The sequence below is a fragment of the Aedes albopictus genome, chromosome 2, assembly GCF_035046485.1.
Source record: "Aedes albopictus strain Foshan chromosome 2, AalbF5, whole genome shotgun sequence".
Taxonomy (NCBI): domain Eukaryota; kingdom Metazoa; phylum Arthropoda; class Insecta; order Diptera; family Culicidae; genus Aedes; species Aedes albopictus.
The window spans coordinates 431,781,618-431,853,706 of NC_085137.1; the positions used below are offsets into that span (position 1 = coordinate 431,781,618).

The following is a 72,089-nucleotide window of genomic DNA, read 5'->3' on the forward strand; positions in this document are numbered from 1 at the left end:
ATGTTCTCCACCCGACAGGTGTTGCAGAAATGCCGCGAATACAACGTGCCCACACATCACTTGTTCATCGATTTCAAATCGGCGTATGATACAATCGATCGAGAACAGCTATGACAGATTATGCACGAATACGGATTCCCGGATAAACTGATACGATTGATCAAGGCGAGTGATCGAGTGATGTGCGTAGTTTGAGCATCAGGAACACTCAGAGCGTTACGGAAAGGTGATGGTCTTTCATGCCTACTGTTTTACATCTTCTATAAAAGTGTAATAAGGAGAGTGGGGATAAAAACAAGTGGAAAGATTTTCACGAAGTCCGTTCAGTTGCTTGGTTTCGCTGATGATATTGATATTGTAGTTCGCAAATTTGAGATGATGGCGGAAACGTACATGCGACTAAAGAATGAAACATGGTGAATCGGATTAATCATTAATGTGTCGAAGACAAAGTACATGTTGGCAAAAGGCTCCAAGGAAGAACCTCCGCGCCCGCCACTTCGAATTTCTATCGACGATGATGATTGTGTTTGTCTAATTTTGTACCAACAACAACTCGAAAAGACAGTTACAATTAGTCGAAACATAAGACCAAAAACGAAAAATAATTACCCCTGAAGATGACACAAAACCCCAGTGTCGAAACGTCGGGCAAATAGTAAACTTCGTAGCCGTTTAAATCGTAGATTAAAATCCTCCAGAAGATTGTCCTAAAGTTCTAGACTTAGCGAACATCTTTGTAATAAAATAATAAATATCTAGACTACCACCAAAATTCAAATACAATGTCTTCTTTGGATTCTGAAAATTCGTCCGGCTATTCTTTCGTCCAAGCTTTTAGTTTCCGATAAAACTTCAAATCGGTGCTATCATTCCATAAAGCTTCGTACGTTTCTTTTACTGTTTTTTTTTTCAGTTCGTCGGGATGAACCAGTCGCAGTGCAAAGAAATACATTATTTGATCTACCACCGTAGTAGCAACACTGCAGCAAAAGGAACACAAATCCAGGCCATCATATTGTTGGTGAATGCTTACTGCCAGTTCCCAGCGAGTGACGAGGGAGGATGACATACTGACGAAGAGGCGGTGGTAACAATACTGTAAGTGAACCAAAATGAATGATTATTTTTAATTTGGCTAATGTAGTTGCTTCGTAACAACAGAGGCTCATGTTAACGGAGCCGGATTCCCCCGGTTTGCATTGTAGTTTCGGCCTATTTTCAGCAGAATGAAATGGCGAATCCACCCAGAAGCAGTGGAAGCGTAGTAGGAGGTCTTTGATCCATTAGAATTTTCTTTGATGGACTTTGAGCTGATACTCACTGTGAAATCGGCACGATTTACGTTTGTTTCTTGTTTCACTGTCAGTTTTATAAAGCTGGTAAACGCAGATGACGTACATGTCACTTAAAAACTTTTAGCATGTAACATTGATGGAATCTGGAAATTCTAATCATATGTCCATGATTTAAATCCAATATGATTTTTCATTATTAAGTGCAAATAGCCATCCAAGAACTTCGAAAGTTGACTGTTGAATCGTCGGATCTTACTGACACGTTTGTACCCATCCCTTGTGCAAATTAATTGTTCCAAACACCACAAAGCCAAGCAGCACCGACGCAAATTGCATCAAAGGAAGAAACGGATACCAACTTTCCAAATCGAAATGCTTTGCACGCTTCGTCCTTTCTTCGTCTGCCACAAAAACCACATCCTTTTCCGGGGATGTACTGCTGAATTTTTATGCTGTCTGCTGTGTTTCCTACACCGACCGCGTGTATCATCGAAACTCTTTGTTGTGTATGTACTAACAACGACGAGGAAGGGGAGTAGTATGGCGGCAGTCTCACCATAAGAGCTGAGTTGTATATTTGAAAAATGTTTACTTTTAATCAATTCGAAGCTTTTCAATCGACAGGTGCGCTCATGACTGCTGACTGTCCTACTACCGCACTCGGTCGATGCATCCACCTTTGGCCGTTCCTGTCGCCGACAAACACCTCCACAAAAGCGTATGTGTACCTACCCATCATCGGGATTTGATCAAAATACCTGGGATAACCGGATTGGCATTCGGACAAAAGCTGTTGGGCGTATTCCGAATTTTGGCCTAATTCTGTTTGGCCTAAGAAAAGGGTTGTTTTCTGGTTAAGGGTCAATCTAGGGCATTTTCGTAATAAACATCCTGTTCTAGCTTGACACCCCAAATAGGACAGCTATACACACACTGAGAACTTTTGTCAATTTACCATTTTTGCATATGTATATCGTGTTCTACCCGAGCAGGAGCGAATAACTGCCACATAACTGCAGCATACCAAAGTCAGGTATTATACCAAGACAAGGTATTACCAAGGTCGTGACAATAACTTATTTTGGTATTTTGTAAGTGTTGATGAAATATTTACCTCGACGAGTTATTGGTTTGGTGTTAAGGACTGCTTGAGGCATTATTCAGTTATGGAAAAATCGCTATATGTATGGAAAAACGTTAGTTCTTATTTAGGTATTGCCATACCTGAAGCCATTATTCACGTGTTAAGTATGCCCAGAATATACGCCAGTTATTATTTTAGGTAATTTACCTCTTATGCTGGGCTTCCTAATACCTCATCCAGGTTTTAGGTATTCGGTTTTCCATACCTGAATTTGGTATTCTTCAGCTGTTTTTTCCTGCTTGGATACCCACGATGTTATTCTATGCCCTCGATCGTCTGATTATTTTTGTAAAAACGAAATACACTACTATTGATTTATAACAAATTCAACGATTAGGTCAAATGACTACTATGCCATCCTACCATAATCCCAAAACTACTTTTTTGTCAAATGACCATTAGCCTGAGGGGTGGACGTTGCAGCTGCACTACGGTATCAGAGCCCACCGGAAGGTTCGAGTTGGGGAATCAACATGAAACGAATATTTGTTTGAGAAATTTATTGGATGAAAACAAAATACATCAGTAACAAGCAATGTACACACAACAACCTGCACGTGTACACAAATCAAGAGAGATGTTGCAGCTGCAAAAAGTACCGCGGTGGTATTGACTGACTATGACTACCTCGTGGAAATTCGAAACCATAGGTGCGACCTGACAACGAACACCATCGAGAACGACAATGGCCCACGTAACCTCAAATCAAACAGACAAATATTGAACTTTGCACCACGTGGATTGAGACGTGGCGGTTTGGATGGAATGGATAGAGGTACCGTGCACATTCGATGTTTGGCAGAGCCATCAGAGCTGGGTATTTTAATTAAGCGGGGTGCGAAAAATTTCCGTGATGATTGGTTACATCGTTCAGTAATTTAAGATAACAATTTCAGGTACTCCAGATCCGTGATCCAGACCGGTGCGGTTAATGTGGCGGAGTTAGTACAGCATTTTTATGTGGGAGGCTTAGGTGTCACATGGACATAACGGAGCCAAAATCATTTGTACATTTTATACCGTAAATCAGGGGGTCAAGCGTATGTCGGTAAAAAATTATGTCACTTTAAATTTCTCTTACTTTCTTTATAAACAAAAAAAAAGAGTTTTCAATTCTTCTAATAAATATAAATTGTCCTCATGAAGGCTACGGGCTTTATTTTGTTTGTCTATTATGGTGCTTTTTGAATATTTCCTTAGGTGATTTCTTGAAGTTGTTTGAAATAATTGAGAATTCCTCTACATTATTCACAACATATCTTTCTATCTCAGAAAGAACTCCATAGAGTCTGGGTTCTATAGCAAATAATGTAACCTTTGTTATATTTGGAATACGTATCCTGAAATTTTGTGAAGAATTTCGAAACCTCAAATTTAATAGGCATTCTTTGTTGGAGTTAGTTGATATTTCCGATGAGTCTAATGTACACGGTGGTGGGACAAAATGTGTTGGCATTTTTAATAATTCGGGTTCTCCATATTCTAGGAATCGTAGAAACGTATCCACGACCTTGAGACTATAGATTTCCTACTGGTGTTCATCATTGTTTAAAGTCTCTTTCAGAAGACACGGAGAAATAAAGCAATTCTTTGTGGAATCATCTGTCCTCTCTGGAGCCACCATGTAAATGTGCGGGCTTCTACGAAATATGGTGGGACGAAATGTGTTGGCATTTTTAATATTTCGGGTTTTTCATATTCTAGGAATCGTAGAAACGTGCCCACAACCTTGAGGCTATAGCTTTCCTACTGGTTTTCATCATTGTTTCAAGTCTCTTTCAGAAGACACGGAGAAATAAAGCAATTCTTTGTGAAATCATCTGTCCTCTCTGGAGCCACCATGAAAATGTGCGGGCTTCTACGATCGACAATTCTACGAATTGTAGCGGATTGGTGAGGGTCTATGTAGCTGTGGAGTTACTCAATAGCAGCTCAAAGCTGAAATGTATTTAGATTTTAGTATCGAATGCTATAAGAAAAAAAAAACAAATTCAATTTTCTTACATGGTCTTCTACCGTCCATACAAACTTCTCATTTGCCTTCAATGGTGAGCCCCAATTAAGCCCCGACCGCTATAATTATAGGTATTAATCGTAGTAATCTAATTATCATTGATAGTTCTTCTAATTCAATCGTGATTTACCTTCAGAAGAATCGGACAACGGTTATCCGTTCGACCGGGTTCTGGGCAGCAAATATTGGAAATACCCTAACCTTTTATAGCCCTAGTGTCTATCGGTAATTTCACGCACTCGACACTCGAACTATCATAAACGAACTATTAATCAAATATTATATCACTATAAATTCATCATCCGGTAGTGGACGAAATAATTTTCCATGTGACATCGAGCACGTTGATAATTTGTTTCACCGTCGATCTGTCTCGATGACAATTCTGTCACAGACGATTGACATTTCTTCACTCACGCCGATTCTCATCCATGATTTGAGCTCCATGGTCAGTGCTGCCATAACAAGTATCGTAACTTCATTAGTTAGTTACAGCTATTGTATCGCATGAATCGTCTCTCCTCAATCAAACCAGTGATCGGATAAAATGTTGATGTTAAAGTGGAGCCGATATACACTATCCGTCATCAGTACGGACTCGCTTGAAAAAGTATTGCCACACTCAGTTGAATATTGCATCACCTTGAAAAGTTTAGCATCACCTCAAAACAACTACATAATATGTAGCACATATTATGTGCTGCTATATCACGAATTTTTGTAAATATACAAAGGTAAAGTCGTCAGCAAAGTTGTTCGAAAGGTCATTCACATCACATTGGCAAACAGTTTGATTCGTAATTCTGCCGCTAGGTGACGCTAGTGAGCATAGGAAAATAAGCATTTTTAACTAGTTCTATCTCGTGATTCTGATGAGATAGAAAGTTCAAGTCTTCGGCAAAGTTGTTCGGAAGGTCATAGACATCATAATGACAAACTGTTCATCTTCTTCATATTCAATAAGTTTAGGTCTGCTTCACTTAATGTTCATGTGATTCAGGTGTTTGTCATTTTAATCCGAGTGATTCGGGTCTGATTCACTAGATATTCAAGAGGTTCAAGTCTGATTCATTTCATGTTCAATGATTCAGGTTTGATTCGCTTCATGTTCAGGTGATTCAGGGCCCATTCACTTTATAATCAATTGATTTAGGTATGAGTCATTTAAATTCAAGTGGTTCAGGTCTAATTCATTTCATATTCAAGTAATTCAGGTCTGATTCACTTTATATTCAAGCGATTCAAATCTGATTCACTTGATTTTCATGATATTCAAGTGATTCAGGTGTGACTCGCTTCATAATCAAGTGATTCAGGTCTGATTCACTTCATGTTCAAGTGATTCAAGGCTCATTCAGTTCATATTCAAGTAATTCAGGTCTGAGTCATTTCAATCCAAGTTATTCAGAATTGATTCATTTCATATTCAAGTGATTTAGTTCTGATTTATTTCATATTCAAGTGAGTCAGGTCTGATTCACTTTATATTCAAGCGATTCAAATCTGATTCACTTGATTTTCATGATATTCAAGTGATTCAGGTCTAATTCACTTAATATTCAAGTGATTCAGGTATAATTTGCTTTGTATCCAAACGATTCAAATCTGATTCACTTGATATTCATGATATTCAAGTGATTCAGGTCTGACTCACTTCATAATCAAAAAAATTAGGTCTGATTCACTTTATGTTCAAGTGATTCAAGGCTCATTCATTTTATATTCAAGTGATTCAGGTCTGAGTCATTTTAATCCAAGTGATTCAGGTCTGAGTCTTTTTAATCCAAGTGATGTAGGTCTGATTTATTTAATATTCAAGTGATTCAGGTTATATTCAAGAGATTTAAATCTGATTGACTTGATATGATTGATTTACTATTCAGGTCCGATTCACTTCATATTTAAGTGATTCAGGTCTGACTCACTTCATAATCAAGTGATTTTGGTCTGATTTACTTCATGTTCAAGTGATTCTATGCTCATTTACTTCATATTCAAGTGATTCAGGTCTGAGTCATTTTAATCCAAGTGATTCAGGTCTAATTCACTTCATATACAAGTGATTCAAGTCTGATTCATTTCATGTTTAAGTGATTCAGGTCTGATTCAGGTCGGATTCACTTCATATTCAAGTGATTCAGTTCTGATTCACTTCATATTCAAGAGGTTCAGGTCTGATTTACTTCATGTTCAAGTGATTGAGATCTGAGACATTTTAATCCAAAAGATTGAGGCCTGATTCACTTGATGTGCAAGTGATTCGGATCTGATTCGCTTCATATTCAATAGGTTTAGATTTGATTCACTTCATGTTCATGTTGATAATGATCATTTTTCCATGCTCACTAGCGTCACATAGCGGCAGAATTGTGAACCAAACTGCTTGTCATTATGATGTTCATGACCTTCCGAACAACTTTTTCGAAGACTTGAACTTTCTATCTCATCAGGACCACGAGAACTAGTTGAAAATGCTCATTTTTTCTTCATGCTCACCAGTGTCACCTAGCGGCAGAATTGCGAACCAAACTGCTTGTCATTGTGATGCCAACGGTCTTCCAAACAACTTGATTGATGACTGTACCTTTGCATTATGAGGATTTCGAGATATAGCAGCATAAATTTAGTTGTTTTCAGGTGATGCTAAACTTTTTGGAGGGTGATGCAATATTCAACTGAGTGTTGCAATACTTTTTCAAGTGAGTCCGTATTTATGACGGGTAGTGTATATAGGGGAGACTGGGGAGACTTGATCCCTTTTTCTTAAATTACCTGAAACTTTAAGGAAAACCACAAAACTAGATCCGATTTCCGCACAAAATGGCAGGTAAACATCTATTGCAAGTTAATACACAACAGAAGGCCTTTAAATTATTGTTAAAGTTTTCAAAACTGTGTTTTTATGGAGGCATGTCTTGTGATGTATTTTTCAAAAATGGGTGACACTTGATCCCCCTTTGATCACATGGTTTATTTAAAGGGAAAATAATTCCAGAATCTTCCAATTCATTTTCTTATCGAGTTTTCTTGTATTTTCGATGAATATGGAGTGTTTGAAATTGTAAGATTTCCTTAAATTTTTAAGGATATGCCATATTTTCAAAATGGGGAGACTTGATCCCCCTTTTCTTGGTTTGTACTAAAGTTATAATTATCTGACACATTTTATCGTTGAATAGACTAGAATTTCAAGTAAATAGAGGCTTCCGAATAGAATTTTATTTTTTACATGTATAATGTGTGTGTAATCCTCGAGGGATCAAGTCTCCCCATGTCACTGTTGTGTATACTAAGCTGAATTAATTAAAATATGTTAACAACAACCTCATTTGGATAAATAAGTTTGAAAGTACTTTATTTAAACTATGTGCTGTGAAATTTTGACACGATTTGGTTCAATTTTCACAAAGTTATTAAGATTTTTCGAAATCGCCTAAAAGATTTCTGGAGGACTGAAAACAAACCATCAGCCGTTAAAAAATAATGCAATGTACAATCGAAATCACTTGTAGCCAAAACATGGTCGTTTGTCCAGGAGTAGTTTTTGAAAAATTATGCTAGAAGAAATTTGTTTTTGATTCCGAGCAAATATGGGGGGAACAAGTCTCCCCAGGGATCAAGTCTCCTCAGTCTCCCCTATATATACATTTTACATGCGCTTAAATGGAGGCATGCACGCATATTGCCTCCACTTTATAATCTTATGCCACATCTTATAAAATTATTGGTTGTCTGGGTCAGACTATTTAGGTTAGCAAACCCAGAGAACTTTGCTGCTGTTACTGTTTGAGAACACGAAGCTAATTGTCGCGTTATAGTCTAGTTCTAGTTCTAGTCAATGTTGATGATACTTACCAATAATATATTGTACGATAAATATGAGTTTGAGATTCTAAAAAAGTATCAATCCACCTAAAAGTGTGATGTTTCACCGAGCTCTAAAAGTGGCATTTTAAAAGGTCTTATTTCCAAGTTTTTTCGATGATCTATCAAAAATTAAATGATTGCTCTAGAAACCTAGTTTTTGACAGAAATGACGAGTATGGCACCATAAAATGTTTGATTCGACATTTGCAATATTTGATGAGATATTGTTTTGACCCAATCTCGCCCCTCTGACCCATTGTCACCCCCCATCGACGGTAGTTTTTTTTTCTGTGTTTCTGTTTGTGTGTTAAGTGTTTACTGATAATGAAACAAAATTGTGCCGCCCATAGTGTCTATTGACTGTGGGTCTGGATCAACTTCAACCTGCTGATTATTGCAGTTCTTTTCCTCATGTTGACGGTTGTTACAGCAGTATTGGGCAATGTGGCCCTGCTGCTTGCAATTGTTTAATTACATTCGAAACATACAGCCTCACAGGTGGCCGATGTTTTCCAATCACCAGCACGTCTGGTAATGCTCATCCGGAGAAAGTGACACAAAACTGATGAGATGGTGCATAAACCTTCTTCTCACCCTCCTGGCAGACCGAATGCAGTTGCCAGTAGTCTTGTGGCTTGGAAGATAAACATGATACCCAAGTAACCAAAAGTTCAGATAAAAGGGTACTTTATAAGCTAAGCAGCTTATTCGAGGTTGCTCATTAGCCTTCTAAGCAGATTTATTGTTAAGTAATTCTGGAACTTGAAAGTTCACATAAGCACGCTTGATAGCCTTCTAAGCAGCTTCTGACAGAACTTTGACAAAATTCTTGCAGAAACAAAAATGTGTTTTTCAGAATCACAACCCTGTTGGTGGGTTGTGATTCATGTCTGGAAATTGCTTCTGATTATTATATTTTCACACATGTCGCTGCTATGTAGATTTGAACTGGGTCCTCCTACGTGATAGCCTGCCGACTTACCGCTGCATTGCTGAAGACACTTGACAAAGTCAAGCTAATTTCACTACCGTCGATGGGGGTGACAATGGGTCTGGGGGTGAGATTGGGTAAAAACGGAGAAACATAAAATTGGAAATAGCTCATCAACTATCGCTAATTTATATTGATAACTTTATATTATTTCAAAGAGAAGATGTTTTTACACGTCATGATGCAGAATAAGATGTTAAGCAATAATTGTTTTTTTTTGTTGAATTTGTGGCTAAACTTATGTGACGAAACTACTAGTAAATCACTCTGAAAAAATTTCTCCTTCGTAATGTTTCACACAAGTACCCAACCATAAATTTTCTTAATAGTGGTTAGCTGTAGGCATAACCCGGTTGATGCAACGAAAAAAAACGGGCTGTCAATGCACTTTTTATTCAAAAATTCAATATGTTCGACCCTATGTCTAAATATTAAGAATGGGGGTGAGATTGGGTCAAGCAAGTTATCGAGTGCACATAACCTTAACTAAAAATTCAACTTGCTATCCAGTCCCCATTTGACGTTAGAGTGGTGCCATGTTTACCGTATCTTCATAAAAGCAAGATTTTTTCGAAAATATGTCGAGGAAGTGTCAAGCGAGTGTGTTCATACGTTTAATGCCTAAAATCATTGATAACAATAAACCCATGCGTTTGGAGAGCTCCTCTGATCATCAGCTAATCTTTAGTGTACTGCAATATCGTAAGCTCACAAAATAGACTTGATAGCGTTTTTCTTCTCCACTCATTTTTTAAATTTTAAGGAAATATCGTGAAACTACCAGACGGTAGTGGTCTCCAGGAAATACCGGGGCCATAAAAACGGTAACATGACAAAATTTCGGAAGACGAACGAACATCATGTTTTCTTTTCAATAAACCTTTCAATGCGCCTCTCCCTCATTGTAATCCCCCTCCTCTCATGGAGGTTGAAACATTAAGTGAGGATCATTATGGTGACTAAAATGGCGATACAACATACAAACTTTATTTTATCAAATTTCAACCATTTTTTTCGTTTGTATTAGCCCTTTTAAGTGGATTGAGCATCTTTAAAAATTACCTAAGTTTCTATTCGTCATGGTTGCATTGTATTTTAAGTAGGTTTACTAGATATGATCAATAAAATTAACTTGTATTCTTAGATAGGCGACTTCGAATACTTTGACCCATTCTCACCCCCTCTAAGGGGTGAGATTGGGTCAATTTTCAATCATTTGTAGTTTAGTAGACAATTCATATAATGTGATACTTTCTTGCTAAACTATCATTACCATATAGAAGAGTATACATACCAAATAAAAAGTTATTCCGACTTCAACTGCATTTGTTATTTAACAAACAATCTTTGAGTATCCTTTTTTTGACCCATTCTCACCCCCAACGATGGTACTGTACAAATGTGCAAAACTAGCGGCCGACAGAAAATCGATTCAAGTCAGACTATACCTACTGTTCACTCAATCGCAGCTGTAGTACTGTGGTAGAGCATAGGGGTCTCACGCAGCGACTACCGGTTCGAATCCGATGGACGGCAACTTTTATTTTTGCTCAAGCCTAGTATTCATTGATTTGATAAATTCATATTTGTCTTCTATTCGTGTATGCTTAAACAGTTATTTTCTGTAAAAGAAATGAATTTAATCTTCATTGAAACACAATGCTACTGACCTGAACTTCTATGAACTTGAAAGTTCCGATAAAGTTCCGCGTAGCATCTTAAGTAGATTTAAAGTTCCGCGAAGTTCAGATAAAGTTCCGAATGGAGCTTTCTGGCTGCTTAAGAGGCTAACAATGAGTCTTGCCGTAACTTGTGACCGAAGTTCCAGCAAGGCTCATCTTTAGCCTTTTAAGCAGCCAGAAAGTTCCATTTGGAACTTTATCTGAACTTCACGGAACTTGAAAGTGCATTTTGTCATGGAAAGCGAAACTTTTGGTTACTTGGGTACTCAAGCATAACAAGCTCATTGGTCACAATCGCGTGTTTCCGATCACCAACAGTAACCCGAAGTTTGCCTGTACTAAACCATATAGTTGTTTGCTGATCTAAATGGTTTTTGTAACTTTTGTCTTTGTGTGGGAAGAGAATAACATGCCGCCTGCCAATACCAGGGAGAACGACTTAGAGACGGAAGGATGTAGTAGCAGATTTGCTGTTGGTGTCCATTGCACTGGAGAAGGACCAGGGTGAAGAGTGTTAAAGGAATTATCATTTATATCGCACTATTGACTCGAGGAATTCGATTCCAATAACATAGTATCAACATCAAGGTTCTCTGCGTCAGCTCACAACCACCACGAGGCCACCGATAGTAATTTCTTCGGAAAACCTGGATAAATGGTTATAATTCTGGTATGTCTTCAGAAATTGTTCCTGAAATTCTTGAAGGGATTTTTCCGGAAATTTCTCATAATATTTTTCCTCGAAGATACCTTCGGAAGTTTCTCTTGGAATTCCTTTGAAAATTCCACCAGGTATTTCATCGAGAATCTCTTCATTTGGTTCATCGGAAATTACTCAAGAAAATCCTTCAGGGGTCGCTTGAGAGATTCCTTCCAAAAATTTTCCAGAAAGTGCTGCTGAAATTCCTCCAAGGTGTCCTTTACATACTTCTTTCTGGAATTCCTGAAGGGATTCCTTGGAATATTCTCCCAAAAATTCTCCAAGAAATAGTTTAAGAATTTTTACAGAGATTCCTCCATGAATTCTCAAAAGAACTCCTTTGCAAATTACTTTGGAAATCCCACTAAGAATTCTTTGGAATATTTTCTCAGAGTGTACTTCGGATATTTTTTTTTTGAGAATGCCTTCAGGAATTCCTTCAAAATTGTTGCAAGGACTTCTTTTGGGTGTTCCTCCAGTGAATCGGTTTGGGATTCTAAAAGTGATATTTTGTTTGCACATCCTTCTAACAATTCAAGGTTCTTCCCAGAGATTCCTTCAGCAATTTCATCACTTTTTTTTAGGAATTTCTGCAGGAGTTTTTTTTTATTCCTGTTCGGGTTTGTCACTGCGACTAGTTTTTAGATCTATTGTGACAGGAGTTACTGCAGGAGTTACTTCGGGAAGTTTTTGAATCGGAAATTTCTCCTGAGATTCACTAGATGCCCCTTTGTTTATTCCTTCATGGATCCATTATTTTCAGAATACTGCTATACATTCCTTTGGATAATTTTGCGGGAGTTGCTACGGAAATTGTTGCTAATGTATAATTTCAATATTCCGCCCTCTTATCAAACTATACTTTCCCCATATGTGCCCCTGTTCTGCAAACCAATGACCATTGCTTCCATTTATCCAAACGCTACCACCGACCCCCAATTGCTACCATATCCCTAAAATTCCACATTTTCATTCTTCACTCATGCAAGACAACGAACTGATAAATGCACGCGGACGGCAAAATTAATGACTGTAATGTAAAACTTACCCCTTTTTGCTGCTATACTTAGCTTTGGTGCTGCGAGGTATTTGGGCAGAAGCTCTTGTTCATGGGTCTTAGCCAGCATTGCTGGACTGGAACACACTCAGTCCAAGTCAGAGATTGTTTTCGCTTTCTCCTCTGTACTACAGAGTGGTGGAGCAATGAAATATGTGTTCGTGTTTCAAATATAATGAGATGATAATTGTAATATGAATTTAATTAGTGCATGTTCAGTCATTTGGTCATGAATTAATTAGAATGTTTCTCCTGGGAAGGATGATGATGGCTCGCTATTTTTCAGCGAGTTTGCCTTTTGGAAGTGTTGGAACTCTTGGAAAGTAATTTGTTAAGTTTGATCAATTATCGCCTGCTGCTGCTGCTGCTACTGATGCTGCTTGGCGCAACCCCGAAAGGAGGTTAATGAGTCGTTGACTTCAAGATGGCACCGCTGAGCTGCGAGAAAGCTTCTTCCGACGTGGTGGCGGCGTGGCAGAGCATTCGGTAAACGGCATCTTGAGATTAATGTGCGAAGGAGCTGCCCCCCGTTTCGTACGCCCCAAAACGTTACAATTTGTCTCAGTTACAAAGTCATATGGCTTTGTGGATTGGCCGCCTCTTTGAAGCGAATAACGAGGAAGGAGCAGTCACAGTCACAGTGTGTATGTGGGTCGGTGTGCTTTGCTCAGGCTGTTTGACGCTCCACTACTGGCTGGTGCTTAGTGGTAAGGATTATGAGCGCGATAAAAGTGAATTATAGGCAGCAAATGCAACTGCTATGGAGAGGTATAATTAAGTCCAAAGTTGAGAAAACGCCAGGAAGGCTCACTTACGTACGTCGGGCGGCGGCGATAGCGCAGCGACAGTTTAAATGGAGCCATGCAGTGATTTATCGATGCAGTTAGGGGCTCAGTGGTTGACAAATTTCTTTCGGTTTTGCGAGTGCTAGGATTTCGGCGCTTAACACTAAAAGGGATACCTTCATGGCCTCAGTTTCGTCACCTCGCTGAGTGTGTTCCATCAAAGACGAGGTCTGAAAGGCGCCTGGGGTCCAATGGACCCCAGGTATCCCTTTTAGGGTTAAACATAGGGAAAACATGTTTGAATACGCGATTTTTTAATGGAATTATTTCATTTATCATTTTATTTTATCCGTAAAGCAAATGACCGGGTACAGAGAAGAACATTTTCATTTTCGAAATAAAAAAAAAAATGAAATGAAAAAATTCTGAAAAAATCCTGAAGAAATTTCTGGAGGAATTCCAGGACTAATTTTTGGAAGGATTCCCGCTAAAGAATCTTTTGGAGAATTTTTTTTTAGAATTCCTAAATATTTTTTTTTTGAGAATTCTTAAAAAGTCTCTGGAAGAAATCCTGAAGTAATTTTTTGAAGAATTCAGGAAGAAATTCCTAGAGGAGATCTTGAAGGAATTCAAGGAAGAAATACTTGGAGAAAACCTTAGAGAAATTTGAAAAAGAATTTCTAAAGAAAAAGTAATGGAAAAAATTCTGAAAGATTTCATGAAGAAGGAATTCCTAAGAAAATCTTTGGAAGAATTCCTGCATTGCTGGAGCAGGTCCTGAAGAAATTTCTAGAGAAAAAATTTGGTGGAGTTCATGAAGAAATTTCTGGAAGAATTCCTAAAAAAGCCCCTGAAGGAATTCTTGAAAAAACCCTGGAGATTTTTTTTAAAATACCTGGAAAAAAAATCCTTCAGAAACTCCAAGAGGAATTTTCGAAGAAAATTCTTGGAAAAACTTCTGGAAGAATTTTTGAAAATCTTTTCAGAAGAATTCCTTAAGAAAATCCTATTTTTTTTAAATAATTAGTGGAGAAATTTTTGGGGAAATTTCCAGAGAAATTCCTGGAAGAATTTCTGAAAATATCTCTGAAGAAATTCCTGAAAAAACTCCTGGAGGAGTTCCTGAATAAATCGAATAATCCCCTGGAAAACATCTGGAAGAATTCCTGGAGAAATTTTCGAATCTTGAGGAATTCTTGAAGAAATATTTGGATAAACTCCCAAAGAAATCGCTGAAAAAATCTTCGAAAAATTTCTGGAATGCAGTTTATTTGTGTTCGATCTTTAATTTTTAAGATTCGTTGGCATGGTTGAATCTTGTGGGGCCGGAGCCCAATGCAGCAGAATTTGATACAGTTTTTCGCAGTTCATCGTATTATCTTTCGCGTCGGAAGTTAGTGCGAAAAAAGTCTCGAGACAGATCAGACTGTTTACCCGTTGCGTTCACCAGAGTGTTGCAATTTTTCCTTATATAATTTTTGAGTGAGTGAGTTAATTATTACATTTTTCGACATTGAGCGAGAACTTCTGTGCTGTAATTTTTTTTGTCCTATTTTACGGATTTTTTCTCTGTTTTCGTCGAGGATTCTACCAGGAACTTTGGAGATTTCTAAACAAGTTCTATCTGGAATTCTTCCAGGAAGTCCTCCCGCGATTCCTCCAGATATGCCTAACGGGATTTCTCTTGAAATTCTTTATGGAATTTCTCCAGAAGATCCTTCTAGGATTGCGCCAGGTGCCTCCCATAGCTTCATCCGATGTTTTCTTCTGGGACCCTTCAATCAATTTCCCCCGTTTTTTTTGCTCCAGAAGTTCTTTCCAGAATCCCTTCAGGGATTCCTTCAGAGTTTTCTCTAGGACTCTTCCAGAAATTCCATGCGAGGTTCCTCCAGAAGTTTCTTCTGGGATTTGCTCAGGAATTCTTACTGAGATGCATCTAGAAAATCCTTCCAGGAATTCTGCAAGAACTTCTTCGGGGATTCTTTCAGAAATTACTTCCGGGATTAAAGGGCCTCCTTCTGGGATTTCTATGGGAATACCTTCAGGGTCACTGTTCAGAACTCCTTTCAGAACCTTTTCCGAAACTCTTCCAGGTTCTACTTCTCAGACTCCTCTAGGAAATCCTTTTGGGATACAACCGAGAGCTTTTTTCGGGATACTTTCAGAAACCGTTTCAGGGATTTCTTCTGGATCTCCTTTCAGTATTGCTCTAGGAAATCTTTTCTGGATTCTTTTAAGAGCTACTTCGGAATTTCCTTCATCTTCTTCTTCTTCTTCTTCTACATGGCTCCACTAGAACTTGGCCTGCCTCTCTCCAACTTAGTGTTCTTTGAGCACTTCCACAGTTATTGATTGGAGGGCTTTCTTTGCCAGCCATTGCATGAATCAATATATTGTGAGGCAAGCACAATGGTATACTATGCCCAAGAGAGTCGAGAAAATTTTCCCGACCGGAACGGGAATCGAACTTGCCGTTTCTGGATTGGCGATCCATAGCCTTAACCACTAGGCTAACTGGATACCCCATTTCCCCTGGATGTTCTTTCTACCAAATGAAACTAAAGTTTTTTTTTAATGAAATACTTCATAGAATTTCTCAAGGAGTTTCTAGAGGAGTTCCTACAATAATTTCTTAAGGAACTGTTCCAGTTGCTTTGCTAATTCTGTCAGAGATCCTTCTGCTTCTGGGGTTCTTTCTAAAGTTCCTTTCGGGATTTCATTTTTCGATGACTTTTTTTTCGGGAAATCCCAGAAAAAAAATCTGATGACATTAAAATCTATTAGAAGAATCACGGAAGGAATGTCTGTGAGATTGCTGAATCTCCCGAAGAAATTCCAGAAGGAATGTCTTGAAGTCCCAGAAGGAAGGAGTGCCTGCAGGAATCTGCAGAAACTCCTGGAAAATCCAGATGGAACTTCTGAATCAAAAGATGAATCTCAGATCGAGCTTCCTGAGGAATCATGTAAGGAACTCCCAGAATAATCCTGGATTAAATTTCTGAAGAAAATAATGTTGAAGGAATTCCTGGAGGAATCTAGGAATGAATTCCCAGAGGATGATTTTCTAGAGGAATCTGGGAACTCCTGGAGGAATCAAAGAATCTAATTCTTAACCCTTCGGAGCTAGATTTTTGCAAGCGTTACGATACAGTTTGTTCTACATTTTTCTGTAGTTTTGGTTCTTAACAGCATAAAAAGGGTAGAATATGATTCAGAATACTTACTCTGGATATCCGAGGTCATCCAAACTATTCTCGAGTGTAGATCCTAAAGTCTGTGGGTGTAACGGTAACTTCTTTCATTATACTAAGCTACGATTTGTAATCTATCATGTCCAGTAAGTCTACTGAAGGTTCAATAGACAGTATATTCTAGGCCATCCAAACTGTTTTTGATTTCAGAGCCTAAAGTCTACGGGTGTAACGGTAACTCCTTCTATTCTTGTAGATTTGAAGTACTTCACTATAGTACAGTTTGGCATACCTAGAACATCCCAGAATATAAAACACTTTTTGATATTCTTGAAGAAGGGTAAATTAATGCACATATGACCGTAACCCATATCCAAATTCAGCTTTTAGAACAACTGTTCTGGCATGTTAATTATATCGTTTCTCCAAAACTCAATGATGGTCAGGATGTGCTAGGTTGTTAAAAAAGTCACAAATATAAATATTCCCATTTTTCCTTTATAGAGGATTCAACGTGAAACACTTTTGCCGAAGGCAATGCTCTGTTTTATTAAATGTGTGTATTTATACAGCCGTTTCTATGTTGGGGTCATATATGACCCCTCCGGCTCCAAAGGGTTAAGAAATCGGGAAAACATAAATGAAATTCCTTGATGAATATTCGGATTTTTTTTAAAGAATCTATGATTATATTCTTGAAGTATTCTCAAATGAACCGTCAAAGGTATTCAGAAACTTTTGAAACTACTTAAGAAGGCATTCTATTAAGAATTATTGAGAGCGTTTTTGGAGATCTTTTTGATTGGACGAAGTTCTTAGGAATTGGAGTAATTTCAGAAGGATTCTCCGGAGGATGTTGCGAAGGAATTCTGAAAATATCAGTTTTTGTTTCTGTTGGAATTGTCAGTTTTTGTTTCTGAAATCCTTGGAATCCCGGGACCGGGATGAATTTCTGAAAGAATCCTTGGAAGAATTTCTTAAGAAATAATTGAAAAAAAATCTAAATGAATCATTGAAGAAGTTCCTAAAATAATCGATGGAGAAACTCGTGAAGGAATATTTAAAGGTATTCTTGTACAAATCGTGAAACCTCGTGGTCGTGCGATAAGCATCGCCAAGCATATAATCGTATCAGGTCATGGGGTGAGGATTCGGTTCTCACTCCGAGTGACGAAACTTTTCGCAAGATATTGTTCTTCCTCGTATCCACCGGTGCTCGTAATGCGTGTCGTGTCCACTGTCAAGTGTTAAGTTTCGTTCAGTCTGCACAGCCTCTGGCTGAAGACGGTGTCCGTGTCTTTAAAAAATATTGTGTAAATTTATGAAAGAATCCTTGAAGGAAATTCTGAAGCATTCCTTCTTAGAGTATAGAATCCTTCACAGAATTCTTCAGGAATTCCTCCAAGGTTTCTCGTTGGTAAACCTGGAATAATTTTCTGTAAACTACATGGGGAATTCCTAAAAGAAACCTCGAAGAAATTCTTAGATGAATTACTGTAGCAATCCCTGAAAAATACCTGAGGACTTTCTGCAGGACTTCTGGGAGGAAATGGTGAAGTGATCCTTACAAGAAAAAATCTTGGAGGATTTCTTGGCGAACTACCCCAGGAGAAATTTCTTTGATGCAATCCTTGTATGGAATCCTGAAAAAATTCTTGGAAAGAAATTTGAAAGATTTTATGAAGCAATGGCTGAAACAATCTTTGGAGTGGTGCATGGAGGAATCTTTTTTTTTAGTTTTTATTTTTGTGTATTTTAACTTAGATGCTAATTCTACACATGGAGGAATCCTCGGAATCTTTCCTGAAGAAACTCTTGTACAAATTGTTGAAGAAATCCTTGGAGGAATGGCTGACGCAAACTCCAAGGGAAACCTATTTTAGGACTCTTGGAGAAAAATCTGAATATTTGCCTGGAGTATCATTAATAATAGGAATCGTAAAGGTTAATCTTGGAGAGATCTAAGGAGCAATCCCAAGAGAAAACTCCAGCAAAAAAAAAAGAAACGTATTTTACGGCTCTATATAAGGCCCCTGAGACATGTCCCTGAAGAAATTCCCTCAAGAAATGCCTTAATTAGTATCTGCATATACTATTAATAATGTTTAGTGAATTATCAATTTTTCTGAATGAAGCTAGAATCATTGGAGGAAATTTTTAGGAAAACGGTTGGAGTAATCTCTAGAGGAACCCTTGTAAGAACTTTTAATGATGCTGGACCTGGGCGTGTTGATGGAATACCTGTAAGTGAAAAGAAAATCGGGATAATTATTGTATCTTTAAATTCAACTAAGAATTTGCATCCTCTGTCAGATACGTAAGGTCGTCTTCAGTGTTTCGTTGTTAACTCGACGAGACACTGAAGACGACCTTACAGTTGAGGTCGAAATACGTATCTGTCAAAGGATGCAAATTCTTAGTGGAATAAAAAGGAACAGTATTTAACCTGATTTTCTTTTTAATTAGAATTTTTAATGTTATCATTGGAAAATTTTCAAGAAAATTTCCAGAGGAATCGTAGGAGATTTTTTTTGACGAATCACTGGAAGAATTACCAGAGACATTCAGGAAGAAATTATCAAATATCATTGAGAAAATTCTGAAAATATCATTGAAAAAAATTGGAAGAACTGTTTTGGAATTATTAAAAGATTATTTTAAAATGATTTCTTAAAAAAAAATCTTCAAAGCAATTTCTGTAACGCTCGTCTGTTAACCATCACCATTATCTATTACCTTAAACATTTTATCACAGAGAAACAGACGTAACTCTTAGAACAAATTTCATTGAAAAACATCGTCACTAAAACATAACCGCCCAATGCTAAACGTACTGTGCTTGGCCGGGCCATCACTAGGTGGCGGTAGTGAGCAAACGTCAAACAGGAGCAAAAACGACGCCAGCGCAGCGAGTGGCCAATCGACCTACTACTGAAAATTTGAATCAACCGTTAAAAATGTGATCGATGGGAAACGAGCGGAGTGTGACGTCTGTTTCTCTGTGATTTTATTTTCGTGGTCATTGACTCAAAGCTCGTTATTTTCACATAATTTATGTTATAACGATCTTCTTCTGTTATAACTATCAGATCTTGTTTCAATCTAGGCAAAGCATTGAACATCCGATGTTGTTTGTGCCAAAACTATAATAAAACTGCATTTCCATCTTATTTATTTCATGGAAATAGTGAATTTGTTACAGAATGTGTTGCAATATTGGTAATGCCATCTAGTGCAAATTAATTGTGTTGTCATAGTTATTCATGTAACGAATTGCAAAAAGTAGATTTTTTCAGCGCTAGTCGTACGTTCATCCAACGAGTTGGATAAATACCAAGAGTATTTATACCAATACCAATTATTGCATTATATATATATATATATATATATATATATATATATATATATATATATATATATATATATATATATATATATATATATATATATATATATATATATATATATATATATATATATATATATATATATATATATATATATATATATATATTTCTAGTGTCTTGTCTAGTGTTAGTTGGGAACCCCTGCGTTTAGCAATCTGTGCCATACGACAGAACGCACCTTAGCATTTTAAATAGTCCATGAGACAGGCAAAATGTGCGGTCGTTAAAACCACCACCTCGCTTCGGTAGGATTGACGTTCTTAGGAAGCCTTCTCCGACGGTTTGTCGCTGATACTAGAAAACCAGCAAAACGATGACTGATTGACGCCAAGATTAAATGGCTTGATGCAGACTTCCTAAAAAATGTGCCTTCCGATTCCCGCTGACATATGCTTAGTTCATATTAAGCGGATTAGCACACATAAGTGGAAAAGCATCTCAGTTTCATTATGTTCTCTCTGTGAATGCTTCTCTTCGGAAGAATCATGCTATTAAAACTCAAAGCTCATACTTACCAGCATATAAATACCCAAATTTATTCTTTAGACGATTTTTTTAGAACCGTTCACCCTTAGTTCCTCTCCAGAAAACCCGTTTCCTGTGCTCTGATTCCATCTCATAAAAAACATCATATTCTGCACTGTGCCAAGGCAAACGAATTAATTCGAGCAGCTTTTCGGCTATATCAGCGAAAGTAGTCCAAGTTCTCTCTCAAGCATCCGTATCCGTTCCGTATACCTATACCTTCACTGTCTCTCGGTTTGCCATCTCTTCATTGACTATGTAGGGTTCCTGGTTTTTCCTCCCATTCAAGTGCTATTCTTTTTTCTTCGCCGCCGTACTCCATTCTTGTTTGTAGCTCTGTATAGCATAGTTGCGCCACAACCACCGCCGGCCAACTAACGATTCCGTAACAGGATCACATCGCCCATATAAATTTTAGTTACTTTTCATAATGCGTTTTAATAATGGATAGTGCACTTCTTTTTTACGGGCTCAACAATGGGGTGATGTTCTCCGGTTGCAATGCAATCCTTGGTGTGTGTGTGTTTGTGTGCCTTGGCAGGATCCTGCCAATCTGCTGTGGCTGCGGTGTACGCTCTTTGGATGGCAGGAGCTAGTGGGGATAGAGGTAAGATGACGAGCGCTGGAGCGCCGTCGTCATCGACATTATCTACTGCTACGTTGCATTCATGGTAGTGCCAGGAGTGCAGGAAGGGAACGGAGGAGATCGCTTGATGATACTTAAAGTACTCGAGGAGCATAGTAGTGCACTGATGACACGCTTCGAAAACGGTATTAACTGAAAGGCAATACTGACTGGTGTCTTCGTCGTAGTAAATTGAAAGAGATGAGCTGGAGGAATATTATTGCTACAAAAAAGATGTCCTCATTATTATTTTTTTCTTACCACGCTATTTTTTTAGGTGAACTTGATTCATGGCTGCAGTCCTCCAGTTTACATTTCGATCTGTTCGGAACACCAATGATACCTAGTTGTTGTCCGGTATACTCGGAACATGCCCTGCCCAACGTATCCTTCCAGCCTTGGCAGTCTGAAGGATGCGAGCTTTTGATTCATTATTTTCAACCAAACTCGAGTAGGTGAAAAAATCTAACGAATAACACATTCAGTTTTCAATAATTGAATTACTGAAGAACAAATACTGATATTAGTTTGATTGAGATAAGAGGTAAAATTTCAGAAATAATATCAATATCTAGTATGGAGAAGTGCTCAATAATAGCTTGTTAAGATATTACAAGATCAAAACAATAGCAGAAAAGATTTTCTTGAAAAAAAAAAATGCCAACATCCAGCATTGAACCTACAACCTTAGAATTCACAGGTGGCGATGCTTACCATTCAACTGCGGCTCACTGTTATGAATATCATGGCAACAAGAGCATGAGGTTCTTCGTTTCCCCAGCTCAGAAAGGGGCACATGGCATTTCTCTAATATTTAACCACGCCACATCGAGGTATGATAGCAAAAATTGTTCGATTTGAGATTTTATTTAGATATTCTCGTCTGCCCGGGAATACATACATTTTGATCGCACTGAGCCCTTTATATTTCTTAGAAGGTTTTTCCTTGGTTTTTCCTTGACACTACTTACTTTCAAAAATCATAACTCAAGAACGAAGCATTGCAGAAACAAAATTTTTGTTTAGAAATTCAAAGCAAATTTTCTCAGGAATCAAAAAAAAAATATGAACTGGAAAGTTTTCCACAAATTTTGGGTGGCCGGGAACTATTTTTAATATGCATTTAAAATTTGTATGGGGATTTTTTTTTGTTCGGGGCGAACTGTCATTTTATCGATTGAACTGTCATTCTATCCACGGAAGTTAAATTTGTTTTGTTTATTTAACCATCAAAACAAAGTAATTGAATCGCAATAAAATCACGTAATACTCAGAAAAATGAGCTCTTTCAATTAGGCGGCAGAAAATAGCAATATTCACTATATTCACTAAACAACCCAATTCAAAAAAAAAAATATGAAGTGGTAAAAGTTTTCCACAAAATTTTCCACCGTTGAGAAAATTCATAAAGAAAAGCCGGAAAAACTATGTCCGAACTCGTGGAAAATTTTCAAAAAATATTTTTGAGACGGTAATTTCATAAGCTTCTATCGCTGAAATTTTTGGAATGCACTTAATTTTCGTTTCTGAGTTATGGGAAATTTAGTGAAAAATGACCATATAATATAGGCTGACCATGTAAATTTCACAAAATTGGCTATAACTCAAAAACGAAAAAATGCAGCATGCACCAGTGGATGCGGAAAAGAAACTATTCTCACGAAAAGTTTCATCACCCGGAGCGGGATTCAAATCCTCACCCCATAGCATGGTGTGATTAGAAGCTTGTTGACCCTACGCGAGCCTCCAGGAAAATAATGCATGAATTTCTTCATATTTTTCTCTAAGATTACCTTCGTGTATTCCTCTACAATTTTATTAATAAATTTCTCACATGGTTCCTTTGAAACATCCTCCAGAGATCCTTCAGAATTTTTTACGGGGGTTCTTCAGAAAGTCTTCCGGTATCTCCTTCTGAAACACCCTTAAGATTTTTTTTCAGGAAATTTTCGGAAAATTTTCTCATGACTGTTTTTTTTATGCTTCTAGTCATTCCTTTAGTTCCCGTCTATAAATTATGAAGACTAATAAAAGGGGGACTCAAAAACATGTCATTTGTTTAGGCCCATATCTTCGCCAATTTGCGTCCGATTTTAAAACCCTAGGTTTCATTCAAAAGATAATAAGTCAAAGAAACTTTGAACATGATTTAAAAGAAACTTTTTCAAAAAAATTGTATGTAAACTTAACCCAAAGTTGCCAAATTTTCTAAAGGATGAATATAAACTTACGGCAGTGTCGCTGGACATTGGGTCGACCAAATTTTAAGATGAGAGCGGTAATATAACCTATTTTCTATTAGCTTTCAACTGCTTTTTACAGAACTTGGCCTCAAAATCCAGGAAAAAAGTTATTAAGTAAATTAACTCTTCATGTCTTCGACCAAAAGTTTGGGGTCACCCCTCTATATGATGTATCAGCCTAAAGTTTGGGGTCACTATCGTAAAACATGGAAAAGTGATTTGATGATATCTTCGTCATCTATAGTTTTAATTCTTTTTGGCTCATTTCAAAGATAATTAACTAAATTTACGTTTGATGTCTTCAACTTAAAGTATTTAACAATTTTTGTATATAAAAATGTTATGCAAAGTTAACGCATATCACCACATTAAAAAAAATGAGACATCTTTACGTTAAGTTTTAGTATGTAAAATTCAACAAATATGTGTGGTTCAATGTCTATGCAGTAAGTACCATTCATAAAGTTTCAAATAAGCCAAGAAGAATTAAAATTTGATGAAAGATGACAAAGAAATCTACAAATCAATTTTCCATGTTTTAAGATAGTGACCCTAAACTTTTGGCCTATACACCTTTTTGAGGGGTGACCTCAAACTTATGGTCGATGACATCAATGGTCGACTCAATTTCCAGCGACACTGTCGTTAGTTTATATTCATTTTTTGGAAAATTTGGTTACTTTGGGTTAAGTTTACATACACAATTTTTTGAAAAAGTTTTTTTTAATCATGCTCAAAGTTTCTTTGACTTATTATCTTTTGAATGAAACCTAGCGTTTTGAAATCGGACGCAAATTGGCGGAGATATGGGCTTAAAAAAATGACATGTTTTTGAGGGGGTGACCCCAAACTTTTGATCGGGAGTGTATGTATAGAAATTCCACCGGGACTCTTTCAGAAATCTGACTTGGGATTTCTACACAAAAAAAAACACAAATATTTTTAGGAAACCTTGCATGGTTTCGTTTGATGGAAAAGCAAAAGCTAAAAAAGTTTTTTTTTTAAATTTCAACACATTTCAACTTGGATGCAGAATCTTACAATTTTTCAGTGCAACCTCTTTCTCTTCCCCCACCCTCTATGCAAACAGCTACTGCCATCAGCTTCGCCGGATCTATGGTGTTCGTTGTGGTAATTTAACATCAATTTTATACAGGCAGTATGTAAATTGATACGAACTTACTTGGATATTTTCTTATAATCTGTAGGGATATTTTACTACCTAATTCACTCAATTGATTAACGTTCTAAACTTTAAACCTTCTTTGCTCTTATACCAATATTTCCATTTCATTCCCATAACGATCCTACGATATCGTAATCTGTCAAAATATATGCTACTATTTTAGTTCTTCTCGGGACCCACTTTTCACTTCCTTTGCGAAGAAAGAATCCAACATTTTGTGAACTTGTCGGAAATAGAATTCAATCCCAGGTCCTCGGCGTGGTGAACACGTTTTTTAACCATTACCCTAGGTCCGATCCTTGGTTTGCTCCACAGATATCGATTCATACATATCTCCAGGGATTTATTTAGGAAATCAGTGATTCAGTGATTCCTCCAGAAATCTTCCGGGAGGTGTTCAGGAAATCTTGGTAAATTCCTACAGAAATTCTCCCAGAGATTCTTCGGAAATTTCCAGAAGACTTTTCTCGAAAATTTTCACAAGAATTTCTTTACAGATTCTTTTCACAACTTCTAGAGAATTCATTTATTTTGTTAAAAATTCCTTCAAGAATTCCTTGCAAATCTTGAAATTTCTCGAATAATTTTCAAAAAACCTTCTGTGTTTATTCAGAAATTGCTCCAGCGAAGGCTTCAGGAAGTTTCCCGAAGATTGTTTAGGAAGTTTGTCATAACAAACAGTCTAATGGCACCTTTACGTTTAGTTGCTAAAAACTGTTGTATGTATGCATGTATTTATCTATATATGTATCTATGTATGTATCTAAGTATGTATGTATGTATGTATGTATGTATGTATGTATGGATGTATGTATGTATGCATGTATGTCTGTCTGTATGTATGTATGTATGTATGTATGTATGTATGTATGTATGTATGTATGTATGTATGTATGTATGTATGTATGTATGTATGTATGTATGTATGTATGTATGTATGTATGTATGTATGTATGTATGTATGTATGTATGTATGTATATATGTATGTATGTATGTATATATGTTTTTTTTTTCCTCCCTACCACCCTCAGCAGAGAAAACCTATTGGAAAAACTCTGCTACTTGCCTCGATCCCCCTGGTACCACTGACGCGACTGCTTCAGGGGGGGCAATGCGCTCATGCGCTCTCCTTCTTCTGTGCTCATGCACATTTCTTCGCTTCTAAATTTGTTATTCTAATCATTTTAGTGTTCGTACCTAACCTATCGCCATTCAGCGACACAGTTGGTACAAACATACACCAAATTTGTTATTCTAGATGCTGCTAACTTGCTCCGAACAGTGCTCTTTCGGTGCTACTCGTGTGCCATTAGGCACTCCACTTTTTCGTCCAGCTTTTCGCACACGACTCGGATAGTCCCCGACGGTGGATCTACCCTATCCGACGAAGAGTTCCCCGACACTGAAACTTCTTCCGTTACCGATACTTCCCAGGCTGGTGCCAAGGTCGGTCCTGCGATTCCGGTTGGAGACTGGCTTCCGGTTCACAGGCGCCCCGACGACCAAGCTCCGGTGCTTTTTCGCGGATTACTCGGTCTAGTCCCCGGCGGTGGACGGACCTAGCCTACTCCGACAGAGAAAGACCCCGACGGTGGAAGTTCTCTCGACACCGATGTTTTCATTCCGACCAGTATGGTGCCAAAGTCGGCCCGGCGATTCCGGTTGGTGGAAGACTTCCGGTTCACCGGCGCTCTGACGACCAAAACCGATGCCACGTTACGGACGACTCAGTCATGTCCCCGGCGGTGGATCATGCCTACCCGGATCGCGGTCCTGCGCTCTCTGGTCTTCGCACCACTTCCTTTGCAGCGCGCACAGCATCCCCGTTACTGCTCTGTCGACAGCGTTCCACGTGTCTTCGTGGCGACACATCTCCTCGGCAATGTTGTCGACCGTCAGGCCGCTCATACCCCTGCGCATCTCCGAGAACCTAGGGCATTCGAAGACGACGTGCGCCGGTGTTTCCTCCACGTTCACACACTCCGGACACAGAGGGGAAGACGCGTGACCGAATCGAAACAGGTACTTCCGGAAACAGCCATGCCCGGACAGAAACTGCGTCAGATGGAAGTTCACCTCCCCATGCTTCCTGTTCACCCACGCCGACACATTTGGGATCAGACGATGGGTCCACCTTCCGTTCGCCGCATTGTCCCACTCTTGTTGCCACTTCACCAGCGAGTCCATTCTAGCAGCTGCTCTCGTATTCCTTGCGTTACTCCGCCGATAGCACTCGACGTCTTCCTCTAGGGTGATACAGATGGGCATCATCCCAGCGATAACGCATACAGCCTCCGACGAGATTGTTCTGTAGGCACTCGCGACTCTCATAGCCATGAGCCGGAACACACTGCCCAGCTTTCCACGGTTTCTCTTCGTTTTTAGCGCCGGAGCCCAGGCTGGCACTCCATACCTAAGTATTGAGGTTGCAACATTTGCCAAGAGGCGCCTCCTACTGCTTCTTGGACCGCCCGCGTTTGGCATAATCCTCGCTACTGTGTTAACCGCCTTCGCCGCCTTTTCGCAGGCGTAGTCAACGTGCGCGTTAAAGTTTAAGCGGTCGTCGACCATCACTCCCAGGTGCTTCAAAGCGCGCTGCGATGAAATTATCTCCTCTCCGATCGTGATCTCCAACCTTTGCACTGCTTTGCGGTTACTGACTACGAGCACTTCTGTCTTGTGATGGGCTATCTGCAGCTTCACTCCATTCATCCATCTTTCGACTGTGTCGATTGCCTCCGATACCAGCACTTCGACTTCATCGATTGATTCGCCAGATACCGCTAAGACAACGTCGTCTGCGAACCCCACGATAATGACACCTGCCGGAAGCTTCAGTGTTAACACACCGTTGTACATTGCGTTCCAGAGCGTTAGGCCAAGTATTGACCCCTGTGGAACACCTGCTGTCACTCTAAACGACCTCTGCCCTACGTTGGTTTCGTACACAAGGACTCTATTCTGGAAGTAGTTCTTTAGAATCCTACACAGATAGTCGGGGACCCGCATATTATACAGGGCTACGGCGATAGCTTCCCAACTGGCGCTGTTAAACGCGTTTTTAACGTCTATCGTTACCACGGCGCAGTAGCGATCTCCTCTCCGCTTTTGTAAGGATGCCCTTTCCGCCATCTCAACGACGGTCCGAATTGCGTCAACCGTTGATTTTCCCTTGCGGAAGCCGAACTGCATCGTGGACAGCCCTCTCACACTTTCGGTATACTCGGTCAGCCGGTTAAGGATAATCCTCTCCAGAAGTTTTCCGAGCGTATCCAACAGACAGATCGGCCTGTACGATGCTGGATCTCCCGGCTGCTTCCCTGGTTTTGGCAGCAGCACTAGTTTTTGGACCTTCCATATATCCGGAAAGATGCCTTCCTCCAGGCATTTCTGCAACACTGACCTGAACATATCAGGATACTCCAGGATCGCTGCTTTCAACGCCACGTTGGGGATTCCATCCGGACCGGGAGCCTTCTTCACCTTCAATGCTTTCGCCACGGCAACGAGCTCGTCGTTGGAGACCAGTCGGTTTACGTCAAATTCCGCATCGCCCTCGCTGTACGGCATAGGTGGCCACGTTGTTATATCGTGTTTTGGAAACAAGCCCTCCACGATACCCTTCAGTTTGTCTGGGCACATTTCGACTGGCGTCATTGGGCCCTTCAGCTTTGCCATTATGATGCGGTAGGCATTTCCCCAGGGGTTAGCGTCGGCTTCCTGGCATAGCTCCTTGTAACAGTTCGCCTTGCTCTGCTTGATAGCTCGTTTGAAGGCAGCTCTAGCTTCACGGAACGCAACCTTGCGCTCTTCTCTATCGGCTCCAGTTCTTGCCCTCTGAACTCGTCTCCTAGCTCGGAGGCAAGTCGCACGAAGGGTGCTGAGCGTCGCATTCCACCAATACGCTGGGCGTCTAGCGTTCCTAGGTTCAATCTTCCACGGCATTGCTGCATCACATGCCGTTGTTAGCGCTTCCGTCAACCATCCTGGGTCGAAGTTTGCCGCATCGCTGTTTGGCCGAAGTGCCTCAATAAATGTCTCCTTGTCGAAGTCCTTCGTCTTCCACTTCCGCTCATAAATCCTAGTTCTCTGGATGGACGTAGGAGCTCTCTGGCCTATCTTGTATAGGATCGCCTGGTGGTCGCTGTGGGAGTACTCCTCACTCACCCTCCAGTCCATGTCTTCCATCAACGATGGACTACAGAATGTAATGTCGATGATGGATTCACGACCGTCTTTGCGGAAAGTGCTGACTGTTCCTACATTGCACAGCTTTACGTCCAGCTTCGCCAGAGCTTCAAGTAGGCTATATCTTCTTGCATTGGTTTGCCGGCTGCCCCACTCAACGGCCCAGGCGTTGAAATCGCCGCCGATGACTACTGGCCTACGTCCTACCAGCGTGTCAGTGAGTGCATCCAACATCCGGTTGTATTGCTCCTCGGTCCATCTTGGAGGCGCATAGCAGCTACATACGAAGACACCGTTAACTTTGGCGATCACGAAACCTTCGTAAGAGTTTTCCACCACTTCCTCTATAGGAAATCTGCCCATAACTTGTATAGCTGCCAATCCTGCTATATCCGCTACCCAATTGCCGTTCTCAGGAGGAACCCGATACGGCTCTGCGATGATCGCAACATCACACTTCGTCTCTGCTGTCGACTGCCATGGTGCCATGCTATATTAAGATTCTGGAGGGTAAAAAATCTTTCATCGGGGAAAATTAAAATAAATTCGATTTTAGTAGTTTACCACTTTTCTCATATAATATGGTATTACGGAAAGCTGATGAACCTAAACTCCGCTAGAAAAAGCCCCTTTCGAATTAAATTTGAAACCATTTAGAGAGAAACGAATGCAAAAGTCTTTACAACGAGTTCAAATTAGTTTGGCGTTCGTTTCATGTGTCCAGCCCACTACAGTCTGCCGAAAGTCATAAATCACAAAAGTCTACATTCCTTCCATTTGTCCGGCACATAGATATTTGTAATGGAGGTAAACAAATTCTTCCCATTAGTGCAACTCATACATTTGAGGAAGCACCATACACCTGTGGCTCGTACCATTTGTAGTACATACTCTTCATGTGCTATTTTGCCTGAAATCGTGGGTATTAGTTGCACATACTTTGCATGTCAGACCACATCCACATTTGGATATTTGCCAATAATTATGAGTCGACTATACTACGTATAGTCGTATATATACTTATTTGTAAAAGTTCTGCCTCTGATCTGTTGAGGACTTTTGTCCATACAAAATCTTAACATTTTCAAAGGCATATTTCCTTGTTACTTATAAAACGATACCTTTAGGGTTAAGTGAGCTGTTGAGTCTCAAATAACAAAAACTTGACACAAAATACAAACGATTGGTGCTGTTATATAATGTTAATGCATTCATAAATGATTATTCAACATTTGGTTTAAAATAAGGTACATCGGAGCAAGTTAAAACGGGTAAGGTAACAAGAAACAGCAGGTTAACGCGTTATTATCTAGTCATGATAAGCAATTTGAATGTCATAACATTTTTTAATCAAACAATCATTTGGTCAAAGATAATTACCTATACAAATTGTATTAAAATCTTTTTCAAAACCTCACAAGTTTTTATTAAGAATTTACCTTACCGAAGGCAATGCATGCCTAATATATGTCAATGTGAATGACTTATAGTGTTGCGAAACTGGCAACCCAGTCAGGGCGAAATCGGAATGAGCGAATCCTTGACAGATCCGAAGAATGACATCAGGAACGTCAGGTGGAGATTTAGGCAAACAGTACCTAGATGAATCGATGCGATGACGTGGTGATTTCTAGTGCTTCGTACAGAATTTATATTCGATGAAAATTGCTGAATTTGTATTTGATATTTGCTGATAATTTTGATATGTGCTCTGGAATAGTGGCAGGTGTGCTTGACACAGGTGTTAGTTAGGTGCATAGATAGAATTAAGATAGATTTCTTGAATTTCAGGTCAATAGCTACCACATATCACCTTCTGAAATCTAACCTACAACTTTGGGTACATAGGAGTGTTTTTTGAGAATTTATAGTTGTCCAGCCAATTCTATAAGTAAGAATTATACCCCTTCCGTCCTAAATTCTTTTGCAATAGTTAACTCAATTATTCATCCATAGTTCGTATAGGCGAAGACAGCGACATTGTTGGGAATACGGTTTGATTTTGATGTACGCACTGAAATTGTAAGTGAGCACTTTACCCATAGTTTAAACCCCACTCATTAATAAAATTTATGTTTTAGCTTGTAGCTAATGCTAACGAGATTCAGCGTCCCATCTCAATATTTCCCAACAATTCCTACAAGAATTTCATCATGAGCCGAGCGGGCGATCATTCAGCCAGAGGCGATGTTGATGAAACCACCAGCCACGTAGAAAGCCTGGGATCAGCCTCAACCACCGCTAGCCGTCGAGCCAGGCTGCAGATGCAGTTACAGCGGCTCGAGGAGGAGCAAGCCATCCAGAAAAAGAAGGCCGCACTAGAAATAGAAGCGGAGTTTACTAGGAAGAAGTATGAGGCCTTGGAGGCATCCATAGCAGATGATTCTGTGAGCGTGCGGAGCCGAATCAGCAAAGGGAAGTCTGATAAACAGGCACGTGATTGGGTAGAAAAACTTAACGTTCCGATGGGGGACGGCAATCAAGTTGCCGCCGACGACGACAGAGAGCTAGAAGGCGCGGTCGGTGGGGTGATGAAGAAAACGGACCCCGAGAAGGATCAAGTGAAGTTCAACCCCACATTTCCAGCTGCAGCGAAGCCAGTGGACGTCGGCAGATCGACAGGAATCGATCACCCAGGAAAGGGCAAACCATCAAAATCCGATGAAGTAGAGTATCTACAACAAATGCTCGAGCAGTACAAGACGCTGTACTTAGCAGAAAAGCAGAAAAACCAGCAGCAGCCATCGATGCCGGATATTTGTGGCAGCAAAGGAGCATACCCGAAAATGAAGGCCGTCGAGAATGCGGATGAGCGTCCTGCATCATCAACCCCGAAGCCGACTGGGGAAAGGCAGGATGACACCGAGAAGCTACACAAGCTGATGTCGCATTCAGCAACTGACGGATCGGGGGAAGATGTCCAAGCCGGCCAAAGGCCAACTACAGATGGCGTATTTGGGTTACGCCAAGGCATCTTTCGGAGAAGCAACGTTCCAGCCGTTGGTAACGCGTCATTTGCCACCGGAATCCAGCGACCAAGAAGCCCAAATGACACGGTACCTGATGGGGCACCTATTGGGAGTGTTGACCATCCAGCCGTTCTTCAGATGCGGCCTGAACCCGCCATATTCCCAGTAGCAGTCGGTCCCACGCCTCAACAGCTTGCCGCTCGTCAAATTCTTCCCCGAGATCTACCAAGCTTCTCCGGAAACCCCGCGGATTGGCCTGTATTCATCAGCCAATACACGTATACGACCGAAGCGTGCGGCTATAGTGACGGCGAGAATATGATTCGCTTGCAGCGCTGCCTGAAGGGTGCAGCCTGGGAGGCTACAAGAAGCCGCCTGATTCTCCCCGCATCTGTACCCCACGTCATTGAGTCGCTTCGTATGCGCTATGGGCGGTCCGAGCTGCTGATTGAGTCGCTGATTGAGAGGGTCAGGAGCACACCAAGTCCCAAAGCGGACAAGCTGGACACCATCATCGAGTTCGGTACGAAAATTCAAACCTTGTGTGATCATATCACAGCGGCGAACCTTTTGGATCACCTCGGCAACCCGACCTTACTGAAGGATCTGGTTGAAAAGCTGCCGGCGGAGTATAAAATGAGATGGGCGACGTACCGGAAGAATCGACCGCTGGTGAATCTGCAAACGTTCGGCGAGTATATGGAGGAAGTCGTCGCCGATGCATGCAGCGTATCGTCATACGGAGGAAGTGAGAGCGAAAGGTTCGCAAAGCGTGAAAAGGGAAGGACACCCGACCGAACTCTTCTTCATTCCGATGCCGGGGGAAACAGTAACACGTTAGCGAAAAGTTACAGCAACCGGCCCATAGATTCCAGCAACAGCTTCGAGTGTGCGATTTGCAAGAAGATCGGACATCGTGTGAGGGATTGTACGACATTCAAGGCACTAGCAATCGACGAACGTTGGAAGAGGGTTCAAAGTTTCGGATTATGCCGAACTTGCTTGTACAACCATGCCAGACGATCGTGTCGTGTCACCAATAGATGTGGGGTGAACGGTTGCCTAACTCGTCACCATCCCCTCCTACATTCCACCCCAAAAGATACAACGACTTCCAACGTACCGGCACCACTGGACCATCACTTCCATAACCGACACCTTCCATCCTTGTTGTTCCGTATAATTCCTGTCGTTTTGTACAGCGGAGCGAACAAAGTAGCTACGTACGCATTTCTGGATGAAGGGTCCAATATTTCGATGATCGAACGGCAGTTAGCAGCGACGCTGAAGGTGACTGGCTACCGGCATCCGTTGTGCCTTAAATGGACTGGTAACGTGACGAGGGAAGAGAATGATTCGCAGCGGATTACGATAGAGATTTCGGGCACCAATCAACGAGCACCGAGGTATATTATGACCGATGTTGGAACCGTGGACTCCCTCGACTTGCCCAGGCAAAGTTTGCCGATCGAGAAGCTAGCCGAGAGGTTCGGGAATCTGCGAGGTCTGCCCATTCAGGGGTATCACAGTGTTACACCTCAGTTGCTAATTGGAGTTGACAACCTTAAACTGGCAGTCCCACTCAAGGTAAGAGAAGGCAACGTGGGCGGCCCAGTTGCCGTGAAAACAAGGCTTGGATGGTGCGTATACGGAGGTCATCCGGACGAAGGACAGCTGTCCGTCAACTACCACGTCTGCGAGTGTTCAGATGGCTATTCCCTTGACAAAACATTAAAAGCGTATTTTTCACTTGAAGAAGCTGGAATACAACCGACCGGCGCCGGAGTAACTGCGGAAGATGAGCGCGCCTTACGGATCCTCGAACAAACTACCCACTATTCCAATAATCGATACGAATCGGGTCTGTTATGGAAATACGACGATTTTGAATTTCCTGACAGCTACCCTATGGCTGTCAAGCGGTTCGAATGTCTGGAGCGCAGGTTGGCCAAAGATCCAATACTCAACGAAAATGTTCGGAAGCAGATCTACGAGTACGAACAAAAAGGCTACGCTCATCGCGCGTCACCCCAGGAGCTGAACAACGTTGACCTTCGTCGCGTGTGGTATTTGCCACTTGGAGCCGTAACCAACCCTAGAAAACCCGGAAAGGTGCGGCTCATCTGGGACGCCTCTGCAAAGGTTGATGGTGTTTCTTTGAACAGTATGCTACTGAAAGGGCCCGATCAGATGACACTTCTCCCTGCGGTACTTTTCCGTTTCCGGCAGTATCCAGTCGCCGTAAGCGCCGACATCAAGGAAATGTTCCATCAGGTACGAATTCGGCCAGAAGATCGACATTCTCAACGGTTTGTGTATCGAGCCGACCCAACGGCGCCGCTGGAAACGTACCTGATGGATGTGGCCACTTTCGGATCAACTTGCTCCCCCGCTACAGCGCAATTCGTGAAGAATACGAATGCCAACCGATTCACACAGGAATATCCCAGGGCAGTTGAAGGAATCATCCACAACCACTACGTGGATGACTACCTTGACAGCTTTGCTACTACTGAAGAAGCTGCTCAAGTCGCGTCACGGGTAAAAGAGATCCATCAACATGGTGGATTCGAGATCAGAAATTGGTGCAGTAACCAACGAGTCGTCTTGGAACAACTTGGAGAGGTCAAGAAACAAACCGTCATCGATCTTACCTCCGGTACCGATAAACAGTCGGAACGGGTCCTTGGAATTATGTGGGATACACAAGATGACGAATTCCGATTCAGCACTTCTTTGCCCGACGATATAACCCACCTGCGAATGCTTGACACCAAACCGACTAAACGGCAACTGGCGCGGTGCGTCATGTCGTTTTTCGATCCTCAAGGGTTTTTGGCGCCATACCTGATATTCGGGAAAGTTCTGCTACAAGACACCTGGCGCGAAGGAATTGGTTGGGATGAGCAGATTTGCGATGGAACGTTCGAGCGATGGAAGCACTGGCTAGAGATGCTGGACATAATCAACCAAGTGAACATACCGAGATGCTACTTCTCCATGGGTGATCTTACAACTCTGGACATCCACACGTTCGTGGACGCAAGCGAAATAGCGTATTCGTGTGTTTCGTATTTCCGGATAGCGAATCCCTACGGACCAGCAGAGGTGGCATTCGTAGCAGCGAAGACCAAGGTAGCTCCCGTCAAACCAACAACCATTCCCCGTCTGGAACTCATGGCTTGCGTACTCGGAGTACGGCTAGCCAAATTCGTGGTCGATGGACATTCTCTTCCAGTTCGGAAACAATTCTTCTGGAGTGACTCCGAGGTCGCAATGAGTTGGATTAACGCGGATCCCCGGAAGTATCGTCCTTTTGTTGCTTTCCGAGTGGGCGAAATTTTGGAAAAATCTAACCGCGAGGAATGGCGCTGGGTGTCATCCAAGCTAAACCCGGCCGACGAAGCAACCAAGTGGGGATCAGGACCGTACTTCGACAAGAATAGTATTTGGTACAGCGGACCTGAATTTCTTCGTCACTCTGAACTCCAATGGCCACCGAGGAAAACCTACGATAAGGTGACGGACGATATACGCGTCTGCTATGCTCATCGCAATCTAGAAATACCAGAGCAATTGCTGGACGTCGAAAGGTTCTCTTCATGGAAAAGGATGTTGCGTGTGATGGCCTATGTTTGCCGATTCGTGAACAATTGTCGAACGTCAAATACTGGTCAAGAGCGGAAAATCGATCACCTGACGCAGTTGGAGTTGCAGAAAGCTGAGGAATGCTTATTTCGAGCTGTGCAATGGGATTCGTACGCGGACGAACTAGTTATTCTGACCAAGAACCAACGCCTACCAGTGCAGAAGCGCCAACCATTGGAAAAGACAAGCGCTCTCTACAAAATATCGCCGATACTAGACACAGAGGGAGTTTTGCGGATGGACAGCAGGATTAGTGCAGCTCAACGTATCCCTGCTGAAATGAAATTCCCTGTCATCTTGCCGAAGCGACATCGCTTGACCATGTTGCTTCTGAAGGATCTTCATTGCAAGTTGTTGCACGCCAACAATGAAGCTGTCGTCAATGAAGCACGGCAACGCTATTACATAGCGCATCTACGGACACAAGTACGACGAGTGTCGAAGGAATGTCAGATGTGTAAGATACGCAATGCGCAGCCATCAATACCGCGAATGGCTCCCCTTCCAAGTGCTAGGCTATCCTCTTACGTTCGTCCTTTCACTTACTGTGGTCTCGACTACTTTGGACCCCTGTTGGTGAAGGTCAACAGAAGTCATGTCAAGCGTTGGGTGGCTATATTCACATGCCTGACAATACGGGCCGTTCATGTGGAAGTTATCCACACGCTTTCAACCGAATCATGTATCAAAGGGGTACGCAGGTTCATCTCTCGCCGGGGAAGTCCCGCCGAAATCTACAGCGACAACGCTACTTGTTTCCATGGCGCCGACCGTCTTCTGAGGGAGCAGATCAACAAAGGACTTGCTGCGGAATTCACCAGCACCCAAACCTCATGGAAGTTTATTCCCCCAGGCACTCCACACATGGGGGGAGCCTGGGAGAGGCTGGTGAGATCGATTAAGGTGGCTCTGGCCACACTCCAAGACGGTAGCCAGAAATTGGACGACGAGTCTTTACTGACTTTTTTGGCGGAAGCAGAAGGTATCGTCAACTACAGACCACTCACATACCTGCCTCTGGACTCGATCGAGCAAGAGGCCTTAACCCCGAATCATTTTTTGTTGGGCAGTTCTTCGGGGGTTCGTTTACCAATTGTGCAGACAGACAACGAAGTATCTCTTTTGAAAGGTTCGTGGACAGCCATTCAGAAATATCTGGACATCTTTTGGAGACGCTGGACTAGGGAATATCTCCCAACTCTAACAAAACGCACGAAATGGTTTGGCGATGTGAAACCTGTCCAACCCGGGGACCTGGTCCTGATAATTGATGACACCAAGCGCAACGGATGGATACGTGGACGGGTACTAGAGGTATTAACAGCCAAGGATGGACGAGTACGCCAAGCTATTGTGCAGACTGCTGGAAGTGCACCTGCTAGGAAACCCATTTCAAAATTGGCGGTTCTGGAGGTATTCAAGGATGCTGGAACCAAGGACATCATAGGTTCCACCAGGGGGGAGGATGTTGCGAAACTGGCAACCCAGTCAGGGCGAAATCGGAATGAGCGAATCCTTGACAGATCCGAAGAATGACATCAGGAACGTCAGGTGGAGATTTAGGCAAACAGTACCTAGATGAATCGATGCGATGACGTGGTGATTTCTAGTGCTTCGTACAGAATTTATATTCGATGAAAATTGCTGAATTTGTATTTGATATTTGCTGATAATTTTGATATGTGCTCTGGAATAGTGGCAGGTGTGCTTGACACAGGTGTTAGTTAGGTGCATAGATAGAATTAAGATAGATTTCTTGAATTTCAGGTCAATAGCTACCACATATCACCTTCTGAAATCTAACCTACAACTTTGGGTACATAGGAGTGTTTTTTGAGAATTTATAGTTGTCCAGCCAATTCTATAAGTAAGAATTATACCCCTTCCGTCCTAAATTCTTTTGCAATAGTTAACTCAATTATTCATCCATAGTTCGTATAGGCGAAGACAGCGACATTGTTGGGAATACGGTTTGATTTTGATGTACGCACTGAAATTGTAAGTGAGCACTTTACCCATAGTTTAAACCCCACTCATTAATAAAATTTATGTTTTAGCTTGTAGCTAATGCTAACGAGATTCAGCGTCCCATCTCAATATTTCCCAACATATAGCATAAGGCTAAAATATATTGGAAACATATCAATTTGCAAGTAATCTGATGTATTTCAATAATAGTAGTCTCGTGCAATGATTATTTTCTATGTTTGTCTGGGTTATCTGTAGTTTTATTTTATAAGACACTTTGATCTTGATAAAAACTTCATGCGTTTTAATGGTTTCAATGTTATGACTGCATAAAATAAAGTTTCTTTTTCCCAAGTAAAATCCCTTCATTTTTGTAAAGTGAGTTTGACAACGGATTCAGTATGGGGAGAAATGTCACTTGTCCTTGCAGAGCGTGACAAAAACGAAATAAAAAGGAATAGTGATTAAAACGACTAGTCATAAAACTGAAAAACCACTGAACAGTACTTACAAAGTGGAAACTATCTATTAGAGTTGAATTAAAAAGTCACCCGTACACTCGATACCTTCCAACCATCTTCTATGTGTTATAACTATTTAGCAATCAAAATCTATCTAATGATTCTAAAATGAAGCATAAAATAACTAATAATAATTCCTAAAAAGTTGTATTAAAATCTCAAATTGCATCAATCTTGCCTCACTTTACAGTTTACACATCACTGTTTGATTTTTTTTAAATATTTTATGACATTTCCAGAACATTGATGTCTTCCTAATATGTTTGTACATCTTATATTTTTATTTTATCTGTAAATTTAGATAAATTTGTTCTTAGCATAAACCACAATGAACATATCTAACACGAACATATCTAAAACTAAGTAAAAAAAACAGAGTTTATGACTGTTCCTTTTAATTGCACTACGATTTTGCATTCTTTGACAGATACGTATTTCGACCTCAACTGTTAGGTCATCTTCAGTGTCTCGTACTCAATCCGATATTCTTTTTACGTAATGTATTCCGCTTAAATGCCCAGGTTCATCATCATCATATCTAAAACTGTTTCAATTGATTTCACAATAAAAGAATTGATTAAATATGCTTACCTTAAAGTACGTGTATCAAGGGCGTCTACCGAAAGAGTAATTAATAGCTATTCTTTAAGGGCTGATTTCTTCACCTCGAATTAACCAGTAAATCAGGCTTAACCATACAGTTAAACCTGGTTTAACGCCTAAGCCACGATGAAGAAATCGTCCCTATGTGTCCAACATGCGAACAAAAATATTCATAGAATAAATTATCACTTGTTAATAAAACATCGAGCCCTACAAAATCAGAGAACAATATACATAAAAGTTCTAATTATATTCGAAGCACTAGCAGTATTTCTGGTAAACTAGCCTTTGAACACTTAATTTACAGTTAACATGAATATTAAAAAATACGCGTGATTAAGTCACCACACTTGTTTAATGGTTTCGCAATCGTGTATCGTTACATGGTTTGGCATGCAAAGTATGTGCAACTAATACCCGCCATTTCAGGCAAATTAGCACATGAAGAATATGTGCTGTGAATGGTACGAGTGTATGGTGTATGGTGCTTTCTCAAATGTATGAGTCACACTAATGGGAAGTATTTGTTTACCTCCATTACAAATATCTATGTGCCAGACAAATGGAAGGAATGTAGACTTTTGTGATTAATGACTTTCGGCAGACTGTAGTGGGCTGGACACATGAAAAGAAAGCCAAACAAATTTGAACTCGTTGTAAAGACTTTTGCATTCGTTTCTCTCTAAATGGTTTCAAATTTATTATTCGAAAGGGGCTTTTTCTAGCGGAGTTTAAGTTTATCAGATTTCCGTAATACCATATTATAGGAGAAAAGTGGTAAACTACTAAAATCGAATTTATTTTTATTTTCCCCGATGAAAGATTTTTTAACCTCCAGAATCTTAATATATACAGCTAAGGCCAACTTATAACGAAAAAATATTTGAGGTTCATGAAAGTGCGATAATAATCCTGTTTCAACACACCGTGCGCCACAACAGTTGCTGTGCGATGTCGCAATGATTCAGGTTAATTTGCGTTATCTGCATCATTGTTGGCCTGCCTTCGCCTTTTTGTAGGCCGGGCATTTATAGCCTCCCGTCCGGTGGCCATTTCCTTCCTCCGGCTTGCACAGCATGCACTTGGGTTGCTTCGTGCAGTCTCGAGCAACGTGTCCGTTTTCGCCGCAGTTCCAGCACCGTATGTAGTATGTATGTATGTATGTATGTATGTATGCATGTATGTATGTATGTATGTATGTATGTATTTATGTATGTATGTATGTATGTATGTATGTATGTATGCATGTATGTGTATGTATGCATGTATGTATGTATGTAAGTATGTATGTATGTATGTATGTATGTATGTATGTATGTATGTATGTATGTATGTATGTATGTATGTATGTATGTACACTCCCGTTCAAAAGTTTGGGGTCACCCCCTCAAAAACATGTCATTTTTTTAGGCCCATGTCTCCGCATATTTGCGTCCGATTTCAAAACCCTAGGTTTCATTCAAAAGATAATAAGTCAAAGAAACTTTGAACATGATTTAAAAGAAACTTTTTCAAAAAATTTTGTATATAAACTTAACCCAAAGTTGCCAAATTTTCTAAAAAATGAATATAAACTTACGGCACTGTCGCTGGAAGTTGGGTCGACCAAATTTTAAGATGAGAGCGGTAATATGACCCATTTTCTATTAGCTTTCAACTGCTTTTTACAGAACTTAGTTAAAAAATCTAGAAATCGATCGATCAAAAGTTTGGGGTCACCCCTCAATATGATGTATCGGCCAAAAGTTTGGGGTCACTTTCGTAAAACATGGAAAAGTGATTTGGTGATATCTTCGTCATCTATAGTTCAATTTTAATTATTTTTGGCTCATTTCAAAGATAATTAACTAAATTTACGTTTGATGTCTTCAACTTAACGTATTTAACGATTTTTGTATATAAAAATGTTATGCAAAGTTAGCACATTTTACCACGCTTCAAAAAATGAGGCAACTTTACGTTAAGTTTTAGTATGTAAATTTCAACAAATATGTGTGGTTCAATGTCTATGCAGTAAGTATCATTCATTTTGTTTCAAATAAGCCAAGAAGAATTAAAATTGAATGATCAGCTGGTTACCTGCTGGTGGTGACAAATAGCTCAACTTTTCAGCGCAAAACGACATTCGGTTCTTCATGTTTGAGCTCTTGAAAATTCGAGGTGTGGCTTCGTCATATCTTCACCTTAAAGTGCATAAGCATGCGTATGTCTTCACGCCGAGGTATGGAATATGGATGTTTTCTTAAAATTGAAACCTAGATTCCTGTCAAAAATATACCTAAAATATATCTAAAAATTCGTCATGGAGTATCTGCAGGAATGCACTTTATATGCACTTTCCGATTACAATTCTTCCATGAATTCCGAAACGAAGCCCAAACCCGCCGGTATGTCCAGAGTCCAAAAATATTTAAGATTTTGACAACAAAAATAATACTTGAATCTTGTTATAGGAGTCATTTCATACTACGGGAATCGAACCCGCCGTCTCCGGATTGGCGATCTATAGCCTTAACTACTAGGCTAACTGGAGACCCCATTCATAAGTTATAGTCTTCCAAAGTTGAGAAATAAGGAAAAAAAATCACATAATTGTAGAAAAAAAAAGATGATCTGCGAGTTTATGAAAAACAATCTTAAAAAAAAAGTATGCAAACAACTAAAAATGATGATGAAAAATTGAGGAAGTTATGACAATTGAAGTGAGAGTATCTTTTCATTACTTGAAAAATTCGTTTGCGCCTCCTTCAAATTTCAACTTGTTGTGGCCCGAACTCGAAGGTTTTGTTTTTTTATGTGGTTTAAATCTGGAAAAGCATACAACATTTTTTTTTAAATAAAGCGCTCCGTGATGTAGAATGAATGCTTGCACTTATTCGTACTTAAATATTTTGTTTTTTTTTCAAGTGTGCTCAACATTTGCTAAACATGCAAAGGAATATCAGGAGATCATATCGAAGCCATCCGAAACGTTCCACTAGCGGCTATGGTCACAGACTATCATATCCAAAAAATGTGCTACCGTAAATATCCTTTAAAACCACGTATGTGTGTATATATTTAGATTCAAGAAGCACTTTGTGTGCACCGCATCCACTCGTCATGCTGTTTATTTTTTGTACCCTAAAGACGTTCGACTATCGAGCATGAAAACTGCTCTGCTGCATCAGAATCAGCTCGTGTTGAAGTGAAATGTTGCACAGAAACCGTATACTACAGTTGGAGAATATCTACCACACCGCTTGCACGCGTCTCGGTAACTCACTACTACTGTCGGTTACTTCAGTGGCTCGTGGCCCGCTCCACATGATGATGATATGAAATCAGATTTGCTGCTAGATTATGAGCGGAATTTATACGAGCAATAATCCACATTTATTTTCCACTATATGTGCATAGAGAATATTTCGTTTCCCGTGCGCATTTTGGCTTGACGACGATGTGTGTATGCTCCACTGCAGCAGGGAATGAGCTCTCTACTCAGATCTAGATCTGCCCGTTATATGCAGAAGTAAGCGTACTTTGGCTGACTGTGATGGGGAAATGTGGTCGATTTATTCAGGTTTCTAGAGTAAATTGGATGGAAAAGTTAGTCTGCATAGGATCGGTCTTGAAGTTTCAGTGCAGGGCGCACGATAATCAACGGAATGAGTGGGTTATGCCTATTGCAAATTAAATACCGATAATTGAAATGTACTAACATGCCAAAATCAGGCAATTGTAGTTTAGTGTGTTGAATGGGTTATCATTGGTTTGTAATATCATAACATGTACACAATTTGCTATGTGGGATTGTTTTGATGTTCATTTCAGTAACAGCTGATTTATTTGTGCATCATGCCAACGTTTTCATCGAAATACTCCTTCCACCTTTCGGTTAGTCTACGACCGTTCTTAGATAAAGACAGGCAAAGGCTGTACAGACCGAACATAACTTCTGTACATAACTGAATTCTACAAATTTCAACTCGCGATTCAAAACATCATTGTCTGCATTGGCCTTCTGGTTGAATTTTTGTATTTTCTGGAAAAGGATAATGAAATCTAAATTTAGTTTAGAATATTATCAGTTTGTGCCTTTCCTTTTGGCAAATTCATTACCTTATAGCCCTTGTGACCTACCGCTGGTACAAAAGAGTACATCATTGCGCAAACATATATTCTGCATTGTCAACCTCGCTTCGAGTAGCTCCTCCCACAGTGAAAAGTTTCGAATTCAAATCATTAGACCATTCCCACCCATCGAAACCGGGAATACCACGCTCGTTGAAGCAGCCCTCTCCAAGCGCAGTTGTAAGCATATGCGAATCCGCCCTGACTGAAAGTGCGCGCCTGTCATACCATAAATAAAACATGTGATACATCCCAGTTAACAAGATTCATGAGCATGCACTGTGCCGGCTCTATCTGGCAGGCAGGCAGGCAGTGCGGGCATTCAATCCAGTAAGGGGGCCAAAATGGAGGCAATAAATATCCGTTCGTTTTGCTTTCGTCGTGTTGTAGGTACCTAGTTGTTGCGGACCGGATAAGGTACTGAAGGTACAGGTCGATGATCACCTCAAGACGTTCCGTTCCTTCAGAGACGTTCGTGCGATGCGGGATGGACGGCCGTGAAGGAATGTTTCCTGCAGGGGAGCACATAGAACAAACCCTCGGTACACATTCAGCTACTAAATTGGATTGTGAGAGACAGATAAACTATTGGCGGGAGTCAGAACTTGCAGTGATAGGAAGGGAGAGGGGGTGCCACTGTACGGGGAGGTTGGAGTGAAATGAGTTTTGATTCGGAATAGTTTCATGTGAACCTTGTAATGATCACCGTGCTTTCACGTTCCTACTCTGTCCTGTCCATGGTAGAATGATGAGCACGGTGATGTTTAGCTGTTGTTTATGTTAATTGCTATTTCGCTGATATCCAAATTTCAGATTTCAAGTCCGTTTGAGATATGGGCTCAGAAGAAAGCCATTGTCAGCTGATTACGAGGGGGAGAGCAACTGATGAAAAATTGCAAGTGTCGGGACTAGGAATCGAACCGATGTGGCCATACAAATTATGTATTGGTCGTCACTTTCTGCAATGAATTTTGTCCTCAGTGGAGCCACTTTCGTATTTGCTGAAACGAGTACACAATACACATTTTGGTAGTCCATCAGTGGAAGGTGTCCACACTGTATGCAGATTCATTGGTATTCACAAATAAGTATAGTTTGCAGTTGCAAGTCATGGTATTGATCTGTGAAATTTTAATGGGGCAAACATCTTCAAATAAGCGGGTCCGACCTCTTCATATGTGATGTAGATCGTCGTTCAATTTGCGCTCAATATTACGATATTACGCTAGAATAGTGTAGGAAAGAGGGGTTAACTGTAAACCCCTCAAGAACTACTATAGTTCCTTTCACTAGAAAGAACAAATTGAGTCTTATTAGATGTCAAATATTTTGGCGTTACTTTGGACAAGAGACTGAACTGGAATTCTCATCTGAAGAAGGTTACTAAGGGTATGCATGTTCTTTGGGTCTGCAGTAAAGCTTCAGAGGCACCTGGGGACTTCGACCAAATCGGGTATCTGGATTTATTCAGCGATAGTCCGGCTGAAAATAACATATGCTTCACTTGTCTGATGGCCCAAAACAAATGAGATAACCGTTCAAAATAAATTAAGGCTTGCTTGCATATCAATAAAAGGTGCAATGAAAAGTACACCATCAGTTGCTTTAGATGTCCTTCTCAATATACTACCATTGCATCAATTTGTGCAAATCCAAGCGGCAAAAGTGCCCTGCAATTTATTCATTTCAACAAAACAATGGACGGGGACCTTGTGGGATATCTGAAGATCATTAGGGACTTCGATCTGAACTCAAGTATAAAAACGGTGGAAAATTTAATGATTACAAAGACCAACGATGATGTTCCCTTTAAAGTGGTGAAACCAAGCCACTATGTTTGGGATTCTGGTGGGTTCTGGCTGGAATTGTAGGCCCTGGCATCAATAAAGCTATACCAATGGGATGCAGTCCCACTTTATTTCAAGCAGAAATTCAAGCAATTCTGGAATGTGCCTTAAGGCGAAACTGGAAGCATTTCCTCACTTTTTGGTTTTTGATTTTTTATTAAGTAACGAAGCAATATTTTCAAAATCGGTTTTCGTATACATGTAGAAGATGGATCAAGGTATCTTCTGATTTTTTTTTCGTAGTGGAAAATGTTTTTCGTTTTTGCAGAAACCATTTTTGATCAAAATTTAACAAAAAAATGGTTTTGAGAAAATGGAAAACTTTTTCAACACGAAAAAAATTCCGAAGATACTTTGATCCATACTCTACATGTAGACGAAAACCGATTTTAAAAATATTGCTTCGTTATTTTTTAAAAAAATCAAAAACTGAAAAAATGAGGAAATGCTTCCAGTTTCGCCTTAAGAGAAACTGCAGGTATGCCAAAAGCTGTATCTTCTTTGATACTCAAGCTTCTCTAAATGCGCTAAAGTCATTCCCGTGCCAATCTAAGCTTTAGGAATGAGTTTATATTATATTGGGAATTGTCCAGATCTATCAACTGGTCGCAGTGACTTAGATACCCAACAAGGAATAATATTGGGAATTGTGGAATTCAAGAAAATAAATATGCCGACAATTTTGCAGGACAGGGTGCAGCATCGTGTTTCGTTTGCCCTGAACTAATCTGTGGAGCACCGGAGTGTACTCTTAGAATTAAACTTAAGGGGAAATGTCTACGGTTGAATCTAATTGGAATGCCACGGATACCTCTACAAGCTAAATGATTTATAAAACCCAATGCAGCAAAAGCCAAGGCCATATTGAATCTGAATAAAAAAGATCTCAGGGTAATAACCGGTCGGTTGACTGGGCACTGCCCAAATAGATAACACATGAATAAAATTAGAGCCCTTGGAGAATTGGCAATGCAATTCGAACAGGGTAATTGGCTTCATAAAACGAGTTGCGTCTAGTTGGGATCGAATGCTACATCAACCAATGTCCATCACATCTCAATTGTGACAGTATATTTGATGAGCACTAAGCAAACACGGGTCATGCCACAATAATCCTACATAATGTAAGTAGTGATAAGGGGAAAAATAGATCATCGTTCGCTTCCGCATCCTATTGTATTCCTTCTCTTCAGACTTTTTACAAAATAGTCTTTACGTACATCACAAAAAGGCTCAGTAGACCCAACCAAGGACCCAACGGATCGAAAAGTTCCATCAGACACAACAGCACCTGTTTTTTAGTAGGTCGTTACTCACTCTTAATCTGATTATCAATTTCAGGTTCCATTTCAGATGATACTTTGTAGACATCGTCATTTGTTAGCTGCAGGAGGCCGAGTACCCGCTGGTAGTTACTTGTTTGTCCGCAGTGAATCTTTTGATTTCTCCAGATTTAACTTAACCCAACAGATATCGCTAGGCTGCAAAGCGGTGAGTCGATAAGGAGAGCGTCCAACATAGCTCTGATCCTTACAAGTTCCTACCTCATGTTTCCATGGGTCAAGCGTCAAGCGATGACAAAGGCCGCCAGCTAAGAGTTGTGTGCTTACTAAGCACTGCTTAGCTGGTAGTGCAGCCTGGGCACTGTTGTCCTTCTGATTTCAGCTAGATTGAGGACTGGATGTATGGCGACTTAATAAAGGTTTCCAAAAAGGGTGACCTGACTGTATGCGATAATTGGCAGGGCATCATGTTACTGTGTATCGTTCTCAAAGTCCTCTGCAAAGTGATCCTGAACCGGATACAGCAGAAGATTGACACAACTCTCCAACGGCAACAAGTAAGATTCCGTGCCGGACGATCCTGTGTGGACCATATAGTCTAGTCACGTCCTGTATCATCCTGGAGCAAATCAATGAATTCCAAGATTCTCTCTACCTGGTGTTCATTGATTACGAAAAAGTTTTCGACCGTCTCTTTCACGGAAACATGTGGGAAGCCCTCAGGCGCAAGGATCTCCCTGATAAAATCATCGGCCTCATTGAAGCACAGTGCAGGCCATTATCGTGCAGAGTACTGCACAACGGTGTTTAGTCCGATTCGATCTGGGTCGTTGCTGAAAAGGCAAGGATGTATACTATCACCGCTACTGTTTCTCATCGTAATCGACGAGATTCCCATGGGTGCGATTGACCGTGAATCAAATCGTGGATACCTGTGGCAACCCATTACCATGGAGCACCTAAATGACTTCGAACTGGCTGATGACGTTGCTCTTCTAGCTCAACGGCGCTCTGATATGCAGAGCAAGGTCGATGATCTTGCCAATCGCTCCTCAGCGGCAGGTCTTACCATCAACATTAACAAGACCAAATCGTTCGATATAAACACGATCAACCCTTCCAGCTTTACGGTAGCTGGGCAATCAGTAGAGAATATTTAAAGCTTCCAATATCTTGGTAGCCAAATGGCGCCCGATGGCGGCACCAGGATCGACATAGGTGCAAGGATCAAGAAGGTGAAGGCTGGTTTTGCGGGTTCAAGAAATGTATGGAGAACCAGTCAGATCAGTCATCGCACCAAAATCCGAATTTTTAACTCAAACGTGTAATCTGTGCTGCCGCACGTCAGTGACATCTGGTGTGTATCAGTGGAGAACACTCAACAGCTGAAGGACTTCATCAATAGATGCCTGCGGTATATAATTCGTGCATGGTAGCCTCACAATTGGATCTCCAACGTGGAGCTCCATCGTCGATGTCCTCAGATGCCGATAGCAACAGAAATTCGAGAGCGAAAGTGGAGGTGGGTCAGCCACACTCTTCATAGAAATTGGAATGAAATCTGCAAGCAAGCGTTAGATTGGAACCCAATAGGAAATTCAATTAGAGGCAGGGCCTTATGCTCGTAGCGACACAGCCTTAACAAAGAAACAGTAGAAGTCGACAGAAATTTAACTTGACCACATGTCAAGGCGATGGCGGGCAATCATCTGAACGGTTAGCATGAATGCCTTCAGATTTTATTCACTTTACCTTATCGTGCATCATTATGCATTCAAAGAGCTTTTAAGGGCGTCCCGTGGGTGTTCCTGAGGGATTCAGAGGAGTATTTCAGAGCGTTACATGTGGTTTAAGGAGTGATACAAAGGGTTTCAAGGGGTTTCAGAGGTGTTCCAGGAGTATTCCATCTGATTAAGGGGATCCCATGAGTATTCCAGAGTGTTCCAAGTGCTTCCAAAAGCGTATGGGGTTTCAGGTGCGGTCTAGAGGTTTTCAATGGGATCAGGTCCATTCAGGGAGTCCCAGAGGTGTTTCATGGGGTTTCAGGAACTTTGCATTATGTTTCAGATACGTTCCAAGGCGATCTCGAAAGGGTTTAAGGGGCAGTCCAGGGATGTTTCGCGAAGTTTTAGGTGGTTTCAGGGTCCCTGAAACTTCGAAACAGCTTGGGCTCCTACTAAACATTCGGTGAAACTTCCTAGAAATCCCTCTGAATCTCTTTGCACAGTGTTGCAGAATTCATCTTATTTTTGTGAACATTAGTCTTTAAAACTATTTCAATCAATCAATGATAGGTTTACGTTGAGTTATACGTCATCAATCAGAATCAAAGCTTGAACCATTCAACACTTGGCAAAAATGTTCAACATTAGGATGAGCTAGCTTAAGGAAGCGTTCAACATTTGGGTTCCAGACATTCGATACAAATGTTCTATTTTCTCTTAGAGACGAGCTTGGTGGTCTAGTGGCTACCGCTTCTGATTCATATGCAGAAGGTCCTGAGCAGGGATGGCAAAAATACTTTTTTCTCTTTTCCGTTCATCGATACTGGCAGTAAAATAAAAATAAAACAATGGCAGCGCCAATAAAATCTGGAGCTCGATTTGAATAGGTCGTATGTGCTTTTGTCGATTAAAAATTCGATCAGTTGGATTCGCTTATTGTATCGAAAACCGTTGAAATTGAACAAAGTTGATACATACAGCAGAATCCTCACAAAATAAGCTTTCCTTTCCATCATTAAAAGTCTCAAAAATATCTTCCATATTGCTACAATAAGTAAAATAAACTGATCGAATTTTATATCGACAAAAGCACATACGACCTATTCCTAGCTTTGTGTGCTCTCGCGCTTGGAAACCGTTTTGAGGAAGAAGGCTGCAGGGAAAAAAAATGTTATGACATTCTCTCTCTCTCTCTCTCTCTCTCTCTCTCTCTCTCTCTCTCTCTCTCTCTCTCTCTCTCTCTCTCTCTCTCTCTCTCTCTCTCTCTCTCTCTCTCTCTCTCTCTCTCTCTCTCTCTCTCTCTCTCTCTCTCTCTCTCTCTCTCTCTCTCTCTCTCTCTCTCTCTCTCTCACCACACCCAAGTAACAATCTTTATTATTTTTGGTTTTATTTGCATATTCCAGTTGATCTTATCGGAGTTTCAGCTGAGCAGAACTATTCTTCGTCAATATGTGGTTTTAAAAACACCTCCAAGAATACTTGAGGTTCAGTTCATAAAACCATAAACACAACAAGAACTGTTGAACTTATCTTCAGTTTTATAAGGTTCTTGTAGTTATCTTCAATCATCCGTTCTTGATCAAGAGCAACTGTTCTCGCATGAGAACAGATTGGTACATGGAAAATACAAGAAAAAACTCAACATCAGATTTGGGTTCTCATCGTTCCATTCTTGCTGCCAATCAAGAACACCTACCCGGTAACCAAACCGAGACGCGGTACAGTGCCAAGTTCCTCCGGTTCCAGCATCCGAAATGAGGTGGGTATGGTCATCCAGGACGTCGATTCCCGTGCAATCGGGGTTCCAATCATCGAACTTCAAAATCAACAACTACTTACCTGTTGGAAATGCTGACCGGAGGAATGAGGCACTGCACCGCATCAAGGCTGGTTATCGGAAAAGGTTTGCCTGGTTGGCAACGGTACCGGGCTGATGATTAAATTCATCGGATGAGATTCACAAAATCCACCGCGGTGCGATAATTTATTGTTTGTTTACAATTTGGCTTACATGATTTATGACGTTCTCTGCGGAGTTTGCATAAACCTACATCAAGAACGTTATAAACCTGAGTACAGTCGAGACTCTTATAAGATCACTGGTCGGGGGGCGCAATAGGAATCCGCTTAATAGGAGACTAAGAGCTTATGGGATTTCGGCATTTTGGGGGTGTGGCCTATTATCTCGGGTGTGTTAAGAGCTAACGCAATACTTTCTTCGGCAAAATTTTAGGGCTTGATAAGATCTACCATTTAGAACTTTGGTTCATATGATTAGTTAGCAATTTGGCCGCTAGAGGGACCATCAACAATTTGATGCTAAATTGCACTACAGGAACCATATCAGGTTGTCAAGCAAACGTTACGATATGATACAGCTCAAGACCCTGATCATTTGGAAGGATAGTGTCTTCGGGAAAGTTGTTGGGTACGCCAATAACTTACAGACGATGAGTTGCGAAGTTCGAAATTTCTCCACTGGGCGGCGCTAGTGAGCAAGTAAATTTTCAAAACCTCATATCTCAGAATCCCGATAACTTAGGAAGATGGTGTCTTCGGCAAAGTTGATCAGTATGACATAAACTTACATAAAAATAAACACTTGTTTCGCAATTCTGCAACTAGGCGGCGCTCGTGAACATACAAATTTTAGAAATCTCATAGCTCAGAATCCTGATAACTTAGAAAGTTGGTGTCTTCGGCAAAGTTGATCAGTATGACATAGACTGGCACAAAATGGGACACTTGTGTTAGAATTCTGCCTCTAGGTGGCACCAGTAATCACGAAAATTTTAAAAATCTCATAGCTCAGAATTCTGCGATCTTGGAGAGGCTGTATTCTTCATTGATGAGATGCTTGGTTTGAAATTCTGCCCCTGGGCAGCATGCATATTTTATTAGTTGTATACCTTGATGTCAGTCGGACTCGAAAGGAATTCTCCGTGGAATTTTTAAGAGTATGCCAGCTGAAACTACTATACGAATTAAAAAAAAAATAAAAAACTAAAGAATTGCGAAACAATTATTTATTTATTTTTATGTAAGTTTATGTCATTCTGATCAACTTTGCCAAAGCCACCATCTTTCTAAGTTATCGGGGGGAGCGACCCTAGTTTTGCTAAGTCGAAAACCCCCCAAAAAAGTGAAAAAACACGAAAAAAAGCAGTAAACGCCGCCTAGTGGCAGAATTTTGAACCAAGTGTTTATTTTTATGTAAGTTTATGTCATACTGATCAACTTTGCCGAAGACATCAACGTCCTAAGTTATCAGGATTCTGAGCTATGAGATTTCTAAAATTTGCAAGTTCACTAGCACCTCCTAGAGGCAGAATTTTGAACCAAGTGTTCATTTTTATGTAAGTTTATGTCATACTGATCAACTTTGCCGAAGACACCAACTTACTAAGTTATCAGGATTCTGAAGTTTGAGAGTTTTAAAATTTGAAAGTTTACTAGCGCCTCCTAGTGGCAGAATTTTGAAACAAGTGTTTATTTTTATGTAAGTTCATGTCATTCTGATCAACTTTTCCGAAGACACCAACTTTCTAAGTTATCGGGGGGAGCGACACTAGTTTTGCCAAGCCGAAAAACCGCCAAAAAAGTCGAAAAAAGACGAAAAAACCCGGTAAACGCCGCCTAGTGGCAAAATTGCGAAACAAGTGTTTATTTTTATGTAAGCTTATGTCATACTGATCAACTTTGCCGAAAACACCATCTTCCTAAGTTATCAGAATTTTGAGCAATAAGATTTCTAAAATTTGCAAGTTCACTAGCGCCTCCTAGTGGCAGAATTTTGAAACAAGTGTTTAATTTATGTAAGTTTATATCATACTGATCAACTTTGCCGAAGACACCAACTTTCTAAGTTATCAGGATTCTGAGCTATGAGATTTCTAAAATTTGCATGTTCACTAGTGCCGCCTAGTGGCAGAATTGCGAAACAAGTGTTTATTTTTATGTAAGCTTATGTCATACTGATCAACTTTGCCGAAGACACCAACTTTCTAAGTTATTGGGATTCTGAGATATGAGGTTTTGAAAATTTAATTTAAAGCGCCGCCCAGTGGAGAAATTTCGAACTTCGCAACTCATCGTCTGTAAGTTATTGGCGTACCCAACAACTTTCCCGAAGACACTATCCTTCCAAATGAGCAGGGTCTTGAGCTGTCGCATATCGTAACGTTTGCTTGACAACCTGATATGGTTCCTGTAGTGCAATTTAGCATCAAATTGTTGATGGTCCCTCTAGCGGCCAAATTGCTAACTAATCATATGAACCAAAGTTCTAAATGGTAGATCTTATCAAGCCCTAAAATTTTGCCGAAGAAAGTATTGCGTTAACTCTTAACACACCCGAGATAATAGGCCACACCCCCAAAATGCCGAAATCCCATAAGCTCTTAGTCTCCTATACAGGGTTGTGCAGTTTCAGGATGGTCAATGTCGAATGACACTCGCTCTAACCATCACTTCATACGACAAACGCAGTCCATCAAAACATAATCGATTCATGCAAAAGCCATTCAAGCCAACCCTCGTTCAATGCAGAGTCAACCACATCCAACAGCAGCGATCGTCTCTTGTTTTCGAACCACACGATGAAACACCGAAGTGAGTTTTTGTTCTACGTTTTGCATTCTATTCATAGGGCGTGCTATGTTTGTGTTTGCTGCGCCATGCAATACTACTTAACAAATTGACCCTCATCCTGGCATTTTCAGACGAGAGTCACCCAGCAGTGAGTGACATAGCTCTGCGTCGGAACGACGGTTAAGAAGCGTTCGGCTACTCAAGAGATTTGCAGAGAAAGAGCGTGGCGGCGGCAGCCACCGTATCAATGCGTTCGTCTCGAATGTGTTCGATAGCAACATAGAGACGGTCGGCTGTAGCGTTGATGGAGGAAGAAGGGCAATGTTGATGTTGCGGCTTTTTTGTGTTATGATGGTGATAATGCACAAGACTGCTCCTATAACGCTCACCCCTGTCTAGTAGGAGTTCGTTTAAGGACAAATGTCTTGAAATCCCGCTTCAACATTGTATCAAAACTTCAGACGCACAAATCTCAAGAAGCAAGCTTCAAACAACGATGCATATTATTATTCTGTTCTTGCTCACTTGCAATAAGCTTAAAATAAGAAGATCAAATGCGCTGGTTTTGTTTACGAAGAAACTTGTGCAGTCAAAATCGCGAGTAGGCGTCAAAGTCGACCATTGTGGCGGCCATTTTGGGATTCTAACAAGTCTGTCCTTAATAGGAGTCCGTTTAAAAGGAATTCGTTTAGTAAGAGACTCGACTGTACTCTTGAATGATACTTCTTACCCTTGCATAAGAAGAAATAAATTTAAGACGTTTTTGATGGAGGCCAACCAGGCTGCATTGAGAACGTTATAAATCCTAGTATTCTTGAGTTATGCTCTTAGCTCTGGCATGAGTTGAAAGAAATTTAAGACGATCTTATGGTGATGTTGATTAAAACCATCGATAATGGACTGACCACCGGCCTAGATTTCAATGGAAGCCATGTTGAAAAAACTCATGAACAATGTTCGCATGACCAGGAATAATATTTTTGAATATTTTTTTAGTGCGTTATAATGAAAGCACGTTGCAATTTTTGGAAGTATCTTGCAACATATATACGATGAATTTTGCTTGGCATTTGACATCCTTGTTAAACCACGGAAATATTTCCAATTTGTGTAATAAATTAATCCCGATTACAATAATGTGTCATTTTCATTGTGTTTTTTATTTCAATTTAATTCAACAAACTTTTCTGTCGACATAAAAGCTGCATCAGCAACAACACTGACAAATTTATTATCGTTTTATCGTGCACTTGAAGAATTCTACAAGGAGAGAGCAATTCGCCTTGAGGACAACAAGTTTTAAGAGAAATTTAAAAACAACTCTCCAAGAACATCTTAGGATGGGCCCCTTTGGTCTTATGGCGGGTTTATGGTTGAGTTGATGTCGTTTTGCAGAGCAATTTGGTTTATGCATGGTTTTAAAGAATAGGTGTTGCAGAATACTTCAAAAGCATTATAAAATTAATTTTGTTACTTGGGCAGTACCAATCTATCATATAACGCCTACATTTTATGCAACCACTTCACAGTAATCTTCACACAATCTCTCGCTATACGCCTGGCACCCTTGCACCAATGCATGATCCATGTGCCAAAAATAAACATTTCCCACCAACACACCAACATCCGCATGACCTTGTGCAGGCGCAGAGGATTCAACGGCCTGATGTGGGCAAGCGATTGCAATCATTACTTTCCTCCCTTCCCCATTGACCTGCAACCTGACGCAGCAGGCGTCATTGTCGCCTAAAAATACAAGACCACCAACGCTCACACACTGAAGATGTCTGTTAGTCCCAAGCAGCTATCTCATTGGCTCCTTGTTTGAGTGTAGCTGATCTGGCGATACTGGAGTAGCAACTGCGGGCGTTCAATCAAGCTCAAGCAAGCTCAAGCAAATGTTCTATTTTCTCTTAGAAATTGAAATTAAAGGAAATTCAAATTTAATGGGAAGTATGTTACATATAAGAATTGAATGGATCTAGACATTCTCTGGATATTCATACAGTGGAAATGTGCACAGAAAAATAAGTGTAAGCAAACCTGTACTGTTGTATTACTGTACAATTCCCATATTTTGTTTATTTATGCTAACTTGAACTTGCCACTTCATCCAGTCCACTATAGCCAAAGCTGTAAAGGCATGGATACTCAGCATTATTATGCTGAGGGTGACGGGTTTGATTCCCGGTCGGTCCAGCAACTTTTCGTAAAGGAAATTTCCTTGAGTTATTTTGGACATAGAGTATCTTCGTGCCTGCCGCACATACAAAATGGTCATAAGCAGAGGAAGCTCTCAGTAAATAACTGTGGAAGTGCTCATAGAGCACTGAGCTAAGAAGCAGGCTTTGGTTCCAGTGGGGACGTTACGCCAAGAAGAAGAATAGGAACTTCATCCAGCACCGACCGTCCATTTTGCACCGATTCCCCCATACCATTGTAGTAGACGAGACCCCTGATTCGGCTGTGTTTCCCATTTCGCAGCGGGCGGGCGGGCGGTCGGTCGGCCAAGATCTTCCTCCAAGATCTAGAAAATGCACACGGATGCTGGTGCTGGCACCGGCCGCCGAGACGATACGGGGACCCGACCAGGGCATAACTTTTCCCATTTAAGTGAGAGAAATGGATTTGAAGAAGATAAACTTAAATATTGAATCAAAGGATGAACGAGCAGAGACTTGTCGTTGTTCGCTGTCGATGGGAAAACTATGGCCTTTACTTACTGGTGGTGCTGGTATTGGCCTGGTCTAGGAGACGGAGCACGCTGCTGGGTGGTGCTGGCTTTTTAGGTTTAATATTTTAGGTTAATGTACTGCGGTAGAGGTGAATCCGAGTGTGTGTAGTATATTATGGGGGTGACTCTGAGGAGCAGTTTGGCAGATTAATAGGAGATTGGAAGTGAATCCTGCTGGCCCACATCGGATCGGAATGCGTGGAATCTGGAAATGGACGTATTGGTAGTTGAGATGGCAGTTACGGATAATTGCTTTGTCGAAATGTGCTTGGTTTTATGGTTTGACTTGACCATTTATTTACTCAGCAGGTACCGTCCGTTGCTGCTGGGCCAGAGAATGTCTACAGTCTCTTGAAACAGAGATTAATTGGAGTTATTACTTTATTATGACTTGATTTGTGGAAGACGATTTGATTCACTTGACAATTCTTTGAATTTCATCAAATTCTCCGCATCTTCGATTCTTCGACTCTTGGATCATTCAGTTTCCAGATTCTCTGACACTTTATTTAATTGATTCTCCTATTCTTAGATTCTTGGACCCTTCAGTTATTTGATTTTACAATTCCTCGGTTTTTCCTTCAATTTTTCGATCCTTCAATTTTTCGCTACTTTGATTTATCCATTATTAGATTATTTGATTTTTAATTTATTTGGTTAACTGATTCAGTGGCTTGTCGATTATTTGATTCATTCTTTCTTTTGTTCTTCATGTACGCTACTCCTGTAATCGTTTAGAATAATTGATTTTTTTTTATTTTTCGCATGTTTGATTCTTGGATAATTTTATTCAAGATTTATTGGGTTGTTTGGATTCTTCAACTGAACGATTTATTCGAATGTCAATTTTTTTTTGATTTTGCTTTGGCTGACCAAGCCATGTGGGAAATTACACTGTTGAAAATGCTTTAACATCCATGTGCACAACAGAACACGTGCTCGATGAACAAATTGAGATTTGAAATTATGAAAAGAAATCCACGTACTCCGGTGAGACTCGAACTCACGACTCCCAATTCGCTAGACGGGCGCTTCTATTCCTTCAAGCTACGGAGTCACTCGACTATCTCCGTCGCCAGCAGGCCTAGGGGCTGTCCATAAACCACGTGGTCATGAGGGGGGGGGGGGGGGGGGTTCGGCCAATGATCATTTTGTATGGACAAATAAAAAATTTTGTATGGACTAATGACCACGCGGGGGGGGGGGGGGGGGGGTTGAAAAGTCCCAAAAAAATGACCACGTGGTTTATGGACAGCCCCCTAGAACTGAACTCGATTCCACAATCGCACATGGTTATCTTCTTTTCACAATCCAAACCCCCTTCGGATGGGATTAGATGAACATCTAACACATTGTCTGTTGTGCACATGTATGTCAAAGCGAGAGAGGAAGTTATTTTTAATTGTCGAGAGCTTCGGGCACTGCCTCCCAATCACTTATTGGTATGGCAATTAGTGTGCAGTCGGACTCTCGACGGGTCGGTCCTCGGCCGACCGAATACGGTAAGGGTGACCGTAGCACCTTACAAATGTCAATTTTTTGATTTTGCTTTGGCTGACCAAGCCATGTGGGAAATTACACTGTTGAAAATGCTTTAACATCCATGTGCACAACAGAACACGTGCTCGATGAACAAATTGAGATTTGAAATTATGAAAAGAAATCCACGTACTCCGGTGAGACTCGAACTCACGACTCCCAATTCGCTAGACGGGCGCTTCTATTCCTTCAAGCTACGGAGTCACTCGACTATCTCCGTCGCCAGCAGGCCTAGAACTGAACTCGATTCCACAATCGCACATGGTTATCTTCTTTTCACAATCCAAACCCCCTTCGGATGGGATTAGATGAACATCTAACACATTGTCTGTTGTGCACATGTATGTCAAAGCGAGAGAGGAAGTTATTTTTAATTGTCGAGAGCTTCGGGCACTGCCTCCCAATCACTTATTGGTATGGCAATTAGTGTGCAGTCGGACTCTCGACGGGTCGGTCCTCGGCCGACCGAATACGGTAAGGGTGACCGTAGCACCTTACAAATGTCAATTTTTTGATTTTGCTTTGGCTGACCAAGCCATGTGGGAAATTACACTGTTGAAAATGCTTTAACATCCATGTGCACAACAGAACACGTGCTCGATGAACAAATTGAGATTTGAAATTATGAAAAGAAATCCACGTACTCCGGTGAGACTCGAACTCACGACTCCCAATTCGCTAGACGGGCGCTTCTATTCCTTCAAGCTACGGAGTCACTCGACTATCTCCGTCGCCAGCAGGCCTAGAACTGAACTCGATTCCACAATCGCACATGGTTATCTTCTTTTCACAATCCAAACCCCCTTCGGATGGGATTAGATGAACATCTAACACATTGTCTGTTGTGCACATGTATGTCAAAGCGAGAGAGGAAGTTATTTTTAATTGTCGAGAGCTTCGGGCACTGCCTCCCAATCACTTATTGGTATGGCAATTAGTGTGCAGTCGGACTCTCGACGGGTCGGTCCTCGGCCGACCGAATACGGTAAGGGTGACCGTAGCACCTTACAAATGTCAATTTTTTGATTTTGCTTTGGCTGACCAAGCCATGTGGGAAATTACACTGTTGAAAATGCTTTAACATCCATGTGCACAACAGAACACGTGCTCGATGAACAAATTGAGATTTGAAATTATGAAAAGAAATCCACGTACTCCGGTGAGACTCGGTGTGACTCCGTAGCTTGAAGGAATAGAAGCGCCCGTCTAGCGAATTGGGAGTCGTGAGTTCGAGTCTCACCGGAGTACGTGGATTTCTTTTCATAATTTCAAATCTCAATTTGTTCATCGAGCACGTGTTCTGTTGTGCACATGGATGTTAAAGCATTTTCAACAGTGTAATTTCCCACATGGCTTGGTCAGCCAAAGCAAAATCAAAAAATTGACATTTGTAAGGTGCTACGGTCACCCTTACCGTATTCGGTCGGCCGAGGACCGACCCGTCGAGAGTCCGACTGCACACTAATTGCCATACCAATAAGTGATTGGGAGGCAGTGCCCGAAGCTCTCGACAATTAAAAATAACTTCCTCTCTCGCTTTGACATACATGTGCACAACAGACAATGTGTTAGATGTTCATCTAATCCCATCCGAAGGGGGTTTGGATTGTGAAAAGAAGATAACCATGTGCGATTGTGGAATCGAGTTCAGTTCTAGGCCTGCTGGCGACGGAGATAGTCGAGTGACTCCGTAGCTTGAAGGAATAGAAGCGCCCGTCTAGCGAATTGGGAGTCGTGAGTTCGAGTCTCACCGGAGTACGTGGATTTCTTTTCATAATTTCAAATCTCAATTTGTTCATCGAGCACGTGTTCTGTTGTGCACATGGATGTTAAAGCATTTTCAACAGTGTAATTTCCCACATGGCTTGGTCAGCCAAAGCAAAATCAAAAAATTGACATTTGTAAGGTGCTACGGTCACCCTTACCGTATTCGGTCGGCCGAGGACCGACCCGTCGAGAGTCCGACTGCACACTAATTGCCATACCAATAAGTGATTGGGAGGCAGTGCCCGAAGCTCTCGACAATTAAAAATAACTTCCTCTCTCGCTTTGACATACATGTGCACAACAGACAATGTGTTAGATGTTCATCTAATCCCATCCGAAGGGGGTTTGGATTGTGAAAAGAAGATAACCATGTGCGATTGTGGAATCGAGTTCAGTTCTAGGCCTGCTGGCGACGGAGATAGTCGAGTGACTCCGTAGCTTGAAGGAATAGAAGCGCCCGTCTAGCGAATTGGGAGTCGTGAGTTCGAGTCTCACCGGAGTACGTGGATTTCTTTTCATAATTTCAAATCTCAATTTGTTCATCGAGCACGTGTTCTGTTGTGCACATGGATGTTAAAGCATTTTCAACGATTTATTCGAATTTAATTCACTTTATTCATTTTCACAGTGCTAAAATTCTTCATTTCTTCAACAGATTACCGTAGTACAACGGTAGCCCTGATTCATAATAATTCAACACCGGTGGATATCCAACGGTGACCCAAGAAACAATTACTACCTCATGGGAACAATCAAGCTGCCATCAATCTCACGTTAGCTAACACGATTACAGTGAACACATGTTACACCTCATCGCGGCGATTTTATCGAGGGACCCATTCGCTTTTTACGGTTACGACCTCTCCATCGATAAGACATCATCTAAAAAGACGTAAAAAAGTACATTTTGCTCGTGGCTCCAAGGGGAAAGCATTTAGCGAAACATTTGCTGCATAACACTTTCTTGTTGTCACTTTGTCACTCGGTAGCGCGGTAGCACCACCCTCCATCCATCGAACCATATCAACGAATTTTACATTCACACAAAATATATACGCAATAAAACACCACCCGGCAAAGCCACAAATTGATGACGCAAAGCTCATAAACAGGGATCACTGCTAGATGATGGGCAATTTTTCCGGGAAGTGATGATGGATAAAAGTCACAAAAAACCATCTCGCCTTTCCCAGATGATCAGACAGACGGACGACGGACGACCATTTTGGGTAGGACGGATGGACGACATATCATCATCCGAGTATCATCACCAGCCAGCAGCATTCGAAAGGTTTAGTGAACCGAGCAGTCTGAAGTTTTTTTTTCTTTAAGGTGAAACGGGACGCCGTGTTATTTTTCCTATCTTGCCTCTCTTTCTAACAATTTGCCTCGCGATTTTGAAGATGGTAATCTCGAGACCTATCGCACTGAAGATGCTGAAAACCAATCAGCATATGCACTGCAAGTGAGCATACACAATAGCCTGATACACGGTTTATATGGGAAAATACAAAAAATGGAAAAACTCTAACTCCTGTATACTTTTTGAGTTCCTCTTTGGTCCCATATCAACTGTGCAAAATTTCAGATCGATCGGAAAAACTATAGCGCCCGCCATTCTTAGTTTTTCATACGATTTACTATGGGGAAATTTTACATCTGCAAAGAAAAATCGCTAGGAGTCACCCCTAGATCCCAAAAAATAAGTCGTTGAATGATTTCTTTAGAAAACTTCACGAGGAATCAGACCTCCGAAGACCGCAAACTGATGCGACGTTCGTGGAAAAAGTTATTAAGCCTCACCCGATTGATAAAATTACGAGATTTTATTGTTTATTGTTATTCCTTACATGTTAAACAGCATTGGCATGCCATTCGGTTTTCAGTTAATAACTTTTTCCACATGCCTTAGATCGCTGTGGGCAACCTGTGGCGATTTTTCTTTGAAAAAGTGATTTTCCCCATAGTAAATCGTATGAAAACTTAAAATGGCTGGCGCTAAAATATAGTTTCTCCGATCGAGCTGAAATTTTGCACAGTTGATATGGGACCAAAAAGGAACTCAAAAAGTGTACAGGAGTAAAATGTCTTTCGGTGTCCCACTCTAAACACAATGATAGGTTTTTGTTGCAAAATATGAAGTAGAATCTGAGATCACCATCTTAGTAGCAACAGAGCAATGGCGGATATTTTCTCGACCGTCCCGTCCGCCCTTAAGTTATCTGTTGCGTTTCGTGTTTACCGGTCAGAAAATGGGGGTTTTTGCCGTCAGCACGGGACCAATTCAAACACAACCCTTTTCACTGGTTTGGAACGGTGGATTTTGGCTTGTGTGTTGAATCCCAGGTATGACACGAAATCGGAGTGGTTCGAGAAAAAAAGGCTTTGATTAATTCACCTGACTGAATCACAGGACTCATTAGACAAATAGTTATGAAATTTAAATTATTCATTAGAAAATGTTTTAGAAACAAGCTTAAAAATTTATGAAATATCGGTGCATACTGTTCTCTAGCAATTGCACCCTGATTTATTATTCATATTTCTTATTGATTAGGGTAAATCGCCAAAACTTTAAAACTCGCCAATTGTTGTACACTCCATGTTTTTTTTTATGATGTGTGCAACAATTGGCGATTTACGCTAGGAGAAATTTGGAATTTGTGAATTCGAGAGTACGTAAATTGCGTTACACGCAGAAAAATTAGGCTTGTTTAAAACAATAAAACGCATGGTTGATTTTCAAAATGAGCATTTACTTATTCCAAAGTTATATTTCTTTGTTCTTACTTAGAGTTGATCGATCAAAACAACCAATCCCCATCATTCCATATAACGTTAAAATTTTAATTTGTTTCAACAAAATGGGGACTATAAACATGGCCCGGAAGCACTCACATATCTTTAATTTTCTTACCCCAACATCGCCACAACGAAGAAAGTGTTGCAAACCCATCACTCCAACTTCTAAGTGCAGCTTTGGCCGTGATGGATAACGCGCAGGTACTCAAGACTGCATCCACAAAAAGTTGGTCGGTTTCGACTTTTTTCCTTTTTTTATTCGTTCTCGCTTCCATCCGCTTGTCGAGTGTCTAAAAATAGATCTCCGAGCTGCCGTCTCCAACACAATTACTCCCCGGCTTTGTTAGTGGCAAAAGTGCAGTCGTTTAAAACAATCTGTTATTTTATGTTGAAACTACCAAGTCTCTGTTTGTTCTAACAAACTGTCAAAAATTTCGGCAAATGAAAATATTTGTATTATCAAACAATGGAACAGTTCAGTTTGAACTAGGAATTAGTTTGTCGCTATAGCAAACTGAAAAATCGATTGATTTGAACTAGAATTTAATTGTGTTTACTATTTATTTTTCTACGTGTAGAGTATATTTGTGCAGCATGAGCCTACTAAATTGAGATAATTTAATTTTAAAGTATCTATCATAAGTTGGCCGCCACTATATCCGATTTTAACAGTAAGTCACATTTGAAAGAGTACAAATCCCATAAAAACATAAAGCACACCGAATTCCTATTTTAAACTTATAACATGCCAACAAGAACAAAATGAATAAATAAATAAAATCAATCGTAGGATATGTTCATTTCAGGTTCTGTGCGATGTTGAACTGGGATTCCCTGGACGTTTGTTGTCAAGCATTACCACTTCAAGATGCTGATTTTTGGCTTGTAAAGATTTTGCAAAGGTTTAGCAGCTGCAACATCCCAAATATTTGCTTTGCACAAGTATTCAACGTTTTTTCTGATTCCTTTTTTATGCTTCGTTCATTGGCGGAAAATCCAGATAGTCAACGATGGACCGATAGATAAATGATTGAATTCGTTCCATGCTATTTTATTTTTTATTGTGAAAATAAAAAAAATGATCGTGTTTGCATATTCTTAGGAACATTTGTGCAAGTAATAACGGCAGTTCACAAGCCAATTTACAGTTTCATATATCAACCTTGCTGATGGTAGTCCGACGAAGCACAGTAGTTCCACCTGATTTCATCGTGTAGGTTAATTAAGGGTTTGTATTTATTTCTCTTCTTCAAATGATTCAAATTTATAGCATTATCAGCCTAGGATTCATAAAACTTAACGAACCTCCCTTACTGACGAACTTTTCTTTCTGTGGGCGTTGTTGAGACACAGTAGTAAATATGGTTTACAAACATCTAAGATTACCTACTAATATTCCTTCGCGAATCCAAACTAACTGCAAGGATGTGGTCGGTGTTGTTGCTGATATGTCGAATCACTGAATTAGGGTCAACATGGTTCAAAATGTACTGGTAGGGTTAAATGGCGGAACCCATATTTGGAATCATTTTTGAAAGTAAACTGATCATTTTTATTAGTGGACGGTGTTTAGATGAATCATTTTAATTTCCCAATGTTAATCAACAACTTTTTGTTTCTTTTACTTTCGTCGAAGATTGTTGATGATTTTATCATCAGCCATATGTTTCCATGGAGATGGAGTGATATATGGTGGCGCAGAGTTTTTGGTGTTTATGCTTTCTATATCTAATGATATTTTACTACCCATGGGAGATGGCACTTTGCACTACTTTTGTGCTTTTGAAATATTGTTGGGCCATTTTTAACATTAGTTTCAAATGACCGAGTAATATTTTCACAATACTGGGTAAAGCTATAGACTGTTTCAGAAATTATAAATACACTTTGTTTATTAAATAAAATGAACTGTTCTAATGATCTTTACCAACTTCTTCCAGAATATGGCATATTGTACTCCATATTTTTGTATTTCCCTTCAATTGTCTTGATATTTTGAAGAACGGTCGAGTTCTCTAACAATTAACTTTATTCTCCAAATTTGAATTTACACAAAGGTGGTTTTTAATGATTTCAACATTGTTTATCACTAAATACCAAAAATAATCTATTTTTATCACATTCGCTTTCTTAACAAGTTATCTAAGGAATGCCTTGAATAAAATCTTTGAAAAATCGATAAAGGCATTTCCACAACATTTTTTCTGAGATCATGTTTCTTATTTTTTAAGGTTTTCTACGGAACATAAGAACTACTATACAGTTTCTTAGCTTTCCTGAACGCATTTAATTGAAACAAATTTATTTTTTCAGCTCATTCGATCCTTCAGATGGCAAAGCTTGTAATACCATAAAATCGAATGCTGTAAACAGTGATTAAGTCATTCGTTTACTCAACGTTAGTTGCTGCTGGTGTTGTTGAGAAATTTGAAACAAAAACTTTTGCATTTAGAAGGCCCGTAATGGTGGTTCTTGATCACATATTCCAGTGAAAATTACTCTTACCAATCGAAAAACATCTTTTCTTATCAATACAGTAATTTTTATTTTGTTTGGAAATTAAATATTTTATTTGTGAGATTTTTTTCTTTTCTACTATGCTACAGTTTTTGACCACTTTGTGCAACTTAAAATTTTAATCATCTTGTTTACAGAGCCCTGTTTTTAAACTTTTACAAGAAACATCAACAAAATTGGTATTATTTACTTCGTTAGTATGTTTGCTAAAAGAGCTAGAAGAAACTTTTTTGGATACTGTGCTCGAATTGAAATGGCGATCAATCGTTAGTGTATTTATAATTTCTGAAACAGTCTATATATAGGCTCAGTGTACCAGTTATGGCTATAGTACCTCAAATTCGCCATAGTTGTTTTTCAACCTTTAAAGATACAAATCAACAAGAAAAAAATCGCGAACAACAGATCACGATCACAAAAGATGATTGCAATCATTCAAACTTCACAATTTGCTTAAGTTCTGGTGGAAATAAATCATTTTCCTTAACTTTTCGGCCTCCTTCCACCCTATTTCGCCATAGTGTACCAGTTATGGCAAATCCCATAAGGAATGCATGTAAATAGTGCGAAGTGGAACCTAAATTAACAAATGTGTCCATAACTGGTACAGGGTTCCTATCATTGGCACACGCCGTAATAAATACTAAAAGTAGTTTTGGCTTCGTTTTTATATTTTTCCTGTAAAGTATGAAAACTAATCAATCATTTGACTTATTGATGACATTTGTCGATCTTCTTCTTATTTTTGTAGAAATAGTTTTTCTTAGGTGGTGCGATAACTGGTACAGGCACCCTAATCCTTAATGTATAACCAGTTGCGAAGTGTAACAAAATATGTCAAATTTTTTTAAAGTTTTTATAGGTTTGTAAAATAATGCTACGTTGCAAAATTTACTTATGTCCAGATTTACAACATTTTTAAGATAGAGACAAATTCCCACATATGGCTAAGTCATGGATAATGTGTCTTTAATTTAACAAAAAACAGTTTTAAGATTTTTCCGAATGCTTTTAAAGCATCTCTATCCAAGATTGTGATCTTGGAAAGTTTCATAAAAAACTTAACCAAACTTGTAGAACTAGTAAAAACGTTAACCAATGATTTTGTTTTCAAAAGTTCTTGCAGAGTTTCCATTTTTCCTTGGTTTCGTGAATTTTTTCAAGAGTTCTACTTATTATTTTTTTTTTCATTTCCTGCAGGTCTCAAACTTAACAAATATGCAAATCTGGAAAAAAAATAGTTTTACCCTGATCTTTTTATATTTTTTTCGGGCAATTTTCGATAGAAAAAATAAAGAAATACAATTATCTCCTGGCAGGACTCCTGATACATTATATTTGAGTTTCTTGTCTAAGAAGTCCACCATTCACCATTCATCAGCTCAAAACCAACAAAGCAGCTGGTAAGGATGGTATCGCAGCTGAACTCATCAAAATGGGCCCAGAAAAGTTGGCCACCTGTCTGCATCGGCTGATAGTCAGGATCTAGCAAACCAAACAGCTACTGGAGGAGTGGAAGGAAAGGGGTAATCTGCCCCATTCACAAGAAAGGCGACCATTTGGAATGTGAGAGCTTCAGGGCGATCACTATTTTGAATGCTGCTTACAAAGTGCTATCCCAGATCATCTTCCGTCGTCTGTCACCTAAAACAAATGAGTTCAAGGGAAGTTATCAAGTCGGCTTCATCGATGGCCGGTCGACAACGGACCAGATCTTCACCGTGCGGCAAATCCTCAAGAAATGCCTTGAATACCAGGTCCCAACGCATCACCTGTTCATCGACTTCAAAGCGGCATACGACAGTATCGACCACGCAGAGCTATGGAGAATCATGGACGAAAACGGCTTTCCTGGGAAGCTAACTAGACTGATTGAAGCAACGATGTACGGTGTAAGGGTTTCGGGTGAACTATCCAGTGCATTCAAATCTCGCCGGGGACTGCGACAAGGTGACGGACTCTCATGCCTACTTTTCAACATCGCTCTGGAAGGTGTGATGCGACGAACCAGGCTCATTTGTCTGCTTTACGGACGACATGGACATTATTGTCAGAACATTTGGAACGGTGGCAGAGCTGTACACCCGTCTAAAACACGAAGCGGCAAAGGTTGGACTGGTGGTGAATGTCTCAAAAACAAAGTACATTTCGAGAAAAGCCGTTTAGAGGGCCTTAGTACGGTTTCAGAGGAGTTTAAATGTGATTTAAGGGATTTCAGGGAGTCTCAGAGAGATAAGTTTCTGGGAGTCCCAGATGGGTTTCAAAGCGTTTTTTATGGTGTTTGAGGGGGCTTGGGCGAGCAGCTTCAGGGGAGCTCCCGGGGTTTCAAAGAAGCTCCTGGGGTACTCAGGAAGGATTCAAAAGGGTTTCAAGGTATTTCAATGCGTTTTATGTTATTTTTTTATCTGTATTAACGAGATTTTTAGCCCTAGGCTAGTTCATCTCGGGACCCACGCTTTACTTCCGAAGAAAAACTCACATTTTGCGAGTTTGTCGGAAGTGGGATTCGATCCCAGGTCCTCGGCGTGATAGTCAAGTGTTCTAACCATAATACCAGGTCCGCTCCGCGTTTTATGTTATGCTTTCAGGGGGCTTCAGGAGATTTTAAGATGGAAAAATCTGATGATAAACATATTCAGTTATGATTGATTGAATTACTGAAGAGCAAAAACTGATATTGGTTTGATTGATATAAGAGGTAAAAGAACAGATAGAATAGCAAAATCTAATATGATGAACCACTCAATAATAGCTCGTTAAGATATTACAAGATCAAAACAATAGCAGACAAGATTTCTCACTTTTTTCTAGAAAAAATAAATTAAAAAATGTCAACATCCAGCATTGAACTTACGACCTTAGGATTCACAGGCGGCGATGTTTACCACTCAACTGTGGCATGCTGTTGTAAATAAGATGGGAATAAGAGCATGCGATTCTTCGTTTCCACAGCTCAGAAAGAAGCACATGGCATTTCACTAACATTCTTCATTACACCAACAAAGCTAGCCATGAAAATGTTTGATACTGGTCCACTGCACGAATTCGTGCTGGCCTGCTTTCTCCCACGGGAAATTTGACGTTTGAGCGGTGCCGACACCGCTCACACGTCAAATTTCGTGTGGGAGTAAGCAGGCCAGCACAAATTCGTGCAGTGGACCCTTCTCAGGTCATTTTGACAGACCACACACATGCACGAAAGAGACAGGTCATATATTCTACTTTATCGATCTTGTTGCTGTCCTTTTCAAGTTCATATTACATCTGTCAAAATGACCTGAGAATTGTCAGTCATTTTGAGGTTAGGTTCGTTGGTGTAATAAAGAATTGAGCCATCTCTATGGGTGTACGTGTTCCATTTCGTGCAGAAGAGCTAAACTTGTTCTTATGTAGAAATTTTCAGCTATTTCGACAAGAATAAAAACTGATGTCATATCACTTTGAGCTATTCGTGCAATATTCATTAGATTTTTGAATAACTCATCAAAATCACATCGAGCTATGACAGCAAAAAGTGTTCGATTTTTTTGATTTAGATATTCTCGTCTACCCGGGATGCATCGTTCGGTAACAATTTCAAAACGATGGCTCCACCTCAAGTAGTTTTTCCCGTAATTAGACGTTTTCAAAAGGTAGTCTTCTGAAAAATTACACTCATTGGTCGACGAGTCACGTATGAGTACGTGTTCCTCATTTATTTCATACCAGATCAGACAAGTTGCGAGATATGTAAATCGAACAAGTCGGAAGAGTTTCAGAAAAGTTTTAAGACGTTTCAACGTGTCTCAGAGAGTTTCAAGGCAGTTAAGCAGATATTTTCGAAAGCCCTAGGTGGGATTTCAATGGAGTTTCCAAGCGATTGAGATGATTTCAGAGAGTTTCGGTTGATTCCTAGGAGTACAGTTAGTACAGTACAGTTAGATTCAGGAGAAACAAAGAGAAAATTACTAGGATCATAGGGGATGAGGGATGTTTTAGTGTGTATCAAATGGTTTTAGAGGACGTCCAGGGAGTTTTTAAACGAGTTCAAGGAGATATTAGGAAGGTTTCAGAGTGATTTTAATTCCAAACGTTTTCGGTTTGCTTTATGGGGATTTTAATGGGGGAATCAGGAAGATCAGGGGGGTTTTAAAAAGCTTCAGGAGAGTTTAAGAAAAGGATGTTTCAGAGGAATTTTAAAGCGTTTCAGTAGGTGTCATGGGATCTATGTGGGTTTCGTGTGGCTTCAAGGGCTTTCCAAGGGTCTGGGAAATGGCTGCTGTAGGTCAGAAGGAGTTTCTAGGAGATTTCAAAGGGCTTCAAGACATATCAGAACGATACAGGGTCCATGGATTTTCAGGGGCCTTGAGGGAAGCTTCAAAGAAGGATCATGTGATCTAAAAGGGAAATCCAGATGGATTACAGAAGGATTCCATTGGACGTTTCTCTTGGTTACTGAACGGGCTTCAGGAGAGATTAAGAGGAGTTTACGGGATCTCAGGGGGACTTTAGGACACTGGAGGGTGTTATAAGGAGAGCGGAGATAAACACGAGAGGTACGATTTCCACAAAGTCCGTTCAGCTGCTTGGTTTCGCCAATGATTACATACATACATACATTTATTTGTTCAACATCATTAAGACAAGACATAATCAACAATAGTACGCCACAATAATCGGTTTGTGGCTGCCGCTCTCCATCCTCGGTCGCGCCCAATGCTCGCCAAGTCACGCTCCACCTGGTCCGCCCATCGTGCTCTCTGCGCTCCACGCCTTCTTGTGCCAACCGGATCCGTTGCAAATACCAGCTTTGCAGGGTTGTTGTCCGGCATTCTTGCAACATGCCCTGCCCAACGTATCCTTCCGGCTTTGGCCACCTTCTGGATGCTGGGTTCGCCGTAAAGTGCAGCGAGCTCGTGGTTCATCCTTCTCCGCCACACACCGTTCTCCTGCACACCGCCGAAGATCGTTCTTAGCACGCGTCGCTCGAAAACTCCGAGTGCTTGTAGGTCCTCCTCGAGCATGGTCCATGTCTCGTGCCCGTAGAGGATCACCGGTCTTATTAGCGTTTTGTACATGGTGCATTTGGTGCGTGGGTGAATCTTTTTCGACCGCAGTTTCTTCTGGAGCCCGTAGTCGGCCCGACTTCCGCTGATGATGCGCCTCCGAATTTCTCGGCTCACGTTGTTGTCAGCCGTCAGTAAGGATCTGAGGTAGACGAATTCTTCCACCACCTCGAAAGTATCCCCGTCTATCGTAACATTACTACCCAGACGGATCCGGTCGTTTTCGGTTCCGCCTACTAGCATGTACTTTGTTTTTGAGGCATTCACCACCAGTCCGACCTTTGCTGCTTCGCGTTTCAGGCGGGTGTACAGTTCTGCCACCGTTCCAAATGTTCTAGCGATAATGTCCATGTCGTCCGCAAAGCACACAAATTGATCGGATTTTGTGAAAATCGTTTCCCGGCTGTTGAGCCCGGCTCGTCGCATCACACCTTCCAGCGCGATGTTGAAGAGTAGACATGAGAGTCCGTCACCTTGTCGCAGTCCCCGGCGAGATAGGAATGAACTGGATAGTTCACCCGAAACCCTTACGCAGTTTTGCACACCGTCCATCGTTGCTTTAATCAGTCTAGTCAGCGTCCCAGGAAAGCCGTTTTCGTCCATGATTCTCCATAGCTTTGCGCGGTCGATACTATCGTATGCCGCTTTGAAGTCGATGAACAGGTGGTGCGTTGGGACCTGGTATTCACGGCATTTCTGGAGGATTTGCCGTACGGTAAAGATCTGGTCCGTTGTCGACCGGCCGTCGATGAAGCCGGCTTGATAACTTCCCACGAACTCATTTGTTTTAGGTGACAGACGACGGAAGATGATCTGGGATAGCACTTTGTAGGCAGCATTCAAAATAGTGATCGCCCTGAAGTTCTCACATTTCAAATGGTCGCCTTTCTTGTGAATGGGGCAGATTACCCCTTCCTTCCACTCCTCCGGTAGCTGTTCGGTTTCCCAGATCCTGACTATCAGCCGATGCAGACAGGTGGCCAACTTTTCTGGGCCCATCTTGATGAGTTCAGCTGCAATACCATCCTTACCAGCTGCTTTGTTGGTTTTAAGCTGGTGAATGGCATCCTTAACTTCCCTCAGCGTGGGAGTTGGTTCATTTCCGTCCTCCGCTGCACTGGCGTCGTCGTTCCTTCCGTTGCCGTGGGCTCCCGTGCCTACGTTCTCCACGCCGTTCAGGTGCTGATCGAAGTGCTGCTTCCACCTTTCGATCACCTCACGTCCGTCCGTTAAGAGGCCTCCGTCTTTATCCCTGCATATTTCGGCTCGCGGCACGAAGCCGTTGCGGGATGCGTTGAGCTTCTGATAGATCTTCCGTGTTTCTTGGGAACGGCACAGCAGTTCCATTTCTTCACACTCCGCTTCTTCCAGGCGGCGCTTTTTCTACCGAAAGAGGCGGGTCTGCTGTTTCCGCTTCTGTTTGTAACGTTCCACGTTCTGTCGAGTCCCTTGCTGCAGCATTACCGCCCTCGCTGCGTTCTTCTCCTTCAAAACCGTTCTGCACTCTTCGTCGAACCATTCGTTCCGTCGATTCCATTCCACGTACCCGATGGTGCTCTCGGCTGCGTCGTTGATGGCTGCTTTCACTGTACTCCAGTAGTCCTCTAGAGGGGCCTCATCGAGCTCGCCCTCGTCTGGCAACGCGGCCTCGAGGTTCTGCGCGTATGCTGAGGCGACATCCGGTTGCTTCAGTCGCTCTAGGTTGTACCGTGGCGGTCGCCGGTACCGTACATTGTTGATGACGGAGAGTTTTGGGCGCAGTTTGACCATCACCAGATAGTGGTCGGAGTCGATGTTGGCGCCACGATAGGTCCTGACATCGATAATGTCGGAGAAGTGCCGTCCGTCAATCGGAACGTGGTCGATTTGAGATTCCGTCTGCTGTGGTGATCTCCAGGTGTAACGATAAGGGAGGCTGTGTTGGAAAAAGGTGCTACGTATGGCCATATTTTTGGAGGCGGCGAAATCAATGAGTCGTAGGCCGTTTCCGTTTGTTTGCTGGTGGGCGCTGAACTTACCAATCGTCGGTCTGAATTCCTCCTCCTGGCCTACCTGAGCGTTCAAATCTCCTATGAGGCGCTGTCCATAAACTACGTAGACTCCTTTTGGCCCATCTCAGACCCCCCTCCCCCCCCTCGTAGACTTTCGTCCATACAAAATTTTCGAAATTTGTATGGAGCGTAGACTTTGGCCAAAACTCCCCCTCCCGTCCTCAGAGTCTACGTAGTTTATGGACAGCCCCTGATGATCTTGACGTCGTGGCTTGGGCAGCGATCGTACTCGCGATCGAGCTGCGCGTAAAATGCGTCCTTGTCATCATCAGTACTTCCGGAGTGTGGGCTGTGCACGTTTATTATGCTGAAGTTGAAGAATCGGTCCTTGATCGTCAACCTGCACATTCTTTCGTCGATCGGCCACCAACCGATCACGCGCCTCTGCATGTCGCCCATCACTATAAAAGCTGTTCCCAGCTCACGTGTGTTGCCGCAACTCTGGTAGCTGGTATGATTACCTCTAAGCGTTCGCACCATGGATCCTGTCCAACACACCTCCTGCAGCGCTACGATGCCGAACCCGCTGTCCTTCAGTAGATCGGCAAGTATGCGGGTGCTCCCAATGAAGTTGAGAGATCGGCAGTTCCACGTACCGAGTTTCCAATCGCAAGTCCTTTTTGTTCGCTGGGGTCGTTGCCGTTGGTCTCGGTTCGTATTATTCTGTTGCTGATTTTCCGTTACAATGTTTTTTTACGGCTGGCTCGTAGGGCCTGACACCAACCCCCTACTTTCCGGAGGACCATAGTGCACAGTTGAGCTTAGAGTCCTTCCCTGGCACTCGGACGTAGATCAGCCGCCCCTAACATGGGGATCAGACGCTGTTGTGAGCCGCTCCTCCTGGAGAACAGACGCTCAGGTTTGCCGAAGCAACCCCCCCCCCCCCCTTCCCTGTCAGCCAACGACCAAATTTCCCACCGGGGTTGGTTACCCGATCTTCCCTAAGGTTGCTCATAGTTTCCGGCCGGTACCGCGTGGAGGTAGGGATAGGAGTTGCTTTCGCCAATTTGAGACGATGGCGGAAACGTACATCTGACCAAGCGAATCGATATATGTAGTCATTAATGTGTGGAAGATAACGTACATGATAACGAAGGGCTCTAGGGAGGATTTAACGTGCCCGGCTTCACGAATCTATAATTATCGTCGGTGATGAAATCGAGGTGGTTGTATTCGTGTACTTTGGGGGCTTACTGGGGACCGCCAACAACAACACCAGCAGAGAAATTCAGAGACGCATTGTGGTGGAAAATCGAGCTTATTTTGGACTCCGCAGAACTCGAACGATCGAACACAGTTCATTGACAAGTAGTATAATGAGAACCTGATTTGGCAAGAACCGAAGGTGAAAGTTTCAGCATTTCTGCTGAGAATTGTCAATAGTCTATAATATTTAATATAATAATTAAAATAATAACAGTACATATTATAGAAGAGAAGCTGGAAGAGAGCCTAAGAGAACCG

At 41.0% G+C, this 72,089-nt stretch overlaps 1 protein-coding gene across 1 annotated transcript; it reads left to right on the forward strand.

Annotated features, from left to right (window-relative positions):
• The first annotated feature begins 31,369 nt into the window (after positions 1 to 31,369).
• On the forward strand, positions 31,370 to 36,101 carry LOC134286891 (uncharacterized). The gene is made up of 2 exons (XM_062848589.1): positions 31,370 to 35,978; positions 36,031 to 36,101. The coding sequence occupies exons 1-2, from the start codon at positions 31,370 to 31,372 to the stop codon at positions 36,099 to 36,101; spliced, it is 4,680 nt and encodes a 1,559-aa protein (XP_062704573.1).
• Positions 36,102 to 72,089: the final 35,988 nt, after the last annotated feature.

Excerpts from the sequence above, each read along its gene's own strand:
- LOC134286891 (XM_062848589.1), top strand. The coding sequence starts at position 31,370 with ATGGGGGACGGCAATCAAGTTGCCGCCGACGACGACAGAGAGCTAGAA. Across the intron at positions 35,979-36,030 it reads GTCGAAGGAATGTCAGATGT|TGCTAGGCTATCCTCTTACG; the intron begins GTAAGATACGCA and ends TCCCCTTCCAAG.